The following is a 61,763-nucleotide window of genomic DNA, read 5'->3' as shown; positions in this document are numbered from 1 at the left end:
TCTCGTTTGAATTTGTTTCACATTTTGTGATGTCGGGGTCTTTTATGGTTAACTATACATTATAGATTATTCTCATTGTTAAATGCCTTACGATGACTTATAGTTTCTAATATGCACGCCATTTACACTCTGGTGGGTAGTTGGCTCATTTGTAATCATACCACATGTCCTTAGTTTATATTCTAAAATTTTAGTGGTCTTTTAGAATATAAATAACCAAAGTTCCCCACCTTTTATGATGATATTTATACAGTTGACTTCTCCACTTTTTACAAAAATACTTACCATTCTAGTTTTGATAGATAGTCTATCTTTGATTCACAGAAAAAAAATAGCCAACTTAGTTAGAAATTTCTTGTTTCTTATTCTAGGGAGGGACAACTCGAACGTTGTTAAAACACGGATTCCAACAAATTATTTTCTGATAGTGGCAGCATCAAGATGTTTTATTTTTGGATTGTTAAATAAAGGCAACAGTAGTATACCGCTATTCGAAATTCATAAATCGATTGAGAAAAAAAAACCAATCCGGGTTACAAACTAAAACTGAGGGAAACACATCAAATATAAGAGGAGAACAACGACACAACAGAAACACAACACTGAAATGCAACAGACACAGAAACGAACTATAATATAACAATGGCCATTTTCCTGACTTGGTCACTAACAATAATTGGTTGATACGATGTGTTTGTGTCTCCACATAATTTAACGGTCATGGATCTGTAAATAACTGAATAGTAGTCTGATCTGTAGATTTGATGATTTTGTCATATTCTCGACTGATTGTTGATTTGCATGACAGGTGATGCATACATAGTAGAGGGCGTTTATGCTGAAGATACACTTGGCATCACTCCTTTTGAGTTCATGTGATAACATCAAGTTTTGATATTTGCCCTGATTTTGATTCGTTTAATAGATTATGAGATTTGAACATCGGTAAACTACTGTTGCCTTAAATCTAATGATTGATATATATGGCTTTGACCTAGCTTTCAGTAACAGTGATAGGTACTGTTTGTCTTTATTCTTTATGTTAGTTGTGTTGTGTGCTTCTTGTCAATATAATGAGTCAAGTTATTTCCAACTGTGTAACACCCCTGTCCCAGGTTAAGGGAGGGTTCAGCGATCAAAACATGTTTAACCCTGCCAAATTCCTTCTGTGCTTGTCTTCATTCAGTTAATCAGTGGTTGTAGTTTGTTGCTGTCTGGTTTTTTTGTTTTTTATTTTTCGTTTATTGTTTTGTCATAAATCTTCTCGTTTGAATTTGTTTCACATTTTGTGATGTCGGGGTCTTTTATGGTTAACTATACATTATAGATTATTCTCATTGTTAAATGCCTTACGATGACTTATAGTTTCTAATATGCACGCCATTTACACTCTGGTGGGTAGTTGGCTCATTTGTAATCATACCACATGTCCTTAGTTTATATTCTAAAATTTTAGTGGTCTTTTAGAATATAAATAACCAAAGTTCCCCTCCTTTTATGATGATATTTATACAGTTGACTTCTCCACTTTTTACAAAAATACTTACCATTCTAGTTTTGATAGATAGTCTATCTTTGATTCACAGAAAAAGAATAGCCAACTTAATTAGAAATTTCTTGTTTCTTATTCTAGGGAGGGACAACTCGAACGTTGTTAAAACACGGATTCCAACAAATTATTTTCTGATAGTGGCAGCATCAAGATGTTTTATTTTTGGATTGTTAAATAAAGGCAACAGTAGTATACCGCTATTCGAAATTCATAAATCGATTGAGAAAAAAAAACCAATCCGGGTTACAAACTAAAACTGAGGGAAACACATCAAATATAAGAGGAGAACAACGACACAACAGAAACACAACACTGAAATGCAACACACACAGAAACGAACTATAATATAACAATGGCCATTTTCCTGACTTGGTACAGGACATTTTAAGAAAAAACGGTGGGTTGAACCTGGTTTTGTGGCTAGCCAAACCTCCCGCTTTTATGGCAATGTTAAATATAACATTAAAATGACAACATTACATGACAGGACTACAATACAAATAAATGGGAGAACATATAGGACAGAGAAACATACGAATAATAGCTAACAAAAGGTACCAGGTTAAAAGGTTTTTGAAAGTTAGATTTGGTGACAACTCTTTGAAATTGAAAAATTCCTTGGTTCGTCCCTGAATACAGTCAGGCCTATTACTCTAACATTTACTTGCACATATAAATCATGTGAACGTCGTTTTAAAACTAAACTTAACGGAAAAAAAGATACTCTAAATTCCTATCGTAAACTGCCTATGGAGTACGCATATATCCCAATTGATACTATATTCAAGTCGTTGTATTTCTTATCAGGATTTCCTTGATAGAGGGTTGTCTTTACAGCGATGCTAATAAAACTCTGACACCTCTGACGTACTAAATGAAAAGCCTGGTATCTGATGTTTTGTCCCATAACTTGATGAATGTTGTTGTTTATGAAAGATATGTCTCTGAGGGTATCAACCGGCCTGCAGTCAATATATCAATAAAATAATCTAGAAGCTATTACGATTATATACAAAAATGATCATAATGATAATAATTGTCATTTGAGAGCAATAATTATAGTTAATGTCTGTAATATGACTTTCATCAAATGTGTACTCTTTATTAGAGTTGAGGAAATCAATTTAATGTAAATAATATATTATTTTTTTTTATTTTTACTTTGAAGTTTTATATTGAAGTAAGAAGTCAATTCACAAAGGATAACATGATAATATGAGAAAATAAATTCCAAGGACAAATCATTAACATTAGATCAAAGTGAAATAATAAATTACTGTTTTCTTCGGTGTCTGAATCACATGATTTATCTAGACATAACGGTGCTCGCAATATTCGTAACACTTACTCATTATTTGTAGATCCTATTTTGATTGTATATCGATTTTCTCTCTACGGTTTCTCTGTACCTATTGTGTGCAAGAAAGTATCCAATAAAAGTCCAATCCAATAGAAGGCAAAAACTATAATAAACACATTATTTACAGTTGTTGTTGTATGTCTCATTAGTTTATCTTACCTTCATATGCTAGTTGTGTACTGGTTTTGTCCACATATTGCAATAATGTTTGAATTAGTCAAAAACTGTCATTTAACTACAGACAATCGTGCTTAGTCAGCAATTCTAACAAGTATTAACAGGTTACAAAACTGAATTTTTCGAAATACTAAGAATTTTCTACCCTTGGAATAGATTACCTTAGCTGTATTTGGCAAAACTTTTATGAACTTTGGGTCCTCAATGCTCTTCAACTTCGTACTTCATTTGGTCTTTTAAACTTTTTTTATTCGAGCGTCACTGATGAGTCTTTTGTAGACTAAACGCGCGTCTGGCGTACAAAATTCCAATCCTGGTATCTATGATGAGTTTATTATAAGGATTCAATTGGTTGTCCAATATCATTAAAATGCTTGAAGTTTTGAATGACAGAATATTTTCTGAGGTTTGTTACAACAAACAGTCAGTATTCCTATGAGTACTTATTGAGCACCCCCACAGGTCAACTTGTTTGTGCATTCATATGAAGTAGTTTCATACAGAATCTTCTCACGACATGGACAAAAACCAAGGTCCTTTAATTTTCAAATATATTGATGATGTGCTGTCACGCAATAATTATCATACTAGTATATCCCAGTGAACTTGAGATTAAGGACATTGCTGAAATAAGAAGGTCTGCTTCATGTCTTCGTCTTACCTTGATATTGACACAGAAGGACGACTTCAACCTAGAATGTATGACAAACGTGATGATTGTTAACTTGTCATTTCCTTGCAATAACATACCCTCTGCCTAATCGCATGACTTTTTCATATCTCTATACGTAACGCACGTGGATGCTGTTCACACTTTACAGACTTGATTAACATGGGTGTGCTTCTTACACAAAAATTGCTGCAATTGTTGTATAAGGAAAAACAACTGAAATCAACACTACACAAGTTTAACGATCATCATCACGAACAACTTTTGACTAAATTCATATTGGCAGTTATGTAGATCCTGTAGATTCTGTATTACTTATTATAATTGTAGTTACAAATTCCTGCCTACCTATATCAGACTTCGTGATATAAGGTAATAACGTTAAATTTTATTAAAACATCCTCACGTTCAAGCAATCACTCGCATGAAGAATCAATAAATTGTTAAAGTTATAATGTAATATTGTGTAGATCTCACATATTGCTGAACTTTTTTCTGATTATCTGTAAGTAATTACGATTATATGCAAAAATGATCCAATTGGTTAAATAATTGTCATTTGAGGGCAATAAACCCTGTAACAAATAACGCGGTGACTTTTGAAATATAGACACTTTTGCAGATCTTGTTTTACGGATCATTTTTGTCTGGCGTTTTTAGTTTGTCTTTCTTTTAAGATTATAGGAAACAATGCTAAAAGTTGCAATTGTCAACAAAGGACAATAACTCCTCCAAATAGTCAATTGAAGGTTTTAGTAATATTTGTCATTTTAGTAGACCCTGTATTGCTTGTCATTTTTGCTGTTATATTTTATTTCTACCTATCATAATTTTCAAGATAATATTAAATAATCCTAAAATTAGTCATATTGGTTTTATTTAAGGGTAATAACTCTTTGAAGAAGACCTTAGATTACATTTTGGCATGTATTGAAATATTGTGCTGTTGATAGTGTTTGATGTCTAGATTGATAAAACCCCACAATTGGTCAAAATAGTCATTTAAGGATAAGCCCTAAAAATTCTATTACAAATCAATTGATGAGTTACTGTTGTTATATTGACATTTATATATGCATTGCTTGTCATGAGACAACGATTGACAGTCAAGTGATGCCAATACGTCATTTCTGGAATCATGTCATTCACCGGAAAAAATCGTCAATTTCGCACGCCTTTATGACGTCATTTACCAGATAGAAGGCGCGCCTGTATCCCTGCTCTATTAAAAGTTTCCAGCACTTTCATAATCCAATCTCCCATACAGAAAGAGTTGTCGTCCTTTCCTCCTCAATCAAGATTGAGGAGAAAGGACGACAACTCTGTCTGTATGAGATTGTTCATAATCGTCATTCAGTGTAGGGTAGTATGGAAATAATTTATGTTCCGTAAGTACGTAATCTTGATTCCCATACGACTGAGGGAGGGTGATCATCTTATTAGATTATAAATTCCCAAATATTTTGTGCAGAATAAAATCAAATTTTTCACCCGTTTGCTCAACATGTGTTGGAAGTGACGATGCCTACATTTTTGTCACGTGGTGATGGAAGTCACATGACAGATTCAACTAAAAACCGTATCCCGGAACTGCCGTTATGCACATAAAATATTAAAAAGTCACGTTTCTTTCTAACTATTAAAAACACAGTATTTTAATCAAATGACTATGGTGTATTAAAAGGTGAGGTCATTTTCATTTGCATAGAAGAACTTAAATCAATTCTCACAGGTGAAAAAAATTAAGGCATTTTTATTGTATAAAAAACTATTTTATCCTTTGATGGCTTCCATTTTCATTTATTCGTGTTTGTTCTTCTGGAAAACCGATAACATTTATTTTTTCTCGTTTGATATCAATTGTTTTAAATGTTTACCTGTTTGACTATGTTGTATTTCTTGACTATCTAGGATGTTTGTGATAGAATGAAAATTGCAATGTAAATCAGTAATATACCAACAACAGTTGGAAAAAAATAGAATCCCAATGGGCAATATCCAAATCAACAATTTCTAAATTTAGAAACAAACACAGACATAAAATAGTGCAGCAATTTCCGCATTTTTGAATTGCTTTGAGTGGAGAACTTTGATTCCTAGGTTTAAATCTTACTCTAACTTTAACTTTCGGACAATAAACACAATCAAAGTACTGAATTACTGAACATCGGATGACCGCAAGTTCTTGTGAATGGTCACAAGCACTTGTCTCAGAAAAGAATTCACATCTGTATACCTGAAAGTGAGGTTAATGTACATAGATATATTTTTTTCTGAGACAAGTTCGTGCGTGGATAATGAATAAATGACAGGGAAATCAACGTCACCGTAATAACTATTATATTGTAGTGATACAAATCAGTATACTCTGGTTTTGTTGTTATATATTATATTAATGTTTGTATATAACAGTTACATGTATAAAATATAATTTTCATCCATTTGTATATCATTCTATTTTACTATTCTAATAATAGTGCAGTGCAAGTGCATGGTGGACACTCTTCTGTAATAATATGATTTTTCTAAAAAATTGGATTTGAGCAGGCATTCATATTTTCCCGCAAAACGTTCTTGAGATATTCTTCCGCATGCGTTAACACAATTTTTCTGTACGTGTGCATAGATATTATCAATGTTTTTTTACTTATATATATATTTCTAATGACAAAACATTTTCATATCATTAATTTATGTTTTAAACAAAAATATTTTACGAGTATTCATTTAAGACATGAATTCATAACAAGCGATAAGGAATGTTATTTTGAACTCGATAATGTCCGCGTATTTATAGATCGGTTACCAGTCAGACATGAAAGTTACGCCACGGTAAGTAGAAATCTCGTCGGCAACAATACATTGGAATGCCCTCACGGTCATCGTGATGTAAAAATCGTTGTACTTATTTTTTGGTTTGTAGTGGTTTCCCGCTGATATGTATACAAGGTTCATAGAAAGCACTCTGGACCACTTTCATGGATTAGGGCTATCTATTGTACTTCAGAAGCAAGATGCATGAGCAATTTCAAATTTACTCCTTTGAGTTATCATAATCATTCTCTTCGAAGCATTGTTTTTCAGGGTACAATATAGGTAGATATGAATATTGTAAATTCCTGAATGTTTGTTTGTCTTTAATATTGCGATTACTGGACAATGGACAGAAATACGAGCTATTTCAAAAATTATAGCATGCAAGTAATGTTATTATAATTTAAAATACTACTACGTGTTTTTGGTTTTTTTTTTCACAAAACCTAGCTATCCCGTCTATTTTTTCGCAATAACAATAACTTTGCAAACATTTCTAAATTTCCAGTACAACACAAATATAACAAGAAAAATATCTTTTTGGTAAAATATTAACAAAAATTTCAGAAAAGCAATCATTGCATGATAAGAGAAACTACTTATTACAAAAATATACTCTACAACAAAGATTGCAATACAATTGATGGTGAATATCATTTTTATAAATAGGCAAATTAGAAAAGTTTACAGAATACTTTCAAAAATACGGTTTATTGATCAGTGAAATACAGAAAAGAATGATAAAAAAATAAACTGAAAAATTGCTCAGGGAGCTATCGCTTTTATGAAGAAATTTGTGTGGAAGCTTTTAGAAATATAATCGGAAGGTTTGACAAAAGACATTGATGAATAAACAAAACTTTGAACCTAGCTATATATAGATAGATAGTACAGAATCTAAATTTGAGTGTAACTAAAAACTAAGTTACTTTTATATCAGTAAAAACGAAAAATAAAAAAAAACATTATATATTAGGATTTTTTCATAGGGCAGTCATAAACATAGTGTGTAAAACAATGAAGTTAAGATGAATGTTTCGAATTTGGTCTTTCAAAGGTATTAAATATTCCTCATTCTACAACGATTTTAGGTTATATTGATCACGAAGAAAGTTTTGTCCAACTTTTGTAAATTTTCATGAAGGTATGAAAAATTTTAATATTGATGTTCAAAAACTAAACCAATAAACTGTTGACACCGAGATATGTCTCGCCTGTTGGCATACAATTAGGAAATAGACAATCTGATGGACAGAAATATTGCTTATTAAATTCAGATGCTGGACGATGATCTAGTGGGCAGGGCCTGAAAATTGTCGACAAACTGAGATGTAAAGACAATAATGTAACTTTATAGAAAATATCGTTGTCTATTGTAAGCAGTTCCTATCAATCTAACTTAAGCAGAAAACTTAACATTGAAAATTTCTAATTAATTCAAAGTTACTGGACCATGTCCTAGGGGCAGGGCCTCAAAATAGTTGTCAAACTGATATGAACTGATAGTAATGCAACTTTATACAAAATATCACTGATCTATCACAAGTAGTTCTTATCAAACTGACTTAAGCAGAAAACTTCAAATTAAAAATTGCCAATTAATTGAAAGTGGCTGGACCATGACCTATGGGGCAGGACCTCCAAATAGTCGTCAAACTGATATGAACTGATAGTAATGCAACTTCATACAAATTATCATTGATATATCACATGTAGATCCTATCAAACTAACTAAGCAGAAAACTTAATATTGAAAATTATTAACTAATTCAAAATCACTGGACTATGACCTAGGTGGGCAGGGCCTCAAAATAGTCGTCAAACAGACATGTACTGATAGTAATGCGACTTCATACAAAATATCTATGATCTATCACGGGTAGCTCCTTTCAAACTAACTTGAACAGAAAACTTAACATTGAAAATTGCTAACTAATTCAAAGTCACTGATACATGACCTAGGTAGCAGGGGGACAGGACCTAATAATAGTCGTCAAACTGATAGTAATGCAACTTTATATTAAATATCAATGATATATCACAAGTAGGCTATCAAACTAACTTAAGCAGAAAACTAAACGATTGTTGATATGTCTCGCTTTACGCGACTTTAGTCGCAGGCGAGACAAAAACTGAAACTAAATATTGACAACACCGACGATTAAGACGACGGCCTACATGATCACGATTGTCTTGCCTTCATGACTATGTAGTAAACGAGATTAATAAAAAAGCAATCAAATGTTTTTGTGACTTTCATATTTCAAATTTTATTTAAGTTGTGAAGGGTTGTAAAAAATAAAATCAAATAAATACTGAACTCCGAGGAAAATTCAAAACGGAAAGTAAATAATAAAATGGCAAAATCAAATGATAAAACACATCAAACGAATGGAGAACAACTGTCATATTCCTGACTTGGTACAAATGTCCCTCTTTACTAAACACTCTCTTACATGTGTAATATGCTAGTACTGCAAACTTTCTTTTTGTGTTTGATATCAGCAATAAGTCTAGGCTAAATGCATTTCTCATTATTCTGGCATTGGGTAATTGTTTAAATGTATCGCCATTTTTGTTTACTTTGCCTCAAATAATATCATGTGATTTATATCATCCCTGCATCTGAAACTGAAGTGAATGAACACTTTGTTAAACCTTACATTCTCGGTTCCAGCAATTCTTTTCATTTGAAAATATTTTCTTGTCAAAGAATTACACGGTAGAAAGATTCAATCTGGCACATATAAATCAATGGGTTAAAATGGCCATCATGTTATTGTAAACAAGAATGAGTCCATAGTATACGGATGCCCCACTCGCACTATCATTTTCTATGTTCAGTAGACCGTAAAATTGGGGTAAAAACTCTAGTTTGGCATTAAAATTAGAAAGATCGTATCATAGGGAACATGTGTACTAAGTTTCAAGTTGATTGGACTTCAACTTCATCAAAAACTACCTTGACCAAAAACTTAAACGTGAAGCGGGACAGTATCATATTTTATATGTTCAGTGGACCGTGAAATTGGGGGCAAAACTCTAATTTGGCATTAAAATTAGAAAGATCATATCATAGGAAACATGTGTACTAAGTTTCAAGTTGATTGGACTTCAACTTCATCAAAAACTACCTTGACCAAAACTTTAACCTGAAGCGGGACAGACGGACGAACGTACGAACAGACGCACAGACCGAAAAACATAATGCCCCTAAGTGGGGCATAAAAACAAGTCAGCTATTAGTTTCATTTTTGTAAATGTCTCACTTATAGATTTAAAAATGTTCTGTTTGTGCTGCTCTCGTTTGTATTGTAAATTGAATTGATTTACTGAAAGCTAAACCCATTTGGATGTATTATACAGCCAATTTTAATATAAAGTTCTTCTTTGCTTTATAGACAAAGCCATGTTCCAATTCTTACGAATTATGAGGTATATGTGCTTGACCTTATCATATTTGCAACCTCAGTTATATTTTAAAGGATGCTAGAGATCAAACTTGACTTGAAAATACTTCTGGGGAGTTGCACACCATGAAATTCAATAAAATCTTTCAAAAGTAAATCTTTAGATTTGTACACTTTCAAAAGTAAATCTAGGCACACTTTCAATCCTGAAACACTTAGTTATTTTAGAACCTTGTCGTTATATCAAAGAAAAATAGCGGACTTTCAAATGTGTGTTATAACATTAGGTCCACCTCAAATGAAACAAATATTCAGAATTTTCCTATAAGAATCACAATAATTCTTTCATGTCCTTCTCTTTATGCTAGTTTTATAATGGATATCCGTTATACCTGTCGATAACTTACACCTGGCTTATACTTAGTATGAATATATTAATAAATATAATGTCCACCTATTAAACTGAGTATAAAGCAGGACACAAAAGAATTATTTCATAAATAAAATATCAATAAACCTTGAAAGTGTAAAAAAATTCATTAATGGTCTTTTTAAAAATGTAAACATACCTAATTGCAATTATTCAGGATTATCCCTTATAATATATGAAAGTGAACCCCCAATTAACACTGTATGTTTATAAGCAATCCCATCAATCATATATGATCAGTTATAACAATGTTACTATTTCCATGACTTTAAAAAGTAAAATAACAAAAATACCGAACTCCAAGGAAAATTCAAAACGGAAATTCCAAGTAGTGAAATATACATTATAAACATTACTTTAGTAAGTAAAATTGACAAGAATTTTCCTTAAGAATAAGAAGCTAGCTATAGAATTTAGATAATATGATATGTACATTTCTTACACATGGTTTTTTATATGTACATTTCTAACCTACAGTTTTATATTTACATACTCATGCAGCAGCAGGACAATTTGGCAGATGAAAAAAAACAATATAATCTACATAATTTATTAAAATTGTGTAATATTGTAACAATGATTAAAATGATAAATAAATAGTCCTGGAATTCAAGTAAGTATTTAGGAACATATGTTAAACAGCACACTGCCATAACCATCTTAATGCCCATAAGAATACATATGATTGATGAAGTTTTAGAAAACACATTTAACTAGTTATTTGTTTATATGAAATCTTTTTAACCAATCAGAACAGAAGAGGAAAAAGTTCAACAATCCTTTCTTTTCTTCTTGTCCAATCAGATTGTCAACAGTAGACAGACGTGTATACAGTATGTCAAGCTTTATATGAGTTTATTTACAACCATTGGGTGATGTCACTGCTGGAGGAGGTTTCATCCCCGAGGGTATTACCAGTCCAGTAGTCAGCACTTCAGTGTTGACATGAATTATCATTGATATGGTCATAATTATAAATTAACTGTTTACCCAATTTGAATTTTTTGAAAATACTAAGGATTTTTCTACCCCAGGAATAGATTACCGCACCTTAGCTGTAATTGGCAAAACATTTGGGAATTTTGGTTCCTCAATGCTCTTCAACTTCGTACTATATTTAGCCATTTTTAACTTTTTTTATATTCAAGAGTCACTGATGAGTCTTTTGTAGTAGATGAAAAGCAAGTCTGGCATACAGAGTTTTAATCATGATATACATGATGAGTTTATTTATATAGTCTGAAGTTCATAAAAGCTTGAATAATTTAAATGTTTTATTTACTGATTATTCGAATTCATTATCCTTTGTGTGAAACTACAAATCATACCATATCTCCTTAATTTTATACAAAATAAACTGTTTAACAAAATGCATATGTCCAGTAGGATTTCAAAAAAGAATTTGATAGAACAATGAAATAAAACAATAATTTTTCCTCAAGAAAAAAAGAAAAAGTTTGTTCAGGTTTTCTCTTCTATTCGTAAACATACACAAATATGTTTTATATCATCTGACATTTTAACATATTATTTTTATCCTGCAACTCTTTACAATTTATCAAAGACATTTGTTTCCTCAACTATTTGGTCATTTTTTAACAAATGAAGGGAAATTGTTGACAAGGACTACAGGATAAACCTTCACATTTCCATGTACAGTTGACTGCAAAATCTAGATTCAATTTGTCATATATTTTACACATAACAAACATGTGTACTGAGTAACAAGTTGATGTGGCCACAACTTCATGGTAAAATACCTTAAACCAAACTTAAACCTGGTCAATTAACAGCAAAATCTGGGTCAAAGTTAGACATAAAAAGTGCACTTCATAATTTACATGTATACTAAGTTTCAAGATGATATGGCCACAACTTCATTGTAAACTACATTTAACCAAAACCCTATATACACCTGATCAGTGAATTCTGAAAACTTCGTCAAAACCCTTAGGGAATGACCATTTAACTTCAAGGGGGGGGGGGGGGGGGGGGGGGATTATTGATTTTTTCCTAAAAAAATATTCTGATCCTCAATTTGATGAAAAAAAATGTTGTGGTTAAGCAGATGACAAAAAAAAATATTCTGAATCCAAATTTTCCCCATACCCTATAGTGTTAAATTTAAAAAAAAAATATTTTGATTGATAGCATGGAAAAACAAAAAAAACAGGAATATAACAGTTTTTTTCCCAGTCGTTTCATTGGTTGATAGAATAGAGTGCTTGAAGTTGTCATGTTTACTTCCCCTTTATGAATTTATCTTGGAGTTTGGTATTTTTGTCAATACATTTTTTATCATAATGATCATGTGCACTAACTTTAAGTTGATTAAACCTCAACTTCATGATAAACTACTTTACACCAAAACTTAAATCAGATACGGAATGGAAAAACAGATAGACACACATATTTTAACATATAATGCTCCTATTATCTCAGGTGGGGCATAAAATGAAATGTGATATTTGTGCTTTTTTTAATGCAATTATCTTTTATTTTGCATATTATAATAGTTTGTGGTATCACAATAGGTTGTTTTATATACGTTTACTTATATGGTAATACAGATTATTGCATCATGAATGACAAAATATCCTACAGCTTATGAGATAATTTAGCTTACAAATCAACAGTAAATGATTGGACTGTTAGATTATATTTTGACAATTAATTCAAATTATGAATATAGTATAAGAAGGAATGACATGATTACACAAAAGGAAAGCTGCTATTATGCTGTTGAAATGTACCGGTCAGCTAACATATATTGAGAGATATAAAACAGTAACAACCAATGCAAGGTATCTGGTTTACAAATCAGCAGTGTTATGTCATAAAATAAAAAAATCCTGGATCACTATCCTCAACTTCACTTGGGTTTTTTCCATTACTAATTTTGTGCAATTTAAAAGACTAAACATTTTTCCAACCAACCAAGTTCATTGTTTAAACAAAAAAGGTAAAACTTTAACATAATTTCGATCAAAATTATTTAACAGTGTATTGTGGATTCATTGTTACTGAAAATTCACAACTTATTGCATACATCTATTGATGATTTTTTTTAGGGTGAACAAAAATGCAGGATTAATTATTTCAATAAATGCTGCATACAAAAAATCCTAACATAACTTAAAATGCTAGTATTTCCATAAGAATTTTTACATTAAAAAACACATTACAAAATTTCTGAATTAACAGTATCTGTGGGGTATTAATCAAAGTAGACTTTCTGGTTATCAGTGGACCACAAAATTTAAGTGTTCAATTTTTTTATATACTTATTATAATGAATTCAGGTATCCTCTATAATACAATATTTCTTAGATAAACGAAAAAATTGATGACAGTGAAAAATAAATAAATCCACATTTTTATAAATTCTCTTCCTAACAACCAAAGTATATATGCAGTCTTTGTCCATAAATAAATGTGTTATCTGTCTGCATCTTTAACTTGTGAACCTGCTACATCCAAAACTTTGTCTCCAGCAGCTGAAAATAAAACAAACAGTTTGTGATCAGTTACTGACTTTATTTCATTAATGACATTTGACCAACACCAAATAAGTTTAAAGACAGAATGAAGAATTTAACAAAATATTGCTAATATGATGTCATTTCTGAAAGTATCATTACCATCCCCCCTAAACAGGTTTCTATTTACTCTCTTTATCACATAATATGTGCATGATAAGTAGAATGCACAAAATTGTAGTGTTTTTTTTTAATATGGCAGTTTTTTTTCAGTATAAAACATGAATTTTAAAAGAAGTTATGGGATGAAACAAAATGATGGGGGCAACAAAGAATAATACTTTAACTAGTTTTTATTTGATTTTGGCTCCAATATATGAGATCAGACATTTTGACCAGCCAGTGGCAAATATTTGTTTACACAACTGTATAATTGTCAGATTTGTCAGACAGTCTGGCAATATTTCATGGAGACTCAAAACAAATCTCAATGAATTTGCATTGTAAAAAATGTGTAGGTGCTACCTTTACCAAAGTTTGATGCAACGGAGTAAAATCCTCTATTACAATAAAAATATTGAAATAAACATTGTGAAGTCAAGTTATTTTTTATTTATTTTTCAAGTGTTTTAGTACATTCGTTGAAAGAAATAAGGTCAATTATATCCATACAGAGAGAACTTAATATCTTACCCAATTCACTTGATACTTGTTCAAATTGTTTAAGACTAGCACTAGAATTATTTTGTAGATACATTTCCTCCTCAGGACTCAAAATTTCTCCCAGTTTCTTCAAAGCTGTTAATATTTCCACACACTGTGCTGTAGCCATTGCACTTTGTAATTTACCAATTTTTTCATCTCTTTTAACCTAGAAAAACCAAAAATGCCAATATTACATAAATAATAAATTATCAAAATAATTTATAATCTTTAAAGCTTTACTGCTTTAATAAGGTAAATTTACATGGGCACTATTATTAAAGTTTGAATCTGTATTTTTAAATAAATCAGAATGATTGTACATGAATAATAGATATTTTATTTTAAAGAAGTATATTCATGAAGTCAGAAGAAATAATAATTTATAGATATTTAAATGATACACGTATTGGTACAGATATATACTGAACCGCAAAAGAAACGTCGCAGTAATTTGAGGCAAAAATGATGGCGTGCAAAATGTGGCACAACATGTAATCGTAGAACTTGATCAGTATACCAGCTGCATTGACACCATTTCCTCTACTTGGTCCAAGATTCTAGAAGACAACAGGTCCTAATTTCTGGTTTAAGTCGATTCCACCCCATACCATAATGCTTGGACCTCCCCATGCATCTCTTTCCATCATGCAGTTATCAGTGTATCTTTCGCCCCGTCTTCTCCAGAATAGTGTCCTGCCATCTTCATTTGAAATACAGTAACGGCTTTCTTCTGAAAAGATTACCATCCTCCACTGCTGATGTCGCCAATTTTGATGATGAATGGCCCACTGTAGTTGTTCACGGCGATGACGTGGTGTGAGAATAGGGCCTCTAGCAGGACAACGACAACTCAGGTTACAACAATTCAATCGACATCGGACTGTATCATCACTAATTGGTCTCTGGTAGTGTTCACGTAGACATTGGATGGTGTGTACATTGCAGTTTAATGCATTTGCAACAACTTGAGGCCGCTGTCAAACATTCTTACATCCTATTGCCTGTTCTCTTTGTTGTGGGTTCAGTCGTGGCATTAGTACTGCATCAAACAGATAATGATGACACAAAAACTTGGCACCTCTTGAATACCCTTAATTAGGCACAGATTCAACGTGCATATCATCATCATGAAATTTGACTGTGGAACGTGTCCAACGGACCCAGCAGAACCAATATTAGGACAACCGAATTAATGAACGCAGTAAGTCGTAACAGTGATTTAAACATAATCATAGCATCATTTAAAGGTAATTTACCTAAACCAAAATAAATAAATAAATATTTGCAGTGTATTTGAAAATTTTAGTTTTCGGAAAATACGTTTCTTTTGCGGTTCAGTGTATTATTATTACAAAATGATAATGTCTTTTGTAAATTTTATGCAAAAAAAATTTAGTTCATTAGACTTATGTGGGTTGTAACTATATTTTGTAAAGGACCAGAATATGTTGGTGTATCTACAATGATGTAGTGATGTTAACATAACAGGAAATCAACCTTTGTACCATATACATGGTAAGATGAGTGTTTCAATATATTTTTAGTTTTCTGTCGGTGTGTCTATTTAATTCAAGTTCAATATTTTTAAGAAGTGTTTGTCTTGTAAATTAATAGTAGTTACCTGTATTGTCGACAATTACATGTAAACATTATAGTAACAGAAATATTTCATTAATAAAACAATAAGTGATTAGCATTTTATCATTAGACAGAATGTAGCATTTAATCCTGATTTGGAAAATAATTTGATTCAACTGGATTTATACATCTTAAATAAACACTTTAATTGTATTGGTTGTATTCAGATAGAACAGAGCCAGTTTATCATATTTTAGACATGTACTTTCTGTTAAATGGATTAGAGTTATATCCCTTTGTACACCCTATTGTCTGTGTAATTATGTGTTATTTATGTACTTTCAGGGCTATTTATTTATGTCGTTCATAAGTATAACTATCATTAAACTCTAGGCAACCTTCTTTATTACCAGTGTATTAACAATAAGTCATAAGTCTAGGAAAATAATAAAGAAATAACAAATCGACTTTTGTTTCATTTCTTATTTCCCTTTATGGATCTTTTCCTGGTATTTTATTATGAAACAAAATCAAAAGTAATCAACATAGATGCAGTTCCCTGTTTTGTTTTTTTTTATCAGCAAATGCTGTGACTCACCTCTGATAATCTTTGGCGCAGTTGTCCAGGTTGTTTCTTGGCAAACAGACGGATAACTTCTGGAGTTTTAAAAGCTTGACTTATTGCTGCTTGTATAGCCTACAATAAATTAGAATGTAATTCAATACTTTTTGAAAATGTCAACTTATTCCTGCAAAATAAACATAATTGAGAGATATTTCAGATTTTGATGAAATTTTGTATGCAATTAGAATTCATTAAACTGTATCTGAATATCGAAAAAATTATATTTGTAGCATTTATACTTCCAAAGATAGTGTCGACTCAAAAATTTTGAAATAGGTCTGTAGATGTATAGAATGTATGTAAAAAGCAGCATAAATACGCATTTTTTTCACTTTAAATTTAGTCCATCCACAGAATTTTGATTAAAATTCTATGGTATTGCTGTAAACATTTTTTTTTTTCATTGCGAATATTTTGTTGTTTTGACTCTTTTTTCATGCTACATATTGAGACTAATTAAAATTTACTGTAAAAAATAATATAGTGACTGCCTAATATTTTCATATCAAATTTTGTGGATAGAATTTGGAGAAATACAATTCAAAGTGAAAAATGAAGGACTCTGTCAATACTGCAGTAGTACTACCATTCTGAATCTCCAATTGAGCACTCACAAACATGTTTAACTATGCCATATTCCATATAAGCTTTCCCAAGCCAGGTGCCTGTAGTACATTGGTTGTCAATATGTAGTCTTCCATTTCATGTTTAATTTAATGCCATTAGGTTAAATTAGGCCATTCATTTCTCTAGAATTGTGTCATATTTTGTCATTTCAGGCCTTTTTTTAGTTTACTATACATTATAGGTCTTGTTAATTGTTGAAAGCTTTATGGTGATCTGAAGATAACATTGTTTTCATTTGGTCTTTGATGAATAGTTGTTTAATTGAAAATCATACCACATCTCTTTATGTCTTATTTTGTTATAATAAAGTTCACATGCATGTAACTGCAGTTTCCTATATTGTTTTATGAAATAAAATAAGATGATCCTGAATTCATTAATTACTTACTAACTGCATGCCATTTAGTTCATCAACCAGGCTGACGTTGCCTTTTGTCATCTTATCCAATGAATCTTTAAATTCTTTCAACTGGTCAATTGTTTCATTCTTTGTTTCTTCATACTCCTCCTCTTCTAAATCTTCTCTGTAAATCATTATTAGTACATGAAATAATAATCTTATATAATTATAATTCAAAAGCTGATTGCAAATATTAAATCTTGCAATAAAAATTATCAAACAAATCAGTAAAATTGACGATTCATTTGTTCATTAATTTTTTTTTAGGAACAAGCCTTATTTCTGCATTTTACAAATAATCCTATACCTACTACACATATATTGTACATCATACAGATCTATTCATGACCAGCAAATGATTTCTGTTTTCAAGTTTAATTTTTTACAAGTTTGACATGTTTAGTGTATCCAATTTCTTATAAGTATTTTGTTAAATTGGCTTGAATACTTTTACATATGTAGATTATATCTCATTAACATATCTTCCTATTAACATCTTTCTCCATTGATTTTGTGTTTCTGGATTGTGGCCTCATTGTTGTATACCGCCATCTCCTATTATTCATATTTCTATTTATGATCAAACCTGCATTCCTCTAGATCAGCTAACTGCTGAACTAATCTGTCAAGCTGTTCTTCTAAATTTTGACGTAATTTTGTATTTTCTTGAGTGCCTCTTGAAGCCATTCCTTTTTAGATTTTTACAGAAATTTATAATGGCAAACAGTTCTTTTCACTTCATGTATTCTCCTATTCTGGATATATAACCTGTAACAAATGAAAACTCAGTTTATTTGTCAAGGAAACAGGAAACATTTATCAAAATTGGGAAGATTGACTGTTTATTTTGTCAAATTTTAAATATTGTACGGTCGTTTGGCAACTTTGTGGAGAAAATAATACAAGAACATGCCTTGCAATTCATCTATAAAGACTATACAAGTACGGTACATATGAAAATTTACCTACCTATATAAACTCTGGTTTATCCATGCTAAAAATTAGAAGATTAAGAACTATGACTGTAGAAATCCTTAATATATTACATCAACGATGTTAATCATATCTTCATGACATTGTTTCACTTATTAATACTTATTGTAGAAATTCCTGAAGTGAGAACAACTAAGTTTGGCTTACACTCTGTAAGATGTTCTGGGCCATACTCTGAAATGAGCTACCAAATGACATTCTCAAACAAACAACTTTAAACCAGTACAAAAATTGGGTTAATAACTGGAATAATACCTTATGTAGATGTGGCTCCTACAGATCTTAGGTAATATTATTTTGAATTCAAATGTACACTTTATTGGTTGGTTCATATTGTTTAACAGAGTGCTGTTTATATTTATTTATTTTATATTACATTGTACATGCACTATTTTAATATTAGACTTTTGCATTAGTGCCTGGAATGCTTCTTTTGCTTAGACTACTTATACATATGCTATACTGTTTAAGCATGCTTGCAACTGTAACCTTATTGTATACCATATGTATTATATTGTGAGTATGTGTGTTCAATGGTAAAAAGCTCTACAGAGTTTATGTTGCAAGTAATTTGTAAATTATGTGTATATATATTCAGACTTAAGGTAGATGGGGTGTCTAAATTATAATCCATAGAATTCTTTAATAATTTGCCAAAATGTAGTTTATATCATGCTTTTTAAAAAAAAATAATAAAAAGAATGGGTCACGGGGCTTATTTTCACGCTACAGGTTGTGCAAAATTGACAGATTTTGTATAGATTATGCATGGAAAACCCAATTTTCTGCCATAAAACGAAAACTACACCATAGAATTTTGAGATAAAATATGAGAAGATAGCTCTAATAGTATGTTTTCAGATAAGAAAAAGAAAAAATGGGGTCACGGGACCCTTTTTCTTGCTACATAATAAAAAAGATAAATTCCTAACACATTCTATTGTAAAAGTAACTTTATCTGAATTATCTGCCCTTACAATTGAGTTGCCTCCCCTTAATAAATAATAAAAAAATAGGAAAAAATATAATCAAACAAAAGTATTCTGTTTTTTTTGTAAAATACAACCATAAATATTATAAAATATGTCATTTTCTATATTCAAATGAAAATTCTTACACATGAATTACCTACTACTCTCAAAATTTGCACCTTTTATTAAAGATCTAGACCGATTGTTTTCTGGTATTTCAAAATCCAAGATGGAGGAAGACACCCTATCTACCTTAAAATAAAACTGCTACATTGTATGTCTATATCATCTGGATAACGTTAATGGTCTTCAAGGAATAGAATTTTTGAAGGCCTTTAACTTTTATTCAGTTCTCATTTGAACTTATGGTGATCTAAATCATGTTAAAGGGGAAATTCTGCTTTATACAGTAATGTGTGCCTCATGACAGCCATTATAATGAAAAGCAAAGTTCTATTTTTATCATTGCAAATTTCTAATATTGGGGATAATACCTTTTAATAAGGATCTTCCCAAACAAGTTTAACAGGTTTGGAACAACTCTTCAAATAGGGAACTATTATCTAAATAAGTAACAATACCTCCATTGAGTAACATTTTGATAGTCAAGATAGTGTTATTTTTTTATAGTTTTTTTTTTAGCTGACAATCATGACAATGTCCAAGTCTTTTTACTTAAACTGGCACACATTTATGGAAACAGGAACAATTTTCCATACAAATATTTGGGATTTTCATTAAAGGTAATGCATTTCAAAGTTTTTGATTTTATGTAGATTTCATAGAATTATAACTTCTCTGTAAATTAGTTTTGAAAATGTTGTGGATTTCTGATGAATGTCCGTGCCATTTAAAGTACAGATGTAAAATGTTGATTTAATAAAAAATATTTTTCAACACTAGAATAATATCTACATTTTGTAGTTAATCATTTGAGGAACTATTTCCCATTTGGTGCTTCTAGCTGCTTAGGGACTTTTAGTATAGAAAGTCCTGTTTTGCTGTAGCCACAATGGCATTTTTTATGATTATTCTGCAGCTTTTGGTCAAACAACAGTGTGCCCATATGCTTAATAATAAGAAATTAATAATAATTAACAAACAGGATAGGTGCTGCACAGGTCAAATTGTGCAAGTAATAACAAAATGATTTATGTTTTTTTTTATCAAGTGACTGAAGCTTTAATAATTAAAGACTCTTGGCTGTGGCAGTATAGTAGTGGACTGTCAACATATATTTGTTCTGCCTAACAGAAGTTCCACTGGAAACTTTGTTATAAACAATGTCATTATATCTGTTCCTGGGAACAAATATTCTATACCATTTATTCCATTAGGAACATATACTGTAATATTTATTCCAGTGGAAATAATATTCCAGAATATTGTTTCCATTTGGAACTTATATTATGAAGGAACTTCTATTCCGTGACCATGGTGACAGGACAAGGCACTCCTGTCTCGGATAGTCCTTGGATAGAATGATTCAACCTTGTTAGAAAATGCTACTTGGAAAGAACTATTAAGTGAAGTATTGCGAAGCATGTATGGAACGATGTGAACTCTGTAGTCTGTGCCGGAGATTGACAGAATGTGACAGGGTTTAAAACATCATACATGATAGTGGGGCCGAACCCTCCCCCTAGACCTTGGACATTGGTGCAGCAGAGCAACACAAGGATAAACTGTACAAGTCAATAAATAAAAAATAAAATATGTGTAGAATTAAAAAGTGAGTACTAAAAAATAGATAGATTGACAGCTGGTGTATCACTGACTGAGCCTAAATTTATGTAAACCAACAAGTCTACTTCAAGTTCAGCTGATAAGTGATGTTTTAAAAAAGACTGCCTACACTATATGTGTTTAAAAGTAACTGTATCTCTGTTAGAACGATTGGATAAGCTTCGTAAACATCTACATCAATGATCATATCAACGGTCCATAGTTCAGCCCAATTGTTTAAGGGAGATAACTATTGGTCCGAAGTTCTCCTCTGTTGGAGACAGATTTCTCATAAACAGCGGGAAATTTCCACATGTCACAGACGAAAACAACAAACATACATAACAAAGAGGCTGGTTCCAATTTGGCAGTATTGTAAAGTGCAGGTATTGCAATTTTTCATAAAAAAATAAAACTGTATTTCCAAAATCATTGGCATTTAACATGTCAACAAATGTCTAATGACCTAATACAGGAAAGAAAATAACTTTGATTGACAGCTAATTGGTATGCACAAAACTAGACCAATGCATTACAATGCATACACATGTATTTTCTTTAAAGATAGATGTTCGAACCAATGAGGCAAATATTGTAGAACATATCTTTATTGTAAATTATTTATTTAGGGTCAATAGATCGCCAAATAATTTTATTTTTCAATGAGTTGTTACTGGCTTTAGAAGCCCAGGGGAACCAGTCTGACTTTAATAGTGCTTGTTGAAATTTAAAGTCATTTCAAAGAACAAAACATATTCAATTCAGTGACTAATTGAGGTCAATTCCGATTTTAAAAATTCATAATGCAGTACATATCATGAACCATGCAGATCTCAACAAATACTCTACCCATTACAACACGGCTTTGGTTCTAAACGTTCTTGCGAAACCCAACTTATTGAATTTGTGGACAACATCACCAACAACATGAGTGCAGGTAAACAGACAGTCATCTTGATAATGGATTTTTCTAAAGTGTTCGACAAGGTCAGTCACAGTCTCCTCGTACATAAATGGAACTAGAGGAAATGTCAATAGGTGGATTGCCTAAGCTTCCTGTCACATCAGACACAAGCTGTAGTAGTGGATGGAGAGAGCTCATCACATGTTGATGTAGAGTCTGGGGTACCCAAAGGCTCATTCCTTCGGCCGTCACTATTCCTGCTCTACATCAACAACATGCCAGATGGAATTAAATCCACTATCTGTCTATTCGCAGATGACACTATAGCATACCTTACTATATCAAATGTCAAAGATTGGAACGACCTACAAAAAGATCTACATGATCTAGATAAACTAGCTACAAGTGCAATGTACTTACCATCAGCCAGAAAAAACAATACCATTGCAACATCTACAATCTACATGGTCATACTCTAGAACCTGTCAAAAGCGCCAAATACCTAGACTGCACATTCAGATCCAAACTGAAATGGGATGACCATGTAAATAACGTATCTAACAAAGCCAATATAACAATCGGCTTCCTAAAACAAAATTTGAACATTGGATCTACTTCTGTAAAAGAAAGTGCGTGTAAAACACTTGTAAGACCTATAACAGAATACGCCAGTCCAGTATGGGATCTATACTATAAAACAGAGATTGACCAACTAGAGATGGTCAAGAGACGAGCAGCATGATATGTGATGAATAACCACCATGATCACTCAAGTGAAAGCAAGATGCTCAATTACTTAGAATGGAGATCTTTGGAACAAAGGCTAAAAGATGCAAGACTCAACATGCTCTTCAAAATTATAAATGAGAAAGTTGCAGTGACAAAGGAAGGTTGTCTGATGCCACCCAAACGACTGTCAAGAAGCATGAATGACAGAAGCTTCCAAATTCCAGCATCATCAAGTGATTATTGGAAATATTCTTTCTTTCCACAAACCATCAGAGATTGGAACACTCTCCCTCCTGGGGTTGTATCAGCACCATCAGTCGAGGCTTTGAAAGCTGACTAAAGTTGACAAAGCTTAACTAAATTCAAACATTATGGGGGAGGGGGAGGGGTCTGTATGCGCACCAAAGTCATGGCAAAATATTCAGTTTGTTGATTGTGGCCATTTTCCGGTAGAAGTACATTATATGCATGTGTATTTTTTTTCTCAGTTTAATTAAAATATATAGCAACTCTCCTGACAAAAAATAATACCTGTGACTAAATGACCTGATGAACAGAACCAAAAACTTAATATCATAAATAATATTACCAAATAAATTGTAACAGTTCTGCTTCTAGTGGTACTCAATTGATTTAAATCCTACCAGAAATGACCCCATGAAGACTTTGTTTTAAAAGTCATTTCGGTATGAATTTTAGAAATAAATAGAGAAAACATGCAAGTGTACACTCTAGCGTTATATGACTTCAGTATAGGAATATTTAAAAAATGTGAAATGCAGTTTTCTTGCATAAAATGAATAAATAAAATGAACAAATGTACATAGCAGAAACAAAATGTTCTTGTGGTGAATAAGTGTTTCTTGTTTCTTGTTTTTTGCTCACCTGGCCCAAAGGGCCAAGTGAGCTTTTCTCATCACTTGGCGTCCGTCGTCCGTAAACTTTTACAAAAATCTTCTCCTCTGAAACTACTGGGCCAAATTTGACCAAACTTGGCCACAATCATCATTGGGGTATCTAGTTTAAAAAATGTGTCTGGTGATCTGGCCAACCAACCAAGATGGCCGCCATGGCTAAAAATAGAACATAGGGGTAAAATGTAGATTTTGGCTTATATCTCTGAAACCAAAGCATTAAGAGCAAATCTGACATGGGTAAAATTGTTTATCAGGTCAAGATCTATCTGCCCTGAAATTTTCAGATGAATCTGACAACCCCTTGTTGGGTTGCTGCCCCTGAATTGGTAATTTTAAGGAAATTTTGCCTTTTTTGGTTAATATCTTGAATATTATTATAGATAGAGATAAACTGTAAACAGCAATAATGTTCAGTAAAGTAAGATCTACAAATAAGTCAACTTGACAAAAATGGTCAGTTGACCCCTTAAGGAGTTATTGCCCTTTATAGTCAATTTTTAACCATTTTTCGTAAATTTTTGTAATCTTTTACAAAAATCTTCTCCTCTGAAACTAGTAAGACAAATTTAACCAAACTTGTCCACAATCATCATTAGGGTATCTAGTTTAAAAAATGTGTCTGGTGACCTGGCCAACCAACCAAGATGGCCACCATGGCTAAAAATAGAACATAGGGGTAAAATGTAGATTTTGGCTTATATCTCTGAAACCAAAGCATTTAGAGCAAATCTGACATGGGGTAAAATTGTTTATCAGGTCAAGATCTATCTGCCCTGAAATTTTCAGATGAATCTGACAACCCGTTGTTGGGTTGCTGCCCCTGAATTGGTAATTTTAAGGAAATTTTGCCGTTTTTGGTTAATATCTTGAATATTATTATAGATAGAGATAAACTGTAAACAGCAATAATGTTCAGTAAAGTAAGATCTACAAATAAGTCAACTTGACAAAAATGGTCAGTTGACCCCTTAAGGAGTTATTGCCCTTTATAGTCAATTTTTAACCATTTTTCGTAAATTTTTGTAATCTTTTCCAAAAATCTTCTCCTCTGAAACTAGTAAGACAAATTTAACCAAACTTGTCCACAATCATCATTAGGGTATCTAGTTTAAAAAATGTGTCCGATGGCCCCGCCCGCGAACCAAGATGGCCGACATGGCTAAAAAATAGTACATAGGGTAAAATGCAGTTTTTGGCTCATCTCTGAAACCAAAGCATTAAGAGCAAATCTGACAGGATAAAATTGTTCATTAGGTCCAGATCTATCTGCCCTAAAATTTTCAGACCAATCAGGCAACACGTTGTTGCGTTGCTGCCCCTGAATTGGTAATTTTAAGAAAATTTTGCAGCTTTTGGTTATTATCTTGAATATTATTATAGATAGAGATAAACTGTAAACAGCAATAATGTACAGCAAAGTAAGATCTACAAATAAGTCATCATGACCAAAATTGTCAATTGACCCCTTAAGGAGTTATTGCCCTTTATAGTCAATTTTTACAATTTTCATAAATTTTGTAAATTTTTGTAAATTTTTACAAAATATTTTCCACTGTAACTACTTGGCCATTCATTATAGATAAAGATAATTGTAGGCAGCAAGAATGTTTAGTAAAGTTAGATCTACAAACACATCACCATCACCAAAACCCAATTTTGTCATGAATCCATCTGTGTCCTTTGTTTAATATGCACATAGACCAAGGTGAGCAACACAGGCTCTTTAGAGCCTCTAGTTTATATAGATTAGACTGTTGGTTTTCCCGTTTGAATGGTTGAACACTAGTAATTTTTGGGGCCCTTTATAGCTTGCTGTGTGGTGTGAGCCAAGGCTCCGTGTTGAAGACCATACTTTGACCTATAATGGTTTACTTTTATAAATTGTGACTTGGTTTGAGAGTTGTCTCATTGGCACTCATACCACATCTTATATCTAATGGTAGGAATCCAAGGTGTACCATCTTGTCAGTCTCTTTTGAATGCAGTCAACCACATATTGGAGCATTCGTTGTCTTTCGGGAATTAATGGAATGATAAAGACTTTAACATCATGTTGTGGTTTTGACATCCAACTGCACAGCATGTTTTGGGCATGTTGTCAGTTCTATATATTACCAGAAATGTGCATTAAACATTGTGAATGTATCAAAACTTGCAATAAAAATGGTGGATCGCTTCACCACCCCTAGTAACAACAATATAAAGGGAAGTAACTTTGTATTCAAATACCCAGATGTTTGGAACATCTATCGTAACGATAGCATATTTGTCTCCCAAAATTACTACTTTAGCCAGAGCTCTAGCATAATACTTCTCTACAAACTGAGCTGAAGTAGAAAAACAGCTAGAGATGCACCTCTTCACTCTTCCCACTTCAAGAGTCGCTATTCTATAAAATTTGACAATATTCAACATCCAACATCAGCTTAACTCTTTAAATCTCTTCTAAGCATCGTGGGTTTTTCAGTTGGAGCACCCAAAAATTACAACTGTATCAGTTAGGGTTTGAACTGGGACCCATGGCACAGTAAGCCACTGCTATAGCTACCAACTGAGTTCAAGGAGTATTCCCACTAGCACAGCTAATGAAGGGCGAGTATATCTACTAGGTCAAGTGAAGCACTGCTGCAGTATCCTCATTATTTAAATTCATCCTAATCATTTGACAGAAATGGCTATTTACACCATGAAGTTAAATCTCGTGTGAAAACAAACCTGATGTGTGCAACTTGATAAGCTATAAGGCCTGGCAGCACCTTGATATATTAATTAATATATAAAGTGTAATGTCTCTATCAGATGATTATACTGGAGTAAACAATCCATAACACCATTTCAGGTACCATCTTTAATCATCCAAACACATCCGACAGTACACATGTTATAATGCATATATATTACAAATAAGCATCTATACAGTTTACACAGCATCATTTCAATGTAAGGATAGATAATTCTAGAAATTTATACTAATAACACTGAACAATGTTACTAAAAGTGAAATGCATTTTGTCTTTCATTAAATTTAATGTTCTCCTGGATATTGATGGGGTTTCTTTTTGTTGCTACAGGTGTGATGAAAATAAACGAGTAAAACCTTTGAGATCTCGCACTCAGGTTACATGTTGCATTGTTTTTTATTGATTGATGTGGACAACATAGGGTGAAAAGGTGTATGCACAACAATAGGTGATTTAAACAGTGTAACTGACTGGACAATATCAAATGAAATTAAGGTGTTGGTTTTTTATGCCCCACCTATGGTAGTAGAGGGGCATTATGTCTGCGTCCGTTCGTTCGTCCGTCTGTCCCGCTTCAGGTTAAAAGTTTTTGGTCAAGATAGTTTTTGCTGGCTGAAGTTGAAGTCCAATCAACTTGAAACTTAGTACACATGTTCCCTTTGATATGATCTGTTCAATTTTAATGCCAAATTAGAGTTTTTACCCCAATTTCACGGTCCACTGAACACAGAAAATAATAGTGCAAGTGTGGCATCCGTGTACTATGGACACATTCTTGTTTACCAATCTTCTGCAGAGATAGAAAAATAATAAATATCAAAATTAAAAAGATTTTTATTTCTGAAGCACAAAATGTATTTCACTTTTCCATATCTAGTTGCTGCAAGCCTGCCAGGCATTATGACTTTTCCAGTTGCACAGAATTGTCTAAACTCCTGTTGTAATTAAAGACATTTTTATCAAACTTTTATAATTAACCTTAATATGAACAAGAACATTCAAGACCAGCTTTTTATTGTTGATTGTATTTTTTCCAGATAAACATAGAATAATGAAAAGTAGTAGAAGAAAAAGCAAAACTACTAAAGAGACAGACTCAGGGGAGACAACTAGTTTACAGAATGTCCAGGATGAACTCAGGCTGAGGTTTAGTCAGAATGCACTGTCACCAGCATTACATGGCTATGAAAAAGAAAGGAGGTAATATTGGTGTTAATATAATTGACGTAAGAAGTTTACAGCATTAACGGTTATCATGAAATAGAAGTTCCCTCATAATATAAGTTCCTAGTGGAAGAAATATTCTGTTATATTATTTCCCGCTGGAACAAATATTACAGCATTTGTTCCTAACGGAATAAAGGGTATAGAATACCACTTGTGGTAGTGTGTTAGCCTCAAGTGCAAGAGGTCCTTTGTTTGATCTACAGCCAGTTCAAACCAAAGACTTTAAAATTAATATTAACTACCTTTTTGTCAGGCAAGCAACATTAAGGAGTAAGAGCAAAGACTTTTCGGACTGGAGTCTGAATATTTTTCCACGTAAGGAGACATACTCGTTTCACATTGACACAATGTCATTCTGAAAAAGTATTTAATTTGCAGCTGGACGTTAAACAATGATCGATCTGACAAAGGCAGAGCAAGAGAACATACACTTATTGGAAAAATTCTAAAACTGGACTTAAGTTTTGGTTGACTTATAAAAATGAACTCTGCTTTTCAAGCTAGAAACATTTTCAATCTGGTTATGATTTGAATCAATAAATTGATTTGAGGCAAAATTGTTAAGAGTCAAGAACTCAATTATTTAAGAATTAATAACAAATGTCCTCGAGGACGCCTAATTTGTTTCAACTACAGTAATAAAAATCTACTGAATTATTTTACAGGCAATTGTTTGATTTGATCAAAAGAACTGCTTCCACTGGGGAGAGTAACTCTGTACTGGTTATAGGACCTAGAGGAAGTGGAAAAACAATGGTATAAACACTCCTATTAACAAATTGGTCCTACATTAGGGGACGATTTTGTGCAGAGTTATGGTCCTTGAACTTAGAAAATTCATTCAAATAATCAGTTTTTAGCTCACCTGGCCCGAAGGGCCAAGTGAGCTTTTCTCATCACTTGGCGTCCGTCGTCCGTCGTCGGCGTTAACTTTTTACATTTTGAACTTCTTCTAGAGAACCACTGAATGGAATGAAACCAAACATGGCATGAATGTTCCTTATGAGGTGCTGACCAAGTGTTGTTACTTTGTAGCCGATCCATCATCCAAGATGGCCGCCAGCGGGGGACTTAGTTTAACATAGGACCCTATGGGAAATGCATACAAATGACTTCTTTTAGAGAACCACTGAATGGAATGAAACCAAACATGGCATGAATGTTCCTTATGAGGTGCTGACCAAGTGTTGTTACTTTGTAGCCGATCCATCATCCAAGATGGCCGCCAGCGGGGGACTTAGTTTAACATAGGACCCTATGGGAAATACATAAAAATGTCTTCTTTTAGAGAACCACTGAATGGAATGGAACCAAACATGGCATGAATGTTCCTTATGAGATGCTGACCAAGTGTTGTTACTTTGCAGGCGGTCCATCATCCAAGATGGCCGCCAGCGGGGGACTTAGTTTAACATAGGACCCTATGGGAAATACATACAAATGTCTTCTTTTAGAGAACCACTGAATGGAATGAAACCAAACATGGCATGAATGTTCCTTATGAGGTTCTGACCAAGTGTTGTTACTTTGTAGCCGATCCATCATCCAAGATGGCCGCCAGCGGGGGACTTAGTTTAACATAGGACCCTATGGGAAATACATACAAATGTCTTCTTTTAGAGAACCACTGAATGGAATGGAACCAAACATGGCATGCATGTTTCTTATGAGATGCTGACCAAGTGTTGTTACTTTGCAGTCGGTCCATCATCCAAGATGGCCGCCAGCGGGGGACTTAGTTTAACATAGGACCCTATGGGAAATACATACAAATGTCTTCTTTTAGAGAACCACTGAATGGAATGAAACCAAACATGGCATGAATGTTCCTTATGAGGTGCTCACCAAGTGTTGTTACTTTGTAGCCGATCCATCATCCAAGATGGCCGCCAGCCGGGGACTTAGTTTAACATAGGACCCTATGGGAAATGCATACAAATGACTTCTTTTAGAGAACCACTGAATGGAATGAAACCAAACATGGCATGAATGTTCCTTATGAGGTGCTGACCAAGTGTTGTTACTTTGTAGCCGATCCATCATCCAAGATGGCCGCCAGCGGGGGACTTAGTTTAACATAGGACCCTATGGGAAATACATACAAATGTCTTCTTTTAGAGAACCACTGAATGGAATGAAACCAAACATGGCATGAATGTTCCTTATGAGGTTCTGACCAAGTGTTGTTACTTTGTAGCCGATCCATCATCCAAGATGGCCGCCAGCGGGGGACTTAGTTTAACATAGGACCCTATGGGAAATACATACAAATGTCTTCTTTTAGAGAACCACTGAATGGAATGAAACCAAACATGGCATGAATGTTCCTTATGAGGTGCTGACCAAGTGTTGTTACTTTGCAGTCGGTCCATCATCAAAGATGGCCGATAGCAGGGGACTTAGTTTAACAAAGGACCTATGGGAAATACATACAAATGTCTTCTTTTAGAGAACCACTGAATGGAATGAAACCAAACATGGCATGAATCTTCCTTATGAGATGCTGACCAAGTGTTGTTACTTTGTAGCCGATCCATCATCCAAGATGGCCGCCAGCGGGGGGCTTAGTTTAACATAGGACCCTATGGGAAATACATACAAATGTCTTCTTTTAGAGTACCACTGAATGGAATGAAACCAAACATGGCATGAATGTTCCTTATGAAGTGCTGACCAAGTGTTGCTACTTTGTTGCCGATTTACTGTTCAAGATGGCCACCAGGATATTTTATTAAATAACGGGACCAATATTAATCAAAATTTGGCCTCAATCATTATTTGGGTATCTGTTATGATTTTTATCTATCTTTACATGATTTCTCAAACCAAAGTAGAGTCAGGTGAGCGACACAGGCTCTCGAGAGCCTCTAGTTTTGGTCATGCTTGAAGATATTGATTTGATGATTGGTATATAGTTTTAACTTGACAAGTTACAGATCTAGTTCGAATTTTGCTCAGGTATAATGATTTTTTGCAGAGTTATGGTCCTTGGACTTCGAAAATTCACTTAAATAATCAATTTTCAACATTTTTTTTCGTTATGCTTGAAGATATTGACTTGATATTTGTTATATATTTACACCTTGACAAGTTATAGATCAAGTTAGCATTTTGTTCCAGTACAATGAATTTTTAACCGGTAGGGGACTATGTATTGCCAGGCAATACTCACAGAATGCTTGTTATTTTTATATTTGAAATAGTTTTACTGGGAAATTGTGTTTAAGTAATACAAATGTATCTGCTGACCACACCTGTTTCTTTTATATCATAATATACATAGGAATATAACAGTGTCTTTAAAAGAGATGATGTTTTCTTAAAAAATTAAGGGCTTTTTTAAAAATGGTATCTTTCTTTAATTTTTTGCTCAATCCTTTCATTTGTGTAAATTTGTTACAGAAATGCATTACATTTTGGAACATTTTAGTTACCAATTTATTAGATACGATCTTATTTGCAGCCTTCATTTGACACTTCAATTCTACGAATTGTTGCAGACGTAGATGCATATGTTATACCTAGAAACCCCCAGTATAAACAGAATGCAGTATTTATTTATTATCTTTTATAGACATTGAACAGTATTTATAATGAACTGATTGAGGATGATAACATCAGAGAAAACTTACTACAAGTCAAGTTAAATGGTAATAAATTATTACAAAAGAAAATATAAGGTCTGACAGGTGATTTTGTATATGTGAATGAGTCAGCAACATCACAATACACAGAAAGCAAGAATATATATTGAGAGGTATACATATGGCCTTCAACAATAGATAGGTGTCTCTAAATCACTTCGAGGACTCAATAATTTCCAAACTTATTACAAAGGGATGTCTAGTCAGAATGTGGACTTAAAATCTGATGCCTCGTGTAGAAGGCATTCCATACTCTCTGCAAGTTAATAACCCTTGCAAGAGCTCTTTGTGTATGTTTTTTCTATTGCAAAAAATCAAAGTCACTACAGGATTACGCCACCAGAAATCTTCAAATTAAATAGCAGTTGTTTAGGTAGCTGTCAAAACATGTTTTTTAGGCAGCAAATATAAAAGTTTTATAATTAGTCCTCAGAACTATGCAACAATCAGTATAGTTAGTATATGAACAATGAACATTTGTGTTTATAGAAAAAGAACAAAATTCAAGATGTATAAAAGAAACCATCATATTTCGTTTGATCTTATATATAGATGTTTTGTTAAATGTATTGACATTATCAATATCAATTGTTGTATAGGATATATGTTAAATATATTTAAATTTTTGATTTGGTTTGTTATTATAGGACTTCTACAAACAGATGATAAAATTGCATTGAAAGAAATCACACGTCAGTTACAGCTGGAGAACACGCTGGGTGATAAAGTTTTTGTAAGTGGTTTGAAATATTGCTTATTCCGTAATAGTTGAATATATTACAATGATATACTGCATTCATTATTGATAGACACATTGTAAAGGTCTATGTTGCCCTGAGTCAAAAAATGTGATTTAATCAAAAAGCATCTTTGCTAGCCAAGGGTTATGATCCAGTCCCCTCCTCTCCACCCTTGGCAGATCAAGCCAACATTTGTGATAACAATCTTGCGCAATCTACCGGTAGATAAATGTCACGCCCATTACTACTACATCGAAATTCTATCTCAATCCACCAAGGGTAGAGAGGAAGGGACTGGATCGTAACCCTTGCCTAGGGAAGATGATCAAAAAGAGACGATATGAGATTTACAATTAACACCAAATTCTCCAAATAACAAAATAATATTCAGATACAGTCGATTCCGGTTATTTGCATAGCCTATTTGTCAGACAAAATTATGCAATTAAGCGGAGTATGCTTATATCTGAAATGCCAAATTACGGAGTCAAATAACATCGACAGTAAAGATCAGTAAAGGAAATCCCTGAAGAAAGTTGAACGGCCATAATCCACTTACAACATGTTGAATGTTTGATTTATTCTAATAAAAGTTATAAGTCTAATGTTATTCATGTTATTGTATTTTGTATACTTTTAATAAAGTTTATAAACACATTTTGTTTTAGTTTATTTGCGTACCGACGTTTCCTTTACCTGGGATACAAAATTAGAACAATTGTTTTAAAAATAGATTTGTTTCTATGACCTGTATGTACAATGTACATCATTACGCTTTGATTGAAATAAACTGTTCAACTATACTACACAGTTTATTATCATTTTTAGCAATAAATGTGTAATGAACTGCCTTTGATATGCAGTATTTACCGCTTGCACAGTGATGTAACACTGTTTCTTTAACCTCGTTAGTTTCGTATATGCAAAGCAGTAAACAGGTAAAGGGGCCCTGTACAGGTTATTTGCTGGACACCAGTGTTGAACGTGTGAAAATATAATAATTAGAAGTGAATGCTCTTTTCCAAAAATAATAAAAATAAATGACTGACAAATAAAATTCTTCAACCATATATAAATGCCCTGTAATGTTTAACATAAATGCAAATCACCCCAAGCCGAATTGCGAGAGTACACATTGGATGGTCTTTCAAAGTAAATTAGCAGGCGTTATTGTTTTTAAAATTCACCCCAAATGTTATCTATGGACAATGCTTAAAATCCAATCAATAATTAACACCTTTTGGGATAGAATGGTCATGTTTTTACAACAATTAGCTGTTTGACATTTTATGACCTCGAGGCTTAAAATAGAACATGGGAAACTTCACCTGTGTACACATCGACAATTATTTTAAAGTAAAACTTTATCATATAAACACGAAAGAAACTGTTTTAAAACTTTATTTTAATAACACAAAAGTGAATATGAAATAATAACGAAAATAATGATGCATTCAAGAAAAATATACTTACCAAATTGCCGTTTCCGGTCAAAAATCTTGTCAGTTTGAACTAGCATATCTAGCTGGCAATTATTTTCTATGCAATTAACTGAAAGGCCACTTTTAAGGCTATGCATATAACCGGATAATTTAACATTAGATGAATGGGAAATGGTTTCGTGCAGGAGAAAGTTATGCAATTAACCGAATTATGCTATTAAGCGGTATGCGATTAAGTGGAGTCGACTGTACATGTATATCTGTTGAAAAATAGTTAAATATATGCATTTCTGTTCATACAGACTGTTTTGATTGGTCATCTGATTTTCCTTTACAGGGTTCATTTGCAGAGACTCTCCAGTTCTTATTGGATGCATTGAAATGTGGTAAGAAACTAAGGCAGATAGTCAAAGTAGATAGTAAAGGATAAACAAAACAAAAAACTAATTAGAATACATGTTAACCAGTACCAAAAAGTTAATAAAATGACATCAAGAGAACAGTCAACAAATATATACAATAACAAGGCCAGATAACACCATGTTAAACAGAAAAATGACAAAATTATTTGATTTTGATGAAACCATATATCACCTGCTAGTCTTTTGGCATGCAAGCATGTTTTGTAAGATGGAATTCGAAGAGTAGCAACATGGTAAAGAGGTGGTCTTGTGATTGGGATGCTTGCCATAATAGAGGGAGGTCAGTGGTTCATCAACTAGTCAAGATAAGGAATTTTAAAGTATTTGTTGATTGTAGGAGTAAAAGAAAAGAGTGGTTGTATCAGAGTCTGAAAAATGTATCTGAATGGGGTGGCAGGCATTTCAAGGGAAATTTGAATGGGGTGGCAGGCATTTCAAGGGAAATTTGAATGGGGTGGTAGGCATTTCAAGGGAGATTTGAATGGGGTGGCAAGCATTTCAAGGGAAATTTGAATGGGGTGGCAGGCATTTCAAGGGAGATTTGAATGGGGTGGTAGGCATTTCAAGGGAGATTTGAATGGGGTGGTAGGCATTTCAAGGGAGATTTGAATGGGGTGGTAGGCACTTCAAGGGAGATTTGAATGGGGTGGCAGGCATTTTAAGGGAAATTTGAATGGGGTGGTAGGCATTTCAAGGGAAATTTGAATGGGATGGTAGGCATTTCAAGGGAGATTTGAATGGGGTGGTAGGCATTTCAAGGGAAATTTGAATGGGGTGGCAGTCATTTCAAGGGAGATTTGAATGGGATGGCAAGCATTTCAAGGGAAATTTGAATGGGGTGGTAGGCATTTCAAGGGAAATTTGAATGGGGTGGTAGGCATTTCAAGGGAGATTTGAATGGGGTGGTAGGCATTTCAAGGGAAATTTGAATGGGGTGGCAGGCATTTCCAGGGAGATTTGAATGGGGTGGCAGGCATTTCAAGGGAAATTTGAATGGGGTGGCAGGCATTTCAAGGGAGATTTGAATGGGGTGGCAGGCATTTCAAGGGAGATTTGAATGGGGTGGCAGGCATTTCAAGGGAGATTTGAATGGGGTGGCAGGCATTTCAAGGGAGATTTGAATGGGGTGGCAGGCATTTCAAGGGAGATTTGAATGGGGTGGCAGTCATTTCAAGGGAGATTTGAATGGGGTGGCAGGCATTTCAAGGGAGATTTGAATGAGGTGGCAGGCATTTCAAGGGAGATTTGAATGGGGTTGCAGGCATTTCAAGGGAAATTTATGATACATTGGGAGCTATCAAGATAAACATCTTGCTGAGCATGTTAATGTTTTAGTTTAAATAAGAAATTTTAAACTCACTCATTATTTTGATGCTCTATATGCATGAATATAAAAATAAGAAGATATGGTATGATTGCCAATGAGACAATTCACCACCAGAGACCAAATGACGTAGAAGTTAACAACTATAGGTCACTGTACGGCCTTCAACAATGAGTAATACCCATACCTCATCGTCAGCTATAAAAGGCCCCAAAATGACAAATGTGAAACAATTCAAAGAGAAAACTAACAGCCTGATTTATGTACAAAACACTGAACGAAAAACAAATAGAATATACAGCAACAAACGATAACCACTGATTTACTGGCTCCTCACTTGGGACAGGCACAAGATATGACTGTGGCTGTGGCCATTCCCCCCTCCTTAACCTTGGACAATGGTGTAATAAACTATAAAAATCAGTTGAAAATTTTAACTCATCAGATTAATGCAAAGCACACAAAAAACTTAACTAAAACCACAAAAGACACAAGTACAGATCTGAGAGTAATAATAGAATCTAAGCATCAATCAAACAATCTTTATCATAGAATGAAAACAATTGCTGTACAATATCAGGGGCAGAAGCTTAGATACAGACATATTTTAATTTTATTCAACATGTGTCATTTACTGAATAAGCATACTTTCTTTTGTAAAACTCTTGACTGAATTTCATTGAAACCACACTGAATTAATAGACCTTGAACAGATATGTACAAAAGAAAAGTTTAAACTTTTGTGTAAAAAAAAGTTACAGTGGTTGCTATACTGTCTGAACTATATGGATTTAAATGCAATTTCACACAGACCAAAGCAGGCATGAAAAATTACAAGTCAACTAAACCATGGTGAGGCAAGCAAGTCGGATATGGTACTGACATCAATATATTATTATGTATACATTAGACCATCTGTTGTCTTCATTGATTTTCTGTAGCCCAGTTATAACATGTACATGAATTGTTTATACCACTTTTAAAACACACAATATTTTTTGTTTAATTATATTGCTTGCTTTTCTTGTAGAGCATGTGCCTTTAAAAAAAATTGCTTACACAGCCCGTATATTTTTGGGCAAATGACCCAAGAATTAGATATTAAATATGTGAGGCCTTAATGACTAAATTGTCCTTAAATTCTGGTCACTGTTTTATAGGAAGTCAAGAGTTCTAAGCCAATCCTGTTTATCCTCTGGTCTCTGTTTTATAGGAAGTCAGAGTTCTAAGCCAATCCTGTTTATCCACTGGTCTCTGTTTTATAGGAAGTCAGAGTTCTAAACCAATCCTGTTCATCCTCTGGTCTCTTGTTTTATAGGAAGTCAGAGTTATAAGCCAATCCTGTTTATCCTCTGGTCTCTTGTTTTATAGGAAGTCAGAGTTCTAAGCCAATCCTGTTTATCCTCTGGTCTCTTGTTTTATAGGAAGTCAGAGTTCTAAGCCAATCCTGTTTATCCTCTGGTCTCTGTTTTATAGGAAGTCAGAGTTCTAAGCCTATCCTGTTTATCCTCTGGTCTCTGTTTTATAGGAAGTCAGAGTTCTAAACCAATCCTGTTTATCGTCTGGTCTCTGTTTTATAGGAAGTCAGAGTTCTAAGCCAATCCTGTTTATCCTCTGGTCTCTGTTTTATAGAAAGTCAGAGTTCTAAGCCAATCCTGTTTATCCTCTGGTCTCTGTTTTATAGGAAGTCAGAGTTCTAAGCCAATCCTGTTTATCCTCTGGTCTCTGTTTTATAGGAAGTCAGAGTTCTAAGCCAATCCTGTTTATCCACTGGTCTCTGTTTTATAGGAAGTCAGAGTTCTAAGCCAATCCTGTTTATCCTCTGGTCTCTTATTTTATAGGAAGTCGTTCTAAGCCAATCCTGTTTATCCTCTGGTCTCTTGTTTTATAGGAAGTCAGAGTTCTAAGCCAATCCTGTTTATCCTCTGGTCTCTGTTTTATAGGAAGTCAGAGTTCTAAGCCTATCCTGTTTATCCTCTGGTCTCTGTTTTATAGGAAGTCAGAGTTCTAAGCCTATCCTGTTTATCCTCTGGTCTCTGTTTTATAGGAAGTCAGAGTTCTAAACCAATCCTGTTTATCCTCTGGTCTCTTGTTTTATAGGAAGTCAGAGTTCTAAGCCAATCCTGTTTATCCTCTGGTCTCTGTTTTATAGGAAGTCAGAGTTCTAAGCCAATCCTGTTAATCCTCTGGTCTCTGTTTTATAGGAAGTCAGAGTTCTAAGCCAATCCTGTTTATCCTCTGGTCTCTGTTTTATAGGAAGTCAGAGTTCTAAGCCAATCCTGTTAATCCTCTGGTCTCTGTTTTATAGGAAGTCAGAGTTCTAAGCCTATCCTGTTTATCCTCTGGTCTCTGTTTTATAGGAAGTCAGAGTTCTAAACCAATCCTGTTTATCCTCTGGTCGCTGTTTTATATGAAGTCAGAGTTCTAAGCCAATCCTGTTCATCCTCTGGTCTCTTGTTTTATAGGAAGTCAGAGTTCTAAGCCAATCCTGTTTATCCTCTGGTCTCTGTTTTATAGGAAGTCAGAGTTCTAAGCCAATCCTGTTTATCCTCTGGTCTCTTGTTTTATAGGAAGTCAGAGTTCTAAGCCAATCCTGTTTATCTTCTGGTCTCTGTTTTATAGGAAGTCAGAGTTCTAAGCCAATCCTGTTTATCTTCTGGTCTCTGTTTTATAGGAAGTCAGAGTTCTAAACCAATCCTGTTTATCCTCTGGTCTCTTGTTTTATAGGAAGTCAGAGTTCTAAACCAATCCTGTTTATCCTCTGGTCTCTTGTTTTATAGGAAGTCAGAGTTTTAAGCCAATCCTGTTTATCCTCTGGTCTCTTGTTTTATAGGAAGTCAGAGTTCTAAGCTAATCCTGTTTATCTTCTGGTCTCTGTTTTATAGGAAGTCAGAGTTCTAAGCCAATCCTGTTTATCTTCTGGTCTCTGTTTTATAGGAAGTCAGAGTTCTAAGCCAATCCTGTTTATCTTCTGGTCTCTGTTTTATAGGTAGTCAGAGTTCTAAGCCAATCCTGTTTATCCTCTGGTCTCTGTTTTATAGGAAGTCAGAGTTCTAAGCCAATCCTGTTTATCCTCTGGTCTCTGTTTTATAGGAAGTCAGAGTTCTAAGCCAATCCTGTTTATCCTCTGGTCTCTGTTTTATAGGAAGTCAGAGTTCTAAGCCAATCCTGTTTATCCTCTGGTCTCTTGTTTTATAGGAAGTCAGAGTTCTAAGCCAATCCTGTTTATCTTCTGGTCTCTGTTTTATAGGAAGTCAGAGTTCTAAGCCAATCCTGTTTATCCTCTGGTCTCTGTTTTATAGGAAGTCAGAGTTCTAAGCCAATCCTGTTTATCCTCTGGTCTCTGTTTTATAGGAAGTCAGAGTTCTAAGCCAATCCTGTTTATCCTCTGGTCTCTGTTTTATAGGAAGTCAGAGTTCTAAGCCAATCCTGTTTATCCTCTGGTCTCTGTTTTATAGGAAGTCAGAGTTCTAAGCCAATCCTGTTAATCCTCTGGTCTCTGTTTTATAGGAAGTCAGAGTTCTAAGCCTATCCTGTTTATCCTCTGGTCTCTGTTTTATAGGAAGTCAGAGTTCTAAGCCTATCCTGTTTATCCTCTGGTCTCTGTTTTATAGGAAGTCAGAGTTCTAAACCAATCCTGTTTATCCTCTGGTCTCTTGTTTTATAGGAAGTCAGAGTTCTAAGCCAATCCTGTTTATCCTCTGGTCTCTGTTTTATAGGAAGTCAGAGTTCTAAGCCAATCCTGTTAATCCTCTGGTCTCTGTTTTATAGGAAGTCAGAGTTCTAAGCCAATCCTGTTTATCCTCTGGTCTCTGTTTTATAGGAAGTCAGAGTTCTAAGCCAATCCTGTTAATCCTCTGGTCTCTGTTTTATAGGAAGTCAGAGTTCTAAGCCTATCCTGTTTATCCTCTGGTCTCTGTTTTATAGGAAGTCAGAGTTCTAAGCCTATCCTGTTTATCCTCTGGTCTCTGTTTTATAGGAAGTCAGAGTTCTAAGCCTATCCTGTTTATCCTCTGGTCTCTGTTTTATAGGAAGTCAGAGTTCTAAACCAATCCTGTTTATCCTCTGGTCTCTTGTTTTATAGGAAGTCAGAGTTCTAAGCCAATCCTGTTTATCCTCTGGTCTCTGTTTTATAGGAAGTCAGAGTTCTAAGCCAATCCTGTTAATCCTCTGGTCTCTGTTTTATAGGAAGTCAGAGTTCTAAGCCAATCCTGTTTATCCTCTGGTCTCTGTTTTATAGGAAGTCAGAGTTCTAAGCCAATCCTGTTAATCCTCTGGTCTCTGTTTTATAGGAAGTCAGAGTTCTAAGCCTATCCTGTTTATCCTCTGGTCTCTGTTTTATAGGAAGTCAGAGTTCTAAACCAATCCTGTTTATCCTCTGGTCGCTGTTTTATATGAAGTCAGAGTTCTAAGCCAATCCTGTTCATCCTCTGGTCTCTTGTTTTATAGGAAGTCAGAGTTCTAAGCCAATCCTGTTTATCCTCTGGTCTCTGTTTTATAGGAAGTCAGAGTTCTAAGCCAATCCTGTTTATCCTCTGGTCTCTTGTTTTATAGGAAGTCAGAGTTCTAAGCCAATCCTGTTTATCTTCTGGTCTCTGTTTTATAGGAAGTCAGAGTTCTAAGCCAATCCTGTTTATCTTCTGGTCTCTGTTTTATAGGAAGTCAGAGTTCTAAACCAATCCTGTTTATCCTCTGGTCTCTTGTTTTATAGGAAGTCAGAGTTCTAAACCAATCCTGTTTATCCTCTGGTCTCTTGTTTTATAGGAAGTCAGAGTTTAAAGCCAATCCTGTTTATCCTCTGGTCTCTTGTTTTATAGGAAGTCAGAGTTCTAAGCTAATCCTGTTTATCTTCTGGTCTCTGTTTTATAGGAAGTCAGAGTTCTAAGCCAATCCTGTTTATCTTCTGGTCTCTGTTTTATAGGAAGTCAGAGTTCTAAGCCAATCCTGTTTATCTTCTGGTCTCTGTTTTATAGGTAGTCAGAGTTCTAAGCCAATCCTGTTTATCCTCTGGTCTCTGTTTTATAGGAAGTCAGAGTTCTAAGCCAATCCTGTTTATCCTCTGGTCTCTGTTTTATAGGAAGTCAGAGTTCTAAGCCAATCCTGTTTATCCTCTGGTCTCTGTTTTATAGGAAGTCAGAGTTCTAAGCCAATCCTGTTTATCCTCTGGTCTCTTGTTTTATAGGAAGTCAGAGTTCTAAGCCAATCCTGTTTATCTTCTGGTCTCTGTTTTATAGGAAGTCAGAGTTCTAAGCCAATCCTGTTTATCCTCTGGTCTCTGTTTTATAGGAAGTCAGAGTTCTAAGCCAATCCTGTTTATCCTCTGGTCTCTGTTTTATAGGAAGTCAGAGTTCTAAGCCAATCCTGTTTATCCTCTGGTCTCTGTTTTATAGGAAGTCAGAGTTCTAAGCCAATCCTGTTTATCCTCTGGTCTCTGTTTTATAGGAAGTCAGAGTTCTAAGCCAATCCTGTTAATCCTCTGGTCTCTGTTTTATAGGAAGTCAGAGTTCTAAGCCTATCCTGTTTATCCTCTGGTCTCTGTTTTATAGGAAGTCAGAGTTCTAAGCCTATCCTGTTTATCCTCTGGTCTCTGTTTTATAGGAAGTCAGAGTTCTAAACCAATCCTGTTTATCCTCTGGTCTCTTGTTTTATAGGAAGTCAGAGTTCTAAGCCAATCCTGTTTATCCTCTGGTCTCTGTTTTATAGGAAGTCAGAGTTCTAAGCCAATCCTGTTAATCCTCTGGTCTCTGTTTTATAGGAAGTCAGAGTTCTAAGCCAATCCTGTTTATCCTCTGGTCTCTGTTTTATAGGAAGTCAGAGTTCTAAGCCAATCCTGTTAATCCTCTGGTCTCTGTTTTATAGGAAGTCAGAGTTCTAAGCCTATCCTGTTTATCCTCTGGTCTCTGTTTTATAGGAAGTCAGAGTTCTAAACCAATCCTGTTTATCCTCTGGTCGCTGTTTTATATGAAGTCAGAGTTCTAAGCCAATCCTGTTCATCCTCTGGTCTCTTGTTTTATAGGAAGTCAGAGTTCTAAGCCAATCCTGTTTATCCTCTGGTCTCTGTTTTATAGGAAGTCAGAGTTCTAAGCCAATCCTGTTTATCCTCTGGTCTCTTGTTTTATAGGAAGTCAGAGTTCTAAGCCAATCCTGTTTATCTTCTGGTCTCTGTTTTATAGGAAGTCAGAGTTCTAAGCCAATCCTGTTTATCTTCTGGTCTCTGTTTTATAGGAAGTCAGAGTTCTAAACCAATCCTGTTTATCCTCTGGTCTCTTGTTTTATAGGAAGTCAGAGTTCTAAACCAATCCTGTTTATCCTCTGGTCTCTTGTTTTATAGGAAGTCAGAGTTTTAAGCCAATCCTGTTTATCCTCTGGTCTCTTGTTTTATAGGAAGTCAGAGTTCTAAGCTAATCCTGTTTATCTTCTGGTCTCTGTTTTATAGGAAGTCAGAGTTCTAAGCCAATCCTGTTTATCTTCTGGTCTCTGTTTTATAGGAAGTCAGAGTTCTAAGCCAATCCTGTTTATCTTCTGGTCTCTGTTTTATAGGTAGTCAGAGTTCTAAGCCAATCCTGTTTATCCTCTGGTCTCTGTTTTATAGGAAGTCAGAGTTCTAAGCCAATCCTGTTTATCCTCTGGTCTCTGTTTTATAGGAAGTCAGAGTTCTAAGCCAATCCTGTTTATCCTCTGGTCTCTGTTTTATAGGAAGTCAGAGTTCTAAGCCAATCCTGTTTATCCTCTGGTCTCTTGTTTTATAGGAAGTCAGAGTTCTAAGCCAATCCTGTTTATCTTCTGGTCTCTGTTTTATAGGAAGTCAGAGTTCTAAGCCAATCCTGTTTATCCTCTGGTCTCTGTTTTATAGGAAGTCAGAGTTCTAAGCCAATCCTGTTTATCCTCTGGTCTCTGTTTTATAGGAAGTCAGAGTTCTAAGCCAATCCTGTTTATCCTCTGGTCTCTGTTTTATAGGAAGTCAGAGTTCTAAGCCAATCCTGTTTATCCTCTGGTCTCTGTTTTATAGGAAGTCAGAGTTCTAAGCCAATCCTGTTAATCCTCTGGTCTCTGTTTTATAGGAAGTCAGAGTTCTAAGCCTATCCTGTTAATCCTCTGGTCTCTGTTTTATAGGAAGTCAGAGTTCTAAGCCTATCCTGTTTATCCTCTGGTCTCTGTTTTATAGGAAGTCAGAGTTCTAAACCAATCCTGTTTATCCTCTGGTCGCTGTTTTATATGAAGTCAGAGTTCTAAGCCAATCCTGTTCATTCTCTGGTCTCTTGTTTTATAGGAAGTCAGAGTTCTAAGCCAATCCTGTTTATCCTCTGGTCTCTGTTTTATAGGAAGTCAGAGTTCTAAGCCAATCCTGTTAATCCTCTGATCTCTGTTTTATAGGAAGTCAGAGTTCTAAGCCTATCCTGTTTATCCTCTGGTCTCTGTTTTATAGGAAGTCAGAGTTCTAAACCAATCCTGTTTATCCTCTGGTCTCTTGTTTTATAGGAAGTCAGAGTTCTAAGCCAATCCTGTTTATCCTCTGGTCTCTTGTTTTATAGGAAGTCAGAGTTCTAAGCCAATCCTGTTTATCTTCTGGTCTCTGTTTTATAGGAAGTCAGAGTTCTAAGCCAATCCTGTTTATCTTCTGGTCTCTGTTTTATAGGAAGTCAGAGTTCTAAGCCAATCCTGTTTATCTTCTGGTCTCTGTTTTATAGGAAGTCAGAGTTCTAAGCCAATCCTGTTTATCCTCTGGTCTCTGTTTTATAGGAAGTCAGAGTTCTAAGCCAATCCTGTTTATCCTCTGGTCTCTGTTTTATAGGAAGTCAGAGTTCTAAGCCAATCCTGTTTATCCTCTGGTCTCTTGTTTTATAGGAAGTCAGAGTTCTAAGCCAATCCTGTTTATCCTCTGGTCTCTGTTTTATAGGAAGTCAGAGTTCTAAGCCAATCCTGTTTATCCTCTGGTCTCTTGTTTTATAGGAAGTCAGAGTTCTAAGCCAATCCTGTTTATCCTCTGGTCTCTGTTTTATAGGAAGTCAGAGTTCTAAGCCAATCCTGTTTATCCTGGAAGAGTTTGATATGTTTGCCCACCACAAAAACCAGACATTGTTATATAATTTGTTTGACATTGCCCAGTCGGACCAGGCACCGATATGTGTAGTGGGTGTGACATGTAGACTTGTAAGTACACTTATGTTTAAACTATAACTGTAACTGTAGTAAGATGGTGGTAATGGAGGGTGCTTGCACAGAAAAAAAAACGTGAAATAAGACATAATTTGATGTCATGAACTATGCACAGAAAATGAAAACTTTGATGTGATCTTTTGTGACAGATTCACTGTCTTCCTGTATATTTTATGATATAAATGGTTTACGGCTTTTAAAATAGTATATAACGATCTACTGAACTTTTAAAATGCAAATATCCCACTGACACGAAAGTGTATTCTTGATGTATTTCATTGTCTTTATTAACAGGAATACACACCTCGTCATGTTAATCATGCCACCAGCTACCTCGACTGGTGGTTCAAAGTATCAGAAATAGGAAGTTTTAACTGACAGATGATGAAAAGTGCAAACATGTTAAAGTTCATCATTGTTAAGAAGTCCTATTTAGTCATACTTGTCATTTTACCAAAAAATTTAAAGAATTCAAAGAATCTGCAATGAAGAAGCATGTATCTAGGAGATCCGAAAAAACGTATCAGGTTTTAACTTATTATGAAGTCATAATGTATATAGAATTGCTTACCAAGACTGGAAACCAGTACATATATTATGGAAGCTCCAAAATCGATAAGGAACAACATCAAAGGCCTTTCCACTCTATCAAAAAAAAAAATTTGAATCCATTTTTTCTGAACGATCCCTGCCAAGTGTTTGAATTTTATTTGAAAAATACGGAGCATGCAAAATTAACATTTGAAAATCACAATGCACTTAAAATTAGATAAGCAGTACATGTTGAAAAAACACCTATCTTGCACCACTGAACGTCAAATAAAAAAAAGTAAAAACACTTTGAAAGTCAAATAAAAAACAGCGATCATGTTACACAAAAATAACCCTTTACTACCCTCTAGTAAGTGTCACATCTAGTCTAGTAGGATATGTATATGGACCATACACCTATTTCCTTATCAAATATGAATATGCAAGAACTTTGTTTGGTTATGACATACCAAAAAAATTCTTTATCTTCTCTGCCATATTTAAAAATGAATTTGACGAGGCAGGGATAATGATTTAAATTTTGAACCACCTGAAAATACCTTGCAATGACACCAAGGAAGATGCCAAATTGGTTGTGTCATTCAATACCAAATCATATTGGAAATATATATATATACTCTTGTGGAAAGGATACTCATTTGCATTCACTGACTACTTCATTGAGGCATAAAGTAAAGCTACATTAGTGTATACACCAGTAACACGTCACATAAAGTAGAGGACTTGTCAGACTTACTTATAAAACATATTTTATGTTTCATGGGTTATCTCCCATATACTAGAGAAAAAACCTATAAAAAAACTTGAATTGAAAAATATGTTCAATACAACATTTCAAATACATATATGTCTGATAGGTCCAGTATTTACATATAACTTATGTCACTTTTATGGAAAAATAATACGATACAATTATTCCGTAATTTTCTCTCTGATATTACAGGATGTTATAGAACTTCTTGAGAAGAGAGTGAAGTCAAGGTTTTCACATCGCCAAGTGTATTTCCTAAACAACTATAATTTTGAGAATTATTGCGACATTTGTATGTCTTACTTAAGAATAGAATCAAAACCAGTCGGCAGTGATTTCATCAAAGAGTGGAATAAACAAGTGGAAGTAAGTTCTTTATTCAGGGGACACCACTCCTTCATTAAAGAATGGAATAAACAAGTGGAAGTAAGTTCTTTATTCAGGGGACACCACTCTTTCATTAAAGAGAATGAAAGAGTGGAAGTAAGTTCTTTATTCAGGGGACATCACTCTTTCATCAAAGAAATATTTTACACTTTTACATTTGTTTACAACTTATTAATGGTTCGAAACATTATGAGATTGTAATTTACCTAATGTTTTGTAATAAAATAATGCTGAATGGGCATTTAATTGAATGGATCAAAAACCACTAAATGTTGTGTAAAAAATGGTTGACTCGGCACAATATAGAGCTTGACGTATTGTAAAGAAATATATTGTTAGAGACTGCATATTGACCATTTAATGGCTTATTGTTGTTGATGTTGTTTGGTTTCTGTTTATTATATATTATTCATATTAAATATGACATTTTCAAAAGTCTGGTTAATTTAGACTGACCTGTTTTCAAATTGTTTTGTTGGCTTTACTTGACTAGAAATTGACCTTATGCAAATGAATATCAATATATCTTCTTATCCCATTTAGGGTTAACAAAATCTCTGTGCAAAGTCATAACTGTTTGAAAATTGAGTTGTTATAAGAACCCTACAAAACAGACCTAAATTCGTTTTTCAGTTTGTATTTGAATGTTCCATTATTAATCAAAGTCTTTTACATGTACATGTATTTGTGTTCTTGCATAAGGTCGATTTATATCCGACACAGCTCACTAGTAATTGAGGGTTCATTTTAGCAAAAGAATATAAGGAATTTACACTAACAGTTAAAAGTCCAACATACCAATGCAATAGATTGATATATGTCTTCTTTCCTGGATTATCTCTCTTTGCCAATGATAGGCACCAACAGTTTGAAAAACCCAAGATGTATACATATATAGTTGTTTTTGTTTTAGAAATTGAGTAAAGATGGCACAGTCAGAGATGTACTACAGCAACAGTTTAACTTCAATAAAGATATTAGAGCTTTACATCACATTTTGGTAAGATAAGCATGTAAAATTAAAAAGGTAAGTTTATTTGAAACCACACACCTTTCATTTCTGAACTATTTTTTGGGCAGGTTGCATGAAGTATAAACATGATTTTCTAGTATGGTAATGTTGGGTCAGTGGACAGGCAGGCATGGAAAAGTGGATGCCCATTTCGTGTAATCAATGCCCTGTAAAGTTTTAAACATAGAAACCATGTAATTTCACAGTTGGGTTGCATTCATATTGCGCCATATATTGTGGAATAGCTTAAAGAATTTTGCAAATATTAAAATTTTCAATATTATACGCCCTTTTAAGGGACTTATTATGTATACCTCCGATCATCCAGTCAACATGTCGAACAATAACTCAAAAACACTTTAACCAATTTTCATGAAACTTTGGTAAATTATATATATCTATTGACGTAAGTTCCCTTTCGATTTTTATAAATTTTAGATTTTAAGTTTCCGAGTTATGAGATTTTATTAAAAAAAAACAGTGAATTTTCTCGTTTTCGGACAATAACTCAAAAAAGCTTTCAGCAGTTTTCGTGAAACTTTGGTGACTGGTTTATATCTATTAAAATAAGCTCCCTTTATTTTTTTTTTATAAATTTCTGATATGACATTGAGGAGTTATGGAACTTTATTGGTTGAAAAAGAGACGGGCGTATCATGTGCTCCTGGTGCACCTCTTTATATTATTTGTCTGTTGAATAAGTCACAGGAAATAGCATGGTTTGCTTTAGGATAACAGATATTAAACTCTATGTAGTAATATAGATGATATTTATTTGTTTCAGATGTATGTTGTTTGTCATCTGAATGAGACTCACTCTTTCCCAACACCCAGTGATTTTGTAGAAGCTATGAAAGTTACAATGACAGACAGCAAATCAGCAATGTTACATGGTATATAAACTCATTACCGAAATATAGAAAACGTTTACTGGAACTTTGTTAAAATAGGTGTTTAATACATAGCAACATTTTATCATATATTTTTAAAATACTTTTCACATGAAATATTTTGTGTTGGGATTAAAAAATTCAATTGTTGAAAATGACAAGACAACACCACAGTCAATGAAAAAAGACAAAATACAAAATTTACACAAAACACTTCACAGAAAACTAAAGATTGAGCAACCTCAACCTCACCAAAGTGGTGACATAACTCGGGTTCTTTGATAGTTCTGATCCACTATTGGTACCTTTCATCTTGTTAGGCAGAAAAATCTGATCACAATTTATGTTAAAGATGAAATTAATACTTTTGTCCATAAAACACTACTCTTTCAGCAAACTAAGATATAATGGAACACAAACCCCAACATAACCAAGGGTGAACTCTGGTGTAAGGTTAAGGTATATTCTGCATCACTAGTGGTACATGTTATGTTAACGTTGTGCATGAGAAGTAAAAATTAAGTGATAAGTCACATTCTGAGACATACAGAAAATGTTCAGTACTGAATGAATTGTAATCTCTGCTTTGTTTTTCCAAGACAGAGTCGGGGGTATATAGGTACCATCATGTCAGTCTATATGCCTATCCAGCCAGCCCTCTGTCCATCACAATTGGTTTCTAGATGATAAATAAAGAACCGCTTTTTGAAATTAATTGAAATATATATATTACCATTCCAGAGGTGTAGTAATTGATTGTTGGAAAAATTCTAAATATTTTGGTTTTTAGATGATAAATAGAAAACCGCTTTTTTAAATTAATTTAAATTTCAATGGAATGGTTTGAACCTTTAAAGATAGTTTTCATTACCTCTGCTGGTGAACAGTTCCCAAGGGTATCACAAGCCTAGTAGCTAAAACCTTAATGGAATGTTCAGACCATATGACAGGTTATGGTCGATTTTTGTTGCTTTAACTTTTACATTTCCAGAGTTATGGTACTTGATTGTTTGAAAATTCTAAATTTTGTGGATTCAAAATAATGAATTAACCCCCTTTTTATACGACCGCAAAAAAATGTTTGCGTCGTATAATGCTATGATGTCGTCGGCGTCATCTGAGGACACATTTGGTTTCTGGACAATAACTTTAGTTTAAGTGAATGGATCTCTAAGAAATTTTACCAGAAGGTCCAATACCACAAAAGGAAGGGATTGATTTTGGGGGTTATTGTACCAACAGTTTAGGAATTAGGGGCCAAAAACAAGCATTTTTGTAGTTTCCGGACAATAACTTGTGTGTAAGTGTATGGATCTCTCTGAAATTGTACCACAAGGTTCCATATCACAAAGGGAAAGCAGCGATTGAGTTTGGGGGTAATTACTCCAATGGGGGGGGATCAAAAAGTTTGGGGGGATTTTTTTTTTCCAATTTTTTTTGGGGGTTCATTTTTTTTTCTTGAAAATTTTTGAAATTTCAAATAATTGCACAGTATTGCGCAATAGCAAAAAATCTTCAATTGCACAGTATTGCGCAATAGCATAGTATTGCACAACAACACAGTATTGCCCAATAGCACAATAGCAAGAAATCTTCAATTGCACAGTATTGCGCAATAGCAAGAAATCTTCAATTGCACAGTATTGCGCAATAGCAAGAAATTTTCAATTGCACATTATTGCGCAATAGCAAGAAGTCTTCAATTGCGCAATAGCGCAGTATTGCACAACAACACAGTATTGCGCAACAGTACAGTATTGTACAATAGCAAGAAATCTTCAATTGCACGATGTTGGTACTACTTAGCGTTTCACAACGTTCCTTAAAATAAGGCGATTTCGACGATTTCAAAGAAAGTTTCAGGCGTTCAAGCATATTATTGATGAGGTCAATTTACTGTAACAGTTGTGAATTTGGTACCTGATTTCGGTTTGTCTGAAAAAATGCATAATTTTACAAATAAAACTCAAAGTGGCTGTATAGATATTTTTTTTTAAATGAATATTCATTTACAGGAGTTGTCAGTCTTTCCAGGCCATAATTGATAATTTTCCTTTCGGCAGCAGTTCGCATTAATGAATCCGATACATTAATTTCCAAATTTACACAGATTTATTTTTAATATAAATTAGATTTTGAATAAATATTCTCCTATTTTTTGCATATTTATACATTTGTACATACTCCTGTTGTTGCATTTCTTCCCGTTTCCATTTCCGTTTCCTTTCTACATTTTATCATTTCCCGATGCTTTCTTTGTCGCAAAATATCTAGGAAGTTAAACATTCGAGATTCCTTTCTTAATTCAGTTTTTTTTTTGTGGCTTATGCATATCCTTTGTTTGTTATAATTGCCAGCAATGGTTTTTCTCTCTTTTATTTTATTAAAAAAAAATTATACATGTTACTTTTGACGATTTAACACTTGCAGATAGACAATGTTTCTTATATAAAACAAATATGCTATAAAAAAAAACTAAGATCCCGATACTTTTTTAGCTCACCTGGCCTGAAGGGCCAAGTGAGCTTTTCTCATCACGGGGCGTCCGTCGTCGTCGTCGTTGTCCGTCATCGTTAGCTTTTTACAAAAATCTTCTCCTCTGAAACCACTGGGCCAAATTTAACCAAACTTGGCCACAATCATCATTAGGGTATCTAGTTAAAAAAAATGTGTCCGATGACCCCGCCAAACAACCAAGATGGCGGCCATGGCTAAAAATAGAACATAGGGGTAAAATGTAGATTTTGGCTTATATCTCTGAAACCAAAGCATTTAGAGTAAATCTGACATAGGGTAAAATGATTATCAGGTCAAGATCTATCTGCCCTGAAATTTTCAGACAAATCTGACGACCTGTTGTTGGGTTGCTGCCCCTGAATTGGTAATTTTAAGGAAATTTTGCAGTTTTTGGTTATTATCTTGAATATTATTATAGATAGAGATAAACTGTAAACAGCAATAATGTTCAGCAAAGTAAGATCTACAAATAAGTTGTCATGACCAAAATTGTCAGTTGACCCCTTTAGGAGTTATTGCCCTTAATAGTCAATTTTTAACAATTTTTTGTAAATTTTTGTAATCTTTTACAAAAATCTTCTTCTCTGAAACTACTGAGACAAATTTAACCATACTTGGCCATAATCACTATTAGGGTATCTAGTTTGAAAAATTTGTCCGATGACCCCGCCTCCCAAACCATCATGGCCGACTTGGTTAAAAATAGAACATAGGGGTAAAATGCAATTTTTGGTTTATATCTCTGAAACTAAAGCATTTAGAGCAAATCTGACAGGTGGCAAAAATGTTCATCAGATTTAGATTTATCTGCTCTGAAATTTTCAGACGAATCCGACAACCCGTTATTGGGTTGCTGCCCCTGAGTTAGTAATTTTACAAAAATTTTGCAGTTTTTTGTTATTATCTTAGATATCATTATAATATCTAATACTATTAATTATGATTTTAACCTTATTTTACATCATTTCCAAAGCATCAGTAAATACAGGTGAGCGACACAGGCTCTTGAGAGCCTCTAGTTTTATATCAATCTCATTTGGTCAATATTTGAATTTAAACTTAAACTACTCCTTTCTCATACATTGGTTGTATTGTAAATTATACATTTATTTTTATTTTCATTCGAATTAAACTGGAAACAAATAATTACGATATAAAATTAAAAACCCGAGCATGACATCAATTACGTTTTGCGAACGTTGGGACAAAACGGCTATACTTTTTGAAACGATCTAAAAACCTTATTGCCCAAAGAAAAAATATTAAACACTATATTGTTTAAAAAGAAAAACAAAAAAACCTTTACCGCCAAGTTTTATTTTCTATGATCTAACTATGCTTATTTGATAGACAGCTGGTTAAAACCTCAATTTTAAAGAAAATACAGCGTTTTTTCGTTGGGACAAGATGGCTATACTTTTTGAAATCATTGCAATAGAAACTATACGCATGGTTTCCGGCAAAAAAATATCATGAACCAGGAGAAAAGTAAAAAAACTTTCAAAATATAATAAATATTTTTCCTGTCAGCTTTTTCAATTTCACAGTATAAATGCGCAAACCCGAAATATACTTACCTTGCAAATGCTTGGACATTTTTCAGACCGTTTTAAAAAATAACATTTTCCGGATTACGGTTTCAGTGATATTGATTTTGCTTTAACACGCGAATATCTATAACAATAGCAATGTTCTTGTGAAGTTTTACGATGATCGGAGAAAAAATACCGTAGGAAAGAAACGGAACTCTGATCTTTTGCACACAAAATGAAACGTTGGACATTACGTTTTTGCGTAAAAATGGGATAATTAAGTGTTATAATTCCTGGTATTTTAAATTTCGGTTCCTTTTTTTCTTTAATTTCAAGTCTAATGTAATGAATTCAATCAGAAATCACTATATTTTTATCGAACTGACCAATCTACGTATTTATTTTTATGCTAATCTATAGCAAAATGGAATTGGTACCAACATCGTGCGCAACGTCACAGTATTGCGCAATAGCAAGAAATCTTCAATTGAAAATAAATACAAATCTTTTAACCAATTTCAATGGGATTAATTTAAAGTCTTTAATTTTTGGGGGTTCTAACCTTGTATTACTTTTTTGGATATTAGGTCCCATTTTTAAATTGGTCTACATTAATGTCAAAAGGGTCCAAAATTAAACTTTGTTTGATTTCATCAAAAACTGAATTATTGCGGCTGTATGATATGCTGAATCTTATTGTGCATTTAGATTTTTTATTTTGGGCCCTGTTTTCAAATTAGTCCATATTAAGGTTTGAAGGATCCAAAATTTAATTTCGCTTGACTTCAACTTAAATTAAATTTTTGGTGTTTTTTTTTATATGCTGAATCTAACGATGTTGTTAGATTTTGGATATCAGACCATTCTAGGTAAATTAAATGTCCCATTTCAAAATTTTAAGATCTTTGACCACATTTATTTTGTGTCAGAAACCTATTATATTATATCAAAAATTTGATCACAATCCAAATTCAGACAATATCAACCTTGAATATTGTGTCCAAACTTGCCCCAACTGTTCAGGGTTCGACCTCCACGGTCGATCAGGCTGCACTCAGCGAAGCATTTTATTAAAATTTGATTTAAATTTAATGGAATGGTTTGAACCACTTAACTAAATATTGATATCTCAGTTGCTGCAGACAGGGGTTTCTGTGATCACTAGATTATATAACTACTGACGTCATGACTTTGTTTTATAGGCATATCTATACTGGAGTTGTATTTTTATGCCCCTGCCATTCCAGAGGGGGCATTGAGTTTTACCCTTGTCCGTCTGTACGTCCATACGCCCTAAAATTGGTTTCTGTTCTCTAACTTTAGTTTGCCTTAACCAAATGTTAGGAAACTTATACACAATGCTTATTACCACAAAACACAAATCAAGTTTGAATTTTGGTGGCGTCACTTTTACCCTTCTAGAGTTATGCCCCTTTACAAATGGAAAATTGCTGAATTTTTGGTTTCTGTTCTCTAACTTTAGTTTGCCTCAACCAAATGTTTTGAAACTTATACACAATGCTTACTACCACAAAACTCAGTGTGAATTTGGGTAGCATCACTTTTACGTTCTTGAGTTATGTCCCTTTATAATGTTATATGCAAGCGGGGGCATCATTTCTCATTGTTTTATTGTCGAGCCTGCGACTTTTGTCGCAGAAAGCTCGACATAGGGATAGCGATCCGGCGGCGGCGGCTACGGCGGCGGCGGCGGCGTTAGCTAACTTCTTAAAAGCTTTATATTTTAGAAGATGGAAGACCTGGATGCTTCATACTTTGTATATGGATGCCTCATGTTACGAAGTTTCCGTCAGTCACATGTCCAATGTCCTTGACCTCATTTTCATGGTTCAGTGACTACTTGAAAAAAAAGTTCAGATTTTTTGTAATGTTAAATTCTCTCTTATTATAAGTAATAGGATAACTATATTTGGTATGTGCGTACCTTGCAAGGTCCTCATGCCCGTCAGACAGTTTTCACTTGACCTCGACCTCATTTCATGGATCAGTGAACAAGGTTAAGTTTTCGTGGTCAAGTCCATATCTCAGATACTATAAGCAATAGGTCTAGTATATTCGGTGTATGGAAGGACTGTAAGGTGTACATGTCCAACTGGCAGGTGTCATCTGACCTTGACCTCATTTTCATGGTTCAGTGGTTATAGTTAAGTTTTTGTGTTTTGGTCTGTTTTTCTTATACTGTATGCAATAGGTCTACTATATTTGGTGTATGGAATGATTGTAAGGTGTACATGTCTAGCTGGCAGGTGTCATCTGACCTTGACCTCATTTTCATGGTTCAGTGGTCATAGTTAAGTTTTTGTGTTTTGGTCTGTTTTTCTTATACTGTATGCAATAGGTCTACTATATTTGGTGTATGGAATGATTGTAAGGTGTACATGTCTAGCTGGCAGGTGTCATCTGACCTTGACCTCATTTTCATGGTTCAGTGGTCAAAGTTAAGTTTTTGAGTTTTGGTCTTTTTTTTCTAATACTGCATGCAATAGGTCAGCTATATTTGGTGTATGGAATGATTGTAAGGTGTACATGTCTAGCTGGCAGGTGTCATCTTACCTTGACCTCATTTTCATGGTTCAGTGGTCAAAGTTAAGTTTTTGAGTTTTGGTCTTTTTTTCTAATACTATATGCAATAACTATATTTGGTGTATGGAAATATTTTATGATCTATATGTCAGTCACGCAGGTTTTATTTGACCTTGACCTCATTTTCAAGGTTCATTGCTCAGTGTTAAGTTTTTGTGTTTTCGTCTGTTTTTCTTAAACTATAAGCAATAGGTCAACTATATTTGTTGTATGGAAGAATTGTTAGCTGTACATGCCTGCCTAGCATGGTTCATCTGACCTTGACCTCATTTTCATGGTTCATTGGTTAATGTTTAGTTTACTTGGTTAATGTTAAGTTTATGTGACAGTTGTAATAAAGCTTTATATTTAGGACTATCAACATAATATCAATGATTAGTAAAGAAGGCGAGACATTTCAGCGTGTGCACTCTTGTTGGTATATATATCTATACTGGAGTTGTGTTTTTGTTTTATAGGAATATCTATACTGAAGTTGTGTTTTTGTTTTATAGGAATATCTATACTGGAGTTGTGTTTGATCATTGCCATGAAACATCTGACAGATATTTATGACGGAGAACCTTTCAATTTTGAGATGGTTTATAGTGGTATGTTATGTATAAAAATAAGTCTAGATATTTTATAGTCAACTTTTGTGTAATTCAGAATTTTTATATAGATTTTATCATAGAAGTAAATGATAAATTTAAATTGTCAAGGACATACCAAGGACAAAAATACAAAATCACCATAAAACAGATGAATGGATGAGTTCTATTTTAATGACGATATGTGCTTTAACAAAAATCATGAAATCAAATAATATTGTATGATAGAAAAATAAGAAGATGTGGTATGATTGCCAATGAGAAAATTCTCCACCAGAGACCAAATGACGAATTAAGCAACTGAATTCATTTAAATATTTAATTTTTACAAATTTTTCTATTAGTAAAGGAGTGGGTTTATGTTTGTTAAAATTCCAATGATAAATTATTACAAAAAATTAATATACTAGATAGTTCACATTTGCCAATTCAAATGTTTGTAATACACATATTTTGTACTGTTTACACATGCTATTTTCATTACACCATGTGAGGAACACTCATTCCATGTCTACATGAGATCACACACATTCTTGTACACTGTAGGATTTTTCCATAGATTGCTATTTATATCAGGTGGAATGGTTTTGCTACATTTCTTTTATTTTGGGAAAATGTCTACTGTTTGGAAGAGGTTGTTCTCTGGACAGGAAGCTTTTATCTTGAGCTTAAGAGGTACTAGTGTGCCTGTCATAATGTTTCGGAATGAGTTTTACGTGAATAAAAGAATGAGTGATCCTGGGCTAAAAAGAAATATTTGTTGTTTAACCTTGTAACTTGTTAATGTTAACATGCTTAACATTCTTACATTTACTTCCATCTTTTGTCAAAAGTGATAAAATTAGACATTCAAAAACTCAACATTACTTGAAACTTGTTGTTTACAATCAATCAATATAAAAATAAGAAGATTTGGTATGATTGCTAATGAGATAACTCTCCAGAGACCAAATGACATGAAGTTAACAGCAATAAGTCACCTTACGGCCTTTAACAATGAGCAAAACCAACACAGCATAGTAAGCCATAAATTTAATTGAATGTTTTTCAGGGCAAAAAGCATGCCACCTGTTTTTACACACATACAGGCATGATATATACAGTGACCTAAAGTTTTTAACTTCTATGTCATATGGTCTCTGGTGGATAGTTGTTTCATTGGCAATCATACCACATCTTTTTATTTTTTATATATGGCATGCCATGCTATGACATGATATCTCATTCCCAAAGGTCGACAGCTCTGACACTTATGTGTGGAAAGGGAACTTGGGAAGTCAGTATGATGTCATATAAATGTGGAAATTGACATATATAATATGAAAGATAACTTAACCCAATTACATCTTTATAGCCATATCATATCTTCTCCGTTTGTAAAGATTTATTGCAATCAAATCTAATTAAAATATTATTGATTTCCATTTTTAGAGTATGCAAAGTTTGCTCAGAAAAGATCTTCAATGCAGATGTATGAAAAGGCAGTTGTACTAAAGGTGAGTGAAATTAGTTACTGAAAGAGGTCAGTGCAAGATATTTATTATTTAGAATTAATTTAACATAGACAAACATCAGATAGACTTGTCCCTTTTGATAAAGGTGATAAAATTGGTAATACATCCACTTCATTTGAACTAGGGTGGATAGTTGTCTCATTGGAAATCATACCACATCATCTTATTTTTATACGACCGCAAAAAATTTTTGGGGTCGTATATTGGTATGACTTTGGCGTCGTCGTCGTCCGAAGACACTTTGGTTTTTGCACAATAACTTTAGTTTAAGTGAATGGATCTCTACGAAATTTTACCATAAGGTTCAATACCACAAAAGTAAGGTTGGGATTGATTTTGGGGGTTATGGTACCAACAGTTACGGAATTAGGGGCCAAAAATAAGCATTTTTCTAGTTTCCAGACAATAACTTGTGGAACGGTGTATGGATCTCTCTGAAATTATACCACAAGTTTCCATAGCACAAAGGAATGGATAGGATTTGCTTTGAGAGGTTATGGCTCAAACCATTTAGAAATTAGGGGCAAAAAAGGGGGAAAAACAAAGGTGTCCTGGTTAATGGACAAATACTTTAGTACAAAACATAAATAAAAGCAGTGTAAGGGAGGTAATCCAAATACAATGTTTTGATTACCCCCCCCCCATACACTGCTTTTAAATTATTTATTAAGAAATGCATATTTATAAAGGGAGACCAGTAAAAATATCTGCAAATGTTGGAGCTTTTTTTTTTTACAAAAAAATCCATATGAAAGATTTGACACCATATTTTAAGTTCTATTATAAAATAGATTAAGTTAGCACTATGGTAAATTTAAATGGGTAATTATGGTTGCAAATTCCATTGGAAATTTGAATTGAGATTGTGACCATATCTTGAGGGAAAGAATTTTTTTGGGGGAAAAAGGGGGGGGGGGGGGTAAAAAGAAATTGTGGGGGGTCAATTTTTTCTCATATCAGATTTCAGAAATTAAAAAGAAAAATTCTTCAAGTATTAATTTTTTTGCCAAAAAAATGTGTGTGTGTGTGGGGGGGGGGGGGGGGGGGGGGGGGGGGGGGGGGGGGGGGGGGGGGGGGGGGGGGGGGGGGGGGGACAGCATAGTGTATTGCACAAAAGCAGAAAAAAGGGGGGGATTTTTTTATTTTTTTTTTGTGGGGGGAGGGGGGATCAATTCGCAACAGCAAAGTGTATTGCGCAAACGCAAAAAATTGAATATAAGTTCAAATCATATAACCAATTCTAAGTTCTTTGACTACAGTTATTCTGTGTCAGAAACCTTTTATGTGTCTAATATTTAATTACAATCCAAATTCAGACCTGTATCAAGCGCGAATATTGTGTCCATTTTTGCCCCAACTGTTCTGGGTTGGACCTCTGCGGTCGTATCCAGCTGCGCTCGGCGAAGCAATTTATTATACTAGTGGAGAAGGAACCCTTTACAGGTTTCTTAACATGTAAGGCATACTCCTTGCCAATCAACACAGATATTCTTGTATTATAACTTTTGTTTTTCTTGCAGGCATTTGAACATTTATTAGCATTAGAACTAGTTAAGTCAACTGATGGTTCAGGAACTCGTATTCAGAAAGAGTATAGACTGATGTCACTACTGATTCATCCATCACAGATAACTGACGCATTACAAAAATACCCACAATGCCCTACAGAGGTCAAACAGTGGGCATCAACATCAGTCATATAATTTTAATGTTCAGTAGGAAAGGATATGAAAAACGGAACAGTGCACAAGATATAAACTTAGGGAGTTATACAAATAATATTTGAATACATAGAGCTTGTTCTTAAAACTTACGAGAGATATATCTTATGGTACATTGTATTAGAATATCAAGAATTGGTATAAAAACATTTTCATCATTTATAAATGACAATGCTTCAGGAATCATTGTTTTATTGAAATTTTCATCAAATTATGTTATATATATTATTGTAATAAATCCATTCCATTATTTTGGTTGTACTATTTCTTACATTCATTAAAATTATTTTGGTCAAGCTTTTTAGCTCACCTGGCCCAAAGGGCCAAGTGAGCTTTTCTCATCACTTGGCGTCCTTCGTCCGTCGTCTGTAAACTTTTACAAAAATCTTCTCCTCTGAAACTACTGGGCCAAATTTGACCAAACTTGGCCACAATCATCATTGGGGTATTTATTTTAAAAAATGTGTCCGGTGAACCGACCAACCAACCAAGATGGCCACCATGGCTAAAAATAGAACATGGGGTAAAATGTAGATTTTGGCTTATATCACTGAAACCAAAGCATTTAGAGCAAATCTGACAGGGATAAAATTGTTTATCAGGTCAAGATCTATCTGCCCTGAAATTTTCAGATGAATCTGACAACCCGTTGTTGGGTTGCTGCCCCTGAATTGGTAATTTTAAGGAAATTTTGCCGTTTTTAGTTATTATCTTGAATATTATTATAGATAGAGATAAACTGTAAACAGCAATAATGTTCAGCAAAGTAAGATCTACAAATAAGTCAACTTGACCAAAATGGTCAGTTGACCCCTAAAGGAGTTATTGCCCTTTATAGTCAATTTTTAACCATTTTTTGTAAATTTTTATAATCTTTTACAAAAATCTTCTCCTCTGAAACTACTAAGACAGATTTAACCAAACTTGTCCACAATCATCGTTAGGTTTCTAGTTTATAAGATGTGTCCGATTACCCCGCCCGCAAACCAAGATGGCCGACATGGCTAAAAAATAGAACACAGGGTAAAATGCAGTTTTTGGCTCATATCTCTGAAACCAAAGCATTTAGAGCAAATTTGACAGGGTAAAATTGTTCATTAGGTCAAGATCTATCTGCCCTGAAATTTTCAGACCAATCAGGCAACACGTTGTTGGGTTGCTGCCCCTGAATTGGTAATTTTAAGAAAATTTTGCAGCTTTTGGTTATTATCTTGAATATTATTATAGATAGAGATAAACTATAAACAGCAATAATGTACAGCAAAGTAAGATCTACAAATAAGTCAACATGACCAAAATTGTCAATTGACCCCTTAAGGAGTTATTGCCCTTTATAGTCAATTTTTTACAATTTTCATAAATTTTGTAAATTTTTGTAAATTTTTACAAAATATTTCCCACTGTAACTACTGGGCCAAGTTCATTATAGATAGAGATAATTGTAAACAGCAAGAATGTTCAGTAAAGTAAGATCTACAAACACATCACCATCACCAAAACACAATTTTGTCATGAATCCATCTGTATCCTTTGTTTAATATGCACATAGACCAAGGTGAGCGACACAGGCTCTTTAGAGCTCTAGTTTAGAAATGTTAGTCCTCTTTTCAGGCCTAATTTGCACCTCTCAAAAGGTTTAAGGTTACCTTGTTGAATAGATCAAGTCAGCTGTTTCATCTTTGAAGTTTTTAAGAATATACATTGGATTCATTTTAATATGGCCATCATAGACAGGATGTACTAAGGTAATGTATACTGTCATCCACCTGTCTGTTAGCTATCAACACATTGTACCAAAGCTACTGATCTAGAAGGCTTTGATAAAATATGAACTTTTTATGAAATATTTGATTCACTAGGGAAAAAGCTCCCTTTTGATTTGATCTCACGGTGGGTTTTTTACGAAAATTTGCATATAAGCTATTTTTCACCTAGTCCTTTTAAACATGTTATAACAAATGTAACTTCATGTGCTACTTTTAGAGATAAATGGGGTTGAAATTTTAGACATTTACTCAAAATATTGGTTTCTTGGACATCTCTATCCTTTGGATAGACATGCCTAACTTTTTATGGCCCTGCAACAAAGTTGTCGGGGCCATATAGTTTTACCCTTATCCGTCATTCCGCAACTAACAGTTAAACAGTTTTTTTATGCCCCCGCCGTAGCGGTGGGGGCATTAAGTTTTACCCTTGTCCGTCTGTACGTACGTACATATGTCCGTCCGTACGTCCCAAAATTGGTTTCCGTTCTCTAACTTGAGTTTGCCTCAACCAAATGTCATGAAACTTATACACAATGCTTATTTTCACAAAACACAGATCAAGTTTGAATTTTGGTGGCGTCACTTTAACCGTTCTAGAGTTAAGCCCCTTTATAAATGGAAAAATTGCAAAATTTTTAGTTTCCATTCTCTTACTTAAGTTTGCCTCAACCAAATGTTATGAAACTTATACACAAGGCTTATTACCTACAAAACACAGATCAAGTATGAATTTTGGTGGCGTCACTTTAACAGTTCTAGAGTTATGCCCCTTTATAAATGGAAAAATTGCAAAATTTGTAGTTTCCATTCTCTTACTTAAGTTTGCCTCAACCAAATGTTATGAAACTTATACACAAGGCTTATTACCTACAAAACACAGATCAAGTATGAATTTTGGTGGCGTCACTTTAACAGTTCTAGAGTTATGCCCCTTTATAAATGGAAAAATTGCAAAATTTTTAGTTTCCGTCCTCTAACTTAAGTTTGCCTCAACCAAATGTTATGAAACTTATACACAAGGCTTATTACCTACAAAACACAGATCAAGTATGAATTTTGGTGGCGTCACTTTAACCGTTCTAGAGTTATGCCCCTTTATAAATGGAAAAATTGCAAAATTTTTAGTTTCCGTTCTCTAACTTAAGTTTGCCTCAACCAAATGTTATGAAACTTATACACAATGCTTATTACCACAAAACACAGATCAAGTTTGAATTTTGGTGGCGTCACTTTAACCGTTCTAGAGTTATGCCCCTTTATAAATGGAAAAAATTGCAAAATTTTTATTTTCTTCTAAATATCAAGTTATTTTTAAAATTGGAGTTATCTTCCTTTGTCCATGATTATAGTTGAATCAACTACAATGAATGCTTTATACAATGCAATGTTTACTGAATTTTTAGTTTCTGTTCTCTACTTAAGTTAGCCTCAACCAAATGTTATGAGACTTACACACAAAACTCAGATCAAGTTCAAATTTGGGTAGCGTCACTTTTACTGTTCTTCAGTTATGTCCCTTTATAACTATATGATATGCAAGCGGGGGCATCATCTGTGTCCACATGTGGACACTATCCACATTTATTTTCTAAACACCTTCACATATTGGACTGATTTTTAGTATGCGAGTCTACTACAATGAGTTACAGATCAAGTTTACGATTTGTTCCGCTCCATTGTTTTTTGCTGAAATAACAGGCTTTGGACTTTGAAAATTTTGTGAAAATAACAGTTATTTGGACTTTTATTCTCAAATTTCCACTCTAAAAATGGCTTCAAGCTTTTTATTGCGAGCGGGGCCATTCGTGTTGTTCCAACACATCTAGTTTTTTTAGAGTTGTGGGACCAAAACCATCAAATTTGTAAGGCAATATTTATATGTGTGTGGACATACTGCAAGTGTTTCTTCAGAGCAATTCAACTGACTTGATTAAATACCTTTTACAGTATTCCATTTTCTTCTTGCAATAGCTACAATGTGTATATGACCAGGATATCTTTCACTCAGTGCACAGCCTTTTATAATGTGTGTTTGTGTGTTTTAAAGGTTTTGAGGAACCCAGAAACAGAATAAAATTGGTTAATGAGAATTGGTACTGATCAGCCAACCAACATAGTCACAATGGTCATCAATTTTGGAATTAGATATAGATAAATAGTATAA

At 33.9% G+C, this 61,763-nt stretch overlaps 2 protein-coding genes across 2 annotated transcripts; one reads left to right on the top strand and one right to left on the bottom strand.

Annotated features, from left to right (window-relative positions):
* Positions 1-10,949: 10,949 nt before the first annotated feature.
* LOC127729296 (protein LZIC-like) lies at positions 10,950-21,767 on the bottom strand. Its single transcript, XM_052237035.1, has 6 exons — positions 21,647-21,767; positions 18,414-18,595; positions 17,816-17,951; positions 16,774-16,872; positions 14,586-14,763; positions 10,950-13,910 (listed from the first exon to the last, which is right to left on the bottom strand). Exons 2-6 carry the CDS (start codon positions 18,512-18,514, stop codon positions 13,852-13,854), a joined length of 573 nt encoding a protein of 190 aa, XP_052092995.1. The 5' UTR covers positions 18,515-18,595; positions 21,647-21,767; the 3' UTR covers positions 10,950-13,851.
* Positions 21,768-21,782: 15 nt separating this feature from the next.
* On the top strand, positions 21,783-58,036 carry LOC127729295 (origin recognition complex subunit 4-like). Its single transcript, XM_052237034.1, has 13 exons — positions 21,783-21,902; positions 27,845-28,007; positions 28,700-28,790; positions 31,609-31,684; positions 32,326-32,411; positions 34,198-34,246; positions 43,609-43,757; positions 45,259-45,432; positions 46,367-46,453; positions 47,250-47,358; positions 54,503-54,598; positions 56,030-56,094; positions 57,633-58,036. The coding sequence occupies exons 2-13, from the start codon at positions 27,859-27,861 to the stop codon at positions 57,813-57,815; spliced, it is 1,314 nt and encodes a 437-aa protein (XP_052092994.1). The 5' UTR covers positions 21,783-21,902; positions 27,845-27,858; the 3' UTR covers positions 57,816-58,036.
* Positions 58,037-61,763: the final 3,727 nt, after the last annotated feature.

This window comes from Mytilus californianus, unplaced genomic scaffold (assembly GCF_021869535.1).
Source record: "Mytilus californianus isolate M0D057914Y unplaced genomic scaffold, xbMytCali1.0.p SCAF_2, whole genome shotgun sequence".
NCBI classification, from domain to species: Eukaryota; Metazoa; Mollusca; class Bivalvia; order Mytilida; family Mytilidae; genus Mytilus; species Mytilus californianus.
This window is presented reverse-complemented; position numbering and strand designations above follow the sequence as displayed.

What these genes read in the sequence shown, in the direction of transcription:
- LOC127729296 (XM_052237035.1), bottom strand. Translation starts at nt 18,514, where the DNA reads ATGGCTTCAAGAGGCACTCAAGAAAATACAAAATTACGTCAAAATTTA. An exon ending in AACTAAATGGCATGCAGTTA is followed by an intron (nt 16,873 to 17,815) that starts GTAAGTAATTAA and finishes AATTTATTGTAG; the next exon opens with GCTATACAAGCAGCAATAAG. An exon ending in TGCGCCAAAGATTATCAGAG is followed by an intron (nt 14,764 to 16,773) that starts GTGAGTCACAGC and finishes TGGTTTTTCTAG; the next exon opens with GTTAAAAGAGATGAAAAAAT.
- LOC127729295 (XM_052237034.1), top strand. Translation starts at nt 27,859, where the DNA reads ATGAAAAGTAGTAGAAGAAAAAGCAAAACTACTAAAGAGACAGACTCA. An exon ending in TGGGTGTGACATGTAGACTT is followed by an intron (nt 43,758 to 45,258) that starts GTAAGTACACTT and finishes CTGATATTACAG; the next exon opens with GATGTTATAGAACTTCTTGA. An exon ending in CAAATCAGCAATGTTACATG is followed by an intron (nt 47,359 to 54,502) that starts GTATATAAACTC and finishes TTTGTTTTATAG; the next exon opens with GAATATCTATACTGGAGTTG.